The 72089-nt window shown below is 40.4% G+C and overlaps 2 long non-coding RNA genes across 2 annotated transcripts; both read left to right on the top strand.

Moving 5' to 3' along the window:
- The first annotated feature begins 13320 nt into the window (after nt 1-13320).
- LOC120042721 lies at nt 13321-31947 on the top strand. Its single transcript, XR_005476229.1, has 3 exons — nt 13321-13344; nt 15903-15905; nt 31727-31947. It is a non-coding gene; the product is annotated as an uncharacterized LOC120042721 (long non-coding RNA).
- Nucleotides 31948-40234: 8287 nt separating this feature from the next.
- On the top strand, nt 40235-43568 carry LOC120042722. The gene is made up of 3 exons (XR_005476230.1): nt 40235-40331; nt 42831-42919; nt 43520-43568. It is a non-coding gene; the product is annotated as an uncharacterized LOC120042722 (long non-coding RNA).
- Nucleotides 43569-72089: the final 28521 nt, after the last annotated feature.

The following is a 72089-nucleotide window of genomic DNA, read 5'->3' as shown; positions in this document are numbered from 1 at the left end:
TTACTACAAAAACAAAACCTAATAATTATGATAATACCCTCAAATCATTCGTCTTTAATTTCCCGATGTTTCATGTAACTCATTCACACAACTGTGATAAACGTGTACTGTTCCTTTAAAAACTCCCAGCCAACCATTACCAGTTTGTGGCCCTCTCATTGTTCACCATAATGAAAACAGATCACGTTTAGAATATGTTTACTTCTTGTACGAAATCCCTGGTGTTACCTAAACAAAAACCAATAACTTTTAGCCACCTTTGAAAAAGTGAAGCAAAGCTATAATGCACACATTTTCTCTCTAAATGACATAACCAATTTTCTCTAGCATAATTTAATACAGCCACACCCGGTGGGGAAAGTACAAATTGTATCCCGTTCCTCCTATAATACCCAATGCTAAATTCAAAGTTGTGGTTAAATATATGGATTTGTCAATCATTGTCAAATGCTAAATATGCAGGTTTAGTAATTTTATCAAATAGATTAGTATAGTTCAAATAAAGATATGCGTTTACTAGCGCTCAACCTGTGTTCAGAACGCAGCAACTTTCAACGAACTCTAAATCATTGTTGACTAAACGCAACAGGCAATAGTACGGGTTCGATAAACCAAACACAAATTATCACAAAGGTTTGATCTCTTAATCAGAACCATACTGCCAGAAGTATAGAAAATAATTTACCTGAACAATGGCCGAATCCATTCGAGTAACGTAATTGTATATCCCACCTAATGACGTTGTTTTACGTCGTTACACAACAAATCAATCCTGTGTCTAGTAACGTACTCAGAAAATTAGTAGGCAATACAATACCAAAAATAACTGTCTTATTCATGCCTCTAGGCAAAACATCTAGTTACTCCGACTGAGTTTAGCAGCGAAACTATCGTATAAGTAAAGTCAACTTCTCAACTTTCTCCACTCCAAAGTGTAAACTTACCATATACTTCGCTAAATTTATATCGTATGTCAGCCAATCCATAACAATAATAACATTAGTCTGTAAATTTAACCTAAATAAGTTATTAAATGTATTCTCTCTACTCCGAATTGGTTTTAAGTTTTTCTCTATGTCACCAGCATTCAAACAGGCTCCCCGTCGACTGGGAGACCGTTGAGTGTGGCAATGCTGCCCTCTTCTGTCCATTCTCTGTACAGCTCTCCTCTATCGCCCATGTCCCTATCCTCAACTCTGCCTCAACTCTCTCTCTGTGTTTAGTTCCCTCTTTCTTAAATAAGTGCATCTTGTTCTTCTCCGTCTCGCTCTCTGTTGCCTCTTTTACCGCTTGGGACGGTAGTCGTGGCCATTTTGCCTAGTTATGTTTTATATTTTATCCACTATCTTAGCGTACTTAGCCCGTCACTGGTCTAAACCAGCGATGTATTCTTGGTGCCGACACAGACTTATCTCTTGAGTCTCACCCTCGTACACAAAGAGTTTTATTACCGTTCATTCAACGAATTAATTAAATACTTTCCCGAAATAGCACAGCACTTTTTTTGGAACAATATATTAGTAAATTCAAGCGCTCCTAAAACAATTATCAAAATAGTTTTAGGACTTATTTTTCAAGAAACTTTTATTAGTATGTATTCAACAAATTAATTAAGTACTTTCCTAAAGTATTTAAAATCTGGGCTTTTGGAACAATATGTTAGTAAATTCAAGCGCTCCTAAAACAATTATCAAAATAGTTTTAGGACTTATTTTTCAAGAAACTTTTATTAGTATGTATTCAATGAATTAATTATGTACTTTCCTAAAGTATTTAAAATCTGGGCTTTTGGAACAATATGTTAGTAAATTCAAGCGCTCCTAAAACAATTATCAAATTAATTCTAGTCCTTATGGAAATACCAACATCACAAGAGGGAAAAACCTTCAAGTCAGCACTCAGCGCGGCGGCTGCAAAACAGGCCAAAATTTGACCCGGCGGTCAACACAACACAGTTATTCAATAATCAGTCTCGTGGAATGGTCAATCTGTCACATATAATTTGGAGAGTTTCAGGTTTAATACCTTCTACTGCTAATCTCGAAATGTCAAGCTCAGACTTATTGCTGATGCTGCTAGTGGGATGCCATCCCTGCCAGGCCCAGATTTGCTAATACGACTTGATCAAATAATATCACATTTCCTCATTAGAACTTGGATTCCTCACGGTTACACCTAATTGATCGTTACTCAACCGTTGCCCGACTGTTTGAATCTTTTATCAAGTTTCGGATTCCTCACTGTACATCTGGTTGATCAACAACACAACCACTGCCAGACTGTGTGAATCCTTATAATTATAAATTCCTCACTGTACACTTAGTGGATCAACAAATCGACTAATGCCAGACTGTTTGAACTTTTTCTTTAACTTGGATTCCTCACGGTTTCCCGACTGTATGAATCTTTTATCAAGTTTCGGATTCCTCACTGTACATCTGGTTGATCAACAACACAACCACTGCCAGACTGTGTGAATCCTTATAATTCTAAGTTCCTCACTGTACACTTAGTGGATCAACAAATCGACTAATGCCAGACTGTTTGAACTTTTTCTTTAACTTGGATTCCTCACGGTTTCCCGACTGTATGAATCTTTTATCAAGTTTCGGATTCCTCACTGTACATCTAGTTGATCAAATGCATCAACTATTGCCAGACTGTGTGAATCCTTATCAAGCTTATTCCTCACTGTACATCTAGTCGATCAACATTTCGACTAGTGTCAGACTGTGTGAATAAGTCTCGACCTATTGTTACTCAGATATCTTTACACAATGCCTTCGGTTATGCACAATTTTCACATAAAATTTAACAGTAATTCATACTCACGCCCAGTACTACTGATCTTAATTTAGATATGGACTATAATACAATATGCAGATTTTGATTTAACAGGCTCTGCTTACCTTTTAATGTCGAGCTCTTTGATCAGTTTCCTGAGGCGAGTTGAATCCCCGATCACCTGAGGACAGGTCACCCGTCCTTCTGGAATCTGTCTCCAACTTGTCGTTTCTCTCATCAACTCTCTATGGACCGAATTCAAAGGTTGAAACCATCCTCTGCTACCATTTTGTTGATGATTCGTTATCTGAGAAACGAGACCAAGTTGAGACGCGGGACACGGTGGATCTTGGTATAGTAAAAGCAGTTTATTCAGAGGTAAAGATATCTGGCAAAGCGTGCACGGACCCGTTCATTTAGTTCAGAGGGAACTAGCAGAAGAGAGCCCCTAAACATGGTGTGCATTACATTTAATACATTAAAATGACGTAGGTAGATTCTGACAGTCTGTTCTTCTGACTGGTCGGTGTGGGTTGAGGGCGGTCCTGTTTGGGCCTGGTGTCGAAGTTCCTTTGGCTCTTGGCATTGTTCTTTGTCCTCGAACCCCAACCTAAAGGGGGGTGTGAGTGTGTGTATATCTGTAGGGGCCTGTCCTGTGTGTGTCTGAGCGTCATGAGATAGCTATGAGATTGCTAAAACTAGCAGTTAGTGTCTGTGGTCAGAGCGTTTCCTGTTCTTTCAGGGTCATGTAACGTTCTAAGTCAGCCACCTGTTTCTGGGTGTGCGTGTGTGGTTAGTATCTGATGAGAACACAATGTGTGTTTGTGTAGAAATGTAGGGGGGTGTTGAATAACAGACCATGCTTAAGAAAGAGGTAGTTATAACAAGTTTTAACTGTGTAATGTTATTAAACAAAAATGTCTTTTCTTACACCAACTGCATGGAATGGCGTCGATTAATGCGGATGAATCGGAGCACGTGTCATACTCATAACATGGAGGACCAAGTGTCTGCGGGTTTTCGCTCCACCCTTGTACTTGATTAATTAATTAAGGTCACTAATTAGAAAGGAACTCCCCTCGTCTGATTGTCTAGGTTTTAATTGAAATGAAGAAACGAAAACCTGTGAGGCTCGGCTGTCAATGGGATGAGTTTTACACCCCTGAAACAATGGACATGGAGAGAGTTTGAGAAGCAACAGCTGTGCTCGAATGCGATCAATGTGGGGGACAGTTCTGATGATATGGAGCGGGAGGATGAGGGCCTAGTATGTGAATGGTCTGTAGTGGAAAGACATGAAGAACAGCGATAATGGTACTGGAAGCAGAGGTGTATGTAGTATAGAAACTCTAAAGAGGCCCAAGGTAGGGAGCTAGAGTAATAATGTGTCACAGTGGAAAGTTGGGATGGTGTTTGAGGAGACCACAGGGCCTCATTTACACCCTATCTGATAAACCAAGGCCATAAAAAGAGAGGTGAAGTTAAACTGGGCTGCTTCTGTGTAAATGAGAACTTTTTCTGATCTAGCCTACCTGGTTAAATAAAAGTGAAATAAAAAATGGTAGATTGTTAATATCTTGTGCTAGTCAGGTTCAGCAAGGGAAGATTCTTCAATTGGAAAATCATAATGGGATGAAGCTCAGAAGGCATGACCCTGGAGCTTATGCTAAATTGAAGGGAGTAATCTGAGGTCCCGATATCTATGTCCATGGATGATATTGTTAAAGAACATGTGAAGGAGACAGTGGTTGAAGCCTAAAGGTTGATCAGTAGGAAAGAGGGTTAAAGAAGTGAAAGCTTATCAGTGCTGTTGAGGTTTGAGAAGGTTTTATCTGGAAAGGTACAGAATAGGATTCCTTAGCTTCAATGTCAGAGAATTTGACCCAGCCTCATCAATCAACCAATCAAATGTATTTATAAAGCCCTTCTTACATCGGCTGATGTCACAAAGTGCTTTACAGAAATCCAGCCTAAAACCCCAAACAGCAAGGTGTAGAAGCACAGTGGCTAGGAAAACCTCTCTAGAAAGGCCAGAACCTAGGAAGAAACCTTGAGAGGAACCAGGCTATGAGGGGTGGCCAGACCTCTTCTGGCTGGAGATTAGAACAGAAAATGGCCAAGATGTTCAAATGTTCATAGATGACAAGCAGTGTCAAATAATAATAATCACAGTGGTTGTCGAGGGTGCAACAGGTCAGCACCTCAGGAGTAAATGTCAGTTGGCTTTTCTTAGCCGATCATTCAGAGTATCTCTACCGCTCCTGCTGTCTCTAGAGAGTTGAAAACAGCACGTCTGGTGAACAGGTCAGGGTTCCATAGCCGCAGCCAGAACAGTTGAAACTGGAGCAGCAAAGGAGAATCATCACAGTGTTTTTAAATGCCAAAGAATGGGACATGTAGCTGTTGAGTGAAAATATGTGCCAAGTGGCTGGTCCTGTAGTAAGAGGACCTACTGTCACACTGATGGAGCTTCCATGGCTGGTCCCGTAGTAAGAGGACCTACTGTCAGACTGATGGAGCTTCCATGGCTGGTCCCGTAGTAAGAGGACCTACTGTCACACTGATGGAGCTTCCATGGCTGGTCCCGTAGTAAGAGGACCTACTGTCAGACTGATTGAGCTTCCATGGTTGGTCCTGTAGTAAGAGGACCTACTGTCAGACTGATGGAGCTTCCATGGCTGGTCCCGTAGTAAGAGGACCTACTGTCAGACTGATGTAGCTCCCATGGTTGGTCCTGTAGTAAGAGGACTTACTGTCAGACTGATGGAGCTTCCATAGCTGGTACCGTAGTAAGAGGACCTACTGTCAGACTAATGGAGCTTCCATGGCTGGTCCCGTAGTAAGAGGACCTACTGTCAGACTGATGTAGCTCCCATGGTTGGTCCTGTAGTAAGAGGACTTACTGTCAGACTGATGGAGCTTCCATAGCTGGTCTCGTAGTAAGAGGACCTACTGTCAGATTGATGGAGCTTCCATAGCTGGTCCCGTAGTAAGAGGACCTACTGTCAGAACTGGTCTTTCTACTAGTCCTGACATGGTTTCGAGGGCTGTTCAGAAATCTTGCGCCCATAAATGCACTGTGACAAAGGATACTTTAATATTGAATAATATGTACTTCATAGCTTTCATTGGTAAGGTTATCAACACTTGGATTGTGTGAAGCAGAAATACCAGGTTGAAAGTTATCTTGTAAACTGCAGCAGAGTTGTTGGGGGTAACAGATGTTACTGTCGGTATGGTTTTTGATAAGCTGGATAACCTGGGGGTGGATGGTCTCAGCATGATATAGACCCCAATGTTTGCAAACACAGAAAGGGATCTATTGATAAAGTTTATTGGGGGTGTGGGAGGGTTTTTGTGGAAGGGGAGGGTGTGGTAGAAGTTAATAGGGATTTCTTGGTTTATTTTCTTAGTACAAAATTAGACAGACATGGACCTTAAACGTTTGTTTGTGGACCACCATGATACAATAGGTCTGCATCAACGGACTTCAGTGCAGGTAGTGCCTCATCAGAGAGAGAACATTTCAGTTGCTCTACAGTTTTGAAGCTGAATGTAATGATTATCAGTCCTTTACATGTGTACTAATATTCAGACACATTCAGTTGTTTCTATATTTATCTATATTTCAGGGTGTGCACAATGGGCTTAAAGTAAATAAATATTAGCGCTTGAAAAAGAACTTGAAAATCCTTGAATTTGACTTGCCACTTTGAATTTGACTTGCCATTGCCCTGATAATTCTTACTATGGTGTGAACGGGAAATAAAATTGTTTTTTGTGAGTGAAATAATACAGTGAACACAAGGTTATTCATAAAAAATTTTACATAGTACTGCCTACAACATACTGCAATCTTGTACTAAATGTTTTTTTATGGATTTATGTGAATTTAGGAAATCTACTATAGATTAAGTGCTCTTATGTTGTGCAATTTAAAATGTGTACTTTGTGTCTAATGTGAATGAATGTTTTTTCAAGGATTAGCTACCTGATCTACTGAAATGAGATAATTGAACAAGAAAAGAGAGAAAATATTTTTACAGAATAAAGTGCCAGAACTGTCAAGAAAATAACTTTTGTGTCTGTTTGTCTTTATTACTACAGGCCGACTCAGATTAAGTCTGAGGCCGGAACATCAACAGTGAGGACAAACCCAGCCTGCCACTCTCCTTCCACACTGAGTAGAAACCTACAGTCACTTGGTCCTGATTGTGACAGTGGAGCCCAGTTTGCACTGCAGGATCCAGAGATGGCATCAGTGAACCTGGAGGACTGCAGTCAAACACTGGAGCTGAATGTCAACATTAAAGATGAAGAAGAGGAGGAGAAGATTAGGACAACTGTTAGTCATGGTAAGAGCTGGTTCAATCTATAAGTTATCTTCATATATTAGACCTCCATAAGTTATGACCCAGTCTATTGCTAGGTTGAATTCTGTAAATCTGACATCAATCAATCAAGTTTATTTTATATAGCCCTTCGTACATCAGCTAATATCTTGAAGTGCTGTACAGAAACCCAGCCTAAAACCCCAAACAGCAAGCAATGCAGGTGTAGAAGCACGGTGGCTAGGAAAAACTCCCTAGAAAGGCCAAAACCTAGGAAGAAACCTAGAGAGGAACCAGGCTATGAGGAGTGGCCAGTCCTCTTCTGGCTGTGCCGGGTGGAGATTATAACAGAACATGGTCAAGATGTTCAAAATGTTCATAAATGACAAGCATGGTCAAATAATAATCAAGAATAAATGTCAGTTGGCTTTTCATAGCCGATAATTAAGAGTTGAAAACAGCAGGTCTGGGACAGGTAGGGGTTCCATAACCGCAGGCAGAACAGCTGAAACTGGGACAGCAGCAAGGCCAGGTGGACTGGGGACAGAAAGGAGTCATCATGCCCGGTAGTCCTGACGTATGGTCCTAGGGCTCAGTTCCTCCGAGAGAGAGAAAGAAAGGGAGAAGGAGAGAATTAGAGAGAGCATACTTAAATTCACACAGGACACTGGATAAGACAGGAGAAGTACTCCAGATATAACCAACTGGCCTTAGCCCCCCGACACAAACTACTGCAGCATAAATACTGGAGGCTGAGACAGGAGGGGTCAGGAGACACTGTGGCCCTGTTAGGGTTCGTTTCTTACGTCCTTCTTTGTCAATCATTGGTTCATTGGTGAAATTAGCATTATGACAATATCTTTAATTAAATCATTCAAAAACCATTATTATTAATGCAATTGCAGACAGAAGTTGACAAACAGGAACATAGCACACATGTTTCCGAGTAAGTCCTGTCTCAAACAAAAGGTCTCCAGTGGTTTTATTAAACGCTATGTCGCGCCCTGGTGACGTCACTGCCTAAATCATCATCCTCTACTCCTGGGACCAAAACCATGCCTACAAAGCTGGATAAACAGGGCCCTTATTGTTAGCTAAACACTTAGCAGTAAATGTCCCCTTCCCCCAAAGTTGACCCATTGTGGAATGTTTACCTAGTCTTATCTCCTTCACTCCCCTGCAGAGTTCTGTCTAAGGGCCTCTTTATAATGAGGCAGAGAGAGAGAGAACTAAAATACAAATGTAGAACAATACTAAACTTCTACAATGACTTTATCTATTGTTAATCAGTAGTCTAAAACCCTATAAATGTAAGGAGGGAGGGGTCTTTTAACCCCTCCCCTGCTATTAATATAACATAAGCATAATCAATTATTCTAATACACCAAACATTTGTACAGCCCCAATCATGACCCCTAGGTAAATCCTAACAGCCCCATCCGATGATACCCCCGGACAGGGCCAAACAGGAAGGATATAACCCCACCCACTTTGCCAAAGCACAGCCCCCGCACCACTAGAGGGATATCTTCAACCACCAACTTACAATCCTGAGACAAGGCAGAGTATAGCCTACAAAGATCTCCACCACAGCACAAACATCACACATACCTGAAAACCTCAAGACTTCACAGCGAAGCAAAACATTTAAAAACTTGTAACGCCTGCCTTTTCCCACACATTGTTTCAAGAACGGTGAAAAAATTTTATGCCCTCAATCACCAAGTTAGGCATACCTTATTTCAAAATAGGCCATGGCATCATCACTGTCAATATTGAATTATAATTTGTTTGCTGCACAGAATATCAGATCTCAACAACGATTGGGGAAGTGTTGAACATAACCAGTAGACTACCACATCCTGATGATTTATATCTGATACATATATATTTAATATTTTATATATCAAGTTGTAGAAACTTCTCAAGGATGATCAATGGAAACAGGATGCATCTGAACTCAATTTTGAGTCTCTTGTTTTTCAGTTTTTTTAAATTTGTATAAATTTGCCAAAATTTCTAAACCTGTTTTAGCTTTGTCATTATGGGGTATTGTGTGTAGATTGCGGAGGATATTTTATCTAATTTTAGAATAAGCCTGTAACATAACAATGTGGAAAAAGTCAAGGGGTTTGAATACTTTCCGAGGGCACTGTCAGACCCCTTCCCATTTTTCTCATTTTGGTACGTTACAGCCTTATTCTAAAATTGATTACACGTTTTTCCTCATCAATCTACACACAATACCCCATAATGACAAAGCCAAAACAGGTTTTTAGAAATTCTTGCAAATCTATAAAAAAAATGATAAGAATTGCTTATTTACTTAAGTTTTCAGACCTTTTGCTATGAGATGATCCTTGAGATGTTTCTACAACTTGGAGTCCACCTGTGGTAAATTCAATTGATTGGACATGATTTGGACAGGAACACACCTGTCTATGTAAGGTCCCACAGTTGACAGTGCATGTCAGAGTAAAAACCAAGTCATGAGGTGGAAGGATTTGTCCGTAGAGCTCCGTGACAGGATTGTGTCGGCACAGATCTGGGGACCGGTACCAAAACATTTATGCAGCATTAAAGGTCCCCAAGAACACAGAGGCCTCCATCATTCTTCAATAGAAGAAGTTTGGAACCACCAAGACTCTTCCTAGAGCTGGCCACCCGGCCAAACTGAGCAATCGGGGGAGAAGGGCCTTGGTCAGGGAGGTAACCAAGAACCCGATGGTCACTCTGACAGAGCTCCAGAGTTCCACTATGGAACTCTTCCTCTATGTAGAGTGCCCAGTGTTTTTAAGTTCTATGAAATGAGTCTGTATAGTTACTAACCCTTGTGATAGTGAGTGGAGGATGATATAGCTCATCATTTTCACGACTTTTGCCTCTTTTTAGTTTTTGACTCCTACCCAGTTTTAGAATCGTTTTTTCCCCATTCCCATACAGCCTACTGAAATGAATACATACACTACCGTTGAAATATTTAGGGTCACTTAGAAATGTCCTTGTTTTTGAAAGAAAATTACTTTTTCCCCTCCATTAAAATAACATCAAATTGATAATTAATACAGTAGACATTGTTAATGTTGTAAATGACTATTGTAGCTGGAAACGTGTGATTTTTTTATTGGAATATCTACATAGGTGTACAGAGGCCCATTATCAGCAACCATCACTCCTGTGATCCAATGGCACGTTGTGTTAGCTAATCCAAGTTGATCATTTTAAAAGGCTAATTGATCATTAGAAAACCCTTTTTCAATTATGTTAGCACAGCTGAAAACTGTTGGTCTGATTAAAGAAGCAATAAAACTGGCCTTCTTTAGACTAGTTGAGGATCTGGGTCATTTGTCGGTTCGATTACAGGCTCAAAATGGCCAGAAACAAAAACCTTTCTTCTCGTCAGAAGAAAACTCGTCAGTCTATTCTTGTTCTGAGAAATGAAGGCTATTCCATGCGAGAAATTGCCACGAAACTGAAGATCTCGTACAACGCTGTATACTACTCTCTTCACAGAACAGCGCAACCTGGCTTTAACCAGAATAGAAAGTGGAGTGGGAGGCCCCGGTGCACAACTGGGCAAGAGGACAAGTACATTAGTGTCTAGTTTGAGAAACAGACGTCTCACAAGTCCTCAACTGGCAGCTTCATTAAATAGTACATGCAATACAACAGTCTCAACGTCAACAGTGAAGAGGTGACTCCGGGATGCTGGCCTTCTAGACACTATTCTGATTAGAGACTGTTTGCGCTGTTCTGTGATGAGAGTAGTACACAGCGTTGTACGAGATATTCAGCTGTTTCCAGCTACAATTGTCATTTACAACATTAACAATGTCTACATTGTATTTCTGATCAATTTGACAAAAAATGTGCTTTTCTTTCAAGAACAAGGACATTTGTAAGTGACCCCAATCTTTTGAATTCATTCATTTATTTCACCACTAATGGTAGTGTATTTATTTATTTATTTTAAATGTACTTTTATTTAACTTCCTTAGCGTACTGGTTATTGTCCGGAATTTCGGATGACTGACGTGCCCAAAGTAAACTGCCTGTAAACTGCCCAGAAGCTAGGAGATGCATATACTTGATAGCATTGGATAGAAAACACTCTGAAGTTTCTAAACCTGTTAAAATAATGTATGTGAGTATAACAGAACTGATATGGCAGGTGAAAACCTGAGGAAAATCCATCCGGAATGTTTATTTTGAGGTCACAGGTTTTTTCAGTGCTTGCCTATGGGATATACAAATAGATAGGACCCAGATTGCAGTTCCTATGGCTTCCACTAGATATCACCAGTCTTTAGAATGGGTTTCAGGTATTTGTAGTTTTTCCAAGGTGTCCCCCATTAGAAAAGTAGTCATGTTGCGTGCATCAACGACAGTGCGCTCTTCGTTATTTATCTTCGCTATTAAACACACTATTCTCCGTCTAAATATTATTGTTTATTTAGATATTAGAATACACGAGGATTAATTGGAAACATCGTTTGACTTTCACTTTTTGGATTGGTTTGTGTGCATGTTGAATGAGTGAATTACTGAATCAAACGCGCCATCTAAACTAACATTTTTGGGATATAATGAAAGACTTTATCGAACAAAGTACCATTCATTGTGTAGCTGGGACCCTTGGGATTGCAATCAGATGAAGATCTTCAGAGGTAAGTGATTTATTTAATTGCTGTCTGTGATTTTGTGACGCCTGTGCTGGTTGAAAAAGTATTTTGATGTGGGGCGCTGTCCTCAGATAATTGCATGGTATGCTTTCTCTGTAAAGCCTTTTTCAAATCTGACAACGCAGTTGGATTAACAAGAAGCTTTTAAATTATGTAAGACACTTGTATTTTCATGAATGTTTAATATTACGATTTTTGTATTTTGCGCTCTGCAATTTCACCGGATGTTGTCGTAGGTGTCCCGCTAGCGTTTGGACATGCGCCCAAACAGGTTAACTAGGCAAGTCAGTTAGGAACAAATTCTTATTTTCAATGACGGCCTAGAAACAGTGGGTTAACTGCCTTAGTCAGGGGAGAACAACAGATTTTTACCTTGTCAGCCCTGGGATTCAATCTTGCAACTCTTCGGTTGCTCTAACCACTAGGCTACCTGTCAACCGGTATGGCCAGAAGAGGACTGGTCACCGCTCTGAGCCTGGCTTCTTCCTAGGTTCCTGCTGTCTAGGGAGTTTTTTTTGTGGCCACTGCTTCTACATCTGCATTGCTTGCTCTTTGGGGATTTTAGGCTGGGTTTCTGTTCAGCACTTTGTGACAACTACTGATGTAGAAAGGGCTTCATAAACTACATTTGATTGACATGTATATCACACCAACTGACTGGTTCTTCTGATTTTCACACAGGATACCATGTTGAGACATTCTCTACATCCAGAGAGCAACAGCAGGAAGATCAGAGAGCTAAGAGGTCTCATCACTGCCCACATTGTGAAGAGATTTTCCCATTTCTATCAAAGCTAAAAATACACCTAAAAATACACACAGGAGAGAAGCCTTACTCCTGCTCTGACTGTGGAAAATGCTTCAAAACATCAATGGTGCTAAAACTTCATCAGAGAACACACACAGGAGAGAAGCGTTATTCCTGCTCTGACTGTGTAAAACGTTTTAAAACATCAAATGAGCTAAAATCTCATCAGAGAACACACACAGGAGAGAAGCCTTACGTCTGCTCTGACTGTGGAACTAGTTTCTCTCAACTTTCCCACTTAAAATCACATGAACGTATACATACAGGTGAAAAGCCTTACGTCTGCTCTGACTGTGGGGCGAGTTTCTCTCGTCTAGGCACCTTAAAAACACACCAACGTATACACACAGGAGAGAAGCCTTACTCCTGCTCTGACTGTGGAAAATGCTTCACAACGTCAACTGATCTAAAAGTGCATCAGAGAACACATACAGGAGAGAAGCCTTACTCCTGCTCTGACTGTGGAAAATGTTTTAAAACATCAAAAGAGCTAAAAGTTCATCAGAGAACACACACAGGAGAGAAGCCTTTCGTCTGCTCTGACTGTGGGAAATGCTTCACAACATCAACTGATCTAAAATTTCATGAGAGAACACTCACAGGAGAGAAGCCTTACTCCTGCTCTGACTGTGGAACTAGTTTCTCTCAACTTTCCAACTTAAAATCACATGAACGTATACATACAGGAGATAAGCCATACTCCTGCTCTGACTGTGGAAAATGCTTCAAAACATCAACTGTGCTAACAGTTCATCAGAGAACAGACACAGGAGAGAAGCCTTATTCCTGCTCTGACTGTGGAAAATGTTTTAAAACATCAAATAAGCTTAAAGTTCATCAGAGAACACACACAGGAGAGAAGCCTTACGTCTGCTCTGACTGTGGAACTAGTTTCTCTCAACTTTCCAACTTAAAATCACATGAACGTATACATACAGGGGAGAAGCCATACTCCTGCTCTGACTGTGGAAAATGCTTCAAAACATCAACTAAGCTAGAAGTTCATCGGAGAACACACACAGGAGAGAAGCCTTTTTACTGCTCTGACTGTGTAAAATGCTTCACAACATCAACTAAGCTAGAAGTTCATCAGAGAACACACACAGGAGAGAAGCCTTATTCCTGCTCTGTGGAAGGGTGGGCGTGTAACTCAAACTTCTAGCCAAAGGCTGCTGTGTTTAGAATCTCATCAAGGAGGACTTTAGCATTTTAGCAACTTTGCAACTACTTACTACTTTTTAGCTATTACTTAGCATGTTAGCTTAGCATGTTAGCTTAGCATGTAACTACTTAGTATGTTAGCTAACCTTTCCCCTAAAACCATTTAACCCCTCACCCAGCTAACGTTAGCAACAACAAATTGGAATTCGTAACATATCATACATATTACAAGTCCGTAACATATTGTATGAATAGCAATGCGTAAAATAACATAAAAATTGTAATTCGTAACATACGATACGTCCTACAAGTCGTATTATACTTAACAACAATCTAAACGCAACAATTTCAAAGATTTACAGTTCGTATAAGGATATCAGTCATTTTAAATAAGTGAGTCCCTAATCTATGGATTTCACATGACTGGGCAGGGGCTCAGCCATGGGTGGGACTTGGGAGGGCATAGACTCACTTGGGAGCCAGGCCCATCCAATCAGCATGAGTTTTTCCCCAACAAATGTCTTGATTACAGACAGAAATACTACTCAGCACCCTCCCTGACAATCCTGCATGTGAAGAGGTCCTGGGCTGCCGTGGTTACATGTGATCTGCAGTTGTGAGGCCGGTTGGATGTACTGCCAAATTCTCTAGAGGTGACTTATGGTAGAGATATAAATATTGAATTCTTTCCTGCAGTCATCATGACAATTGCACATTCCCTGAACTTGAGACATCTGTGACATTGTGTTGTGTGGCCTTTTATTGTCCCCCAGCACAAGGTGCACCTGTGTAATGATAATGCTGTTTTATCAGCATCTTGATATGCCACACCTATCAGGTGGATGGATTATCTTGACAAAGGCTGAAATGCTCACTAACAGGGATATAAACAAAGTTGTGCACAACATTTGAGAGACATTATCTTTTTGTGCATATGGAACATTTCTGGATTTTATTTCAGCTCATGAAACCAACACTTTACATGTTTAGTTTATATTTTCGTTAAGTTTATATTGGTAGTCCAATGTAATGTAACCTAACATACTAAATGGAGTGGAAACGGATGTTCATATAATACGTTTTGCTCTGAGACCAGGTTGTCCCTCTGCAGTGTTCTGTGGGAAGGAGCTAGTATACACTTCTTTTAAAAAAACAAGAACTTTTGAACCTTCATTTAACTAGGTAAGTCTGTTAAGAACAAATTCTTATTTACAATGATGTCCTAGGAACAGTGGGTTAACTGCCTTGTTCAGATGCAGAATAACAGATTTTTACCTTGTCAGCTCGGGGATTCGATCTAGCAACCTTTTGGTTACTGGCCCAACGCTCTCACCACTAGGCTACCTTCCGCCCCTAACATGTATCAGATAGAGATGGTGTGATGATCACTTTTCACCACTAGTTTGGGGCGATTGTTTTACAACTTTATTTAATGATACACAGTTTATGAAATGAATACATGTGTTTATTAATTATCTTTAAAACTAGATGAGTTATTTTAGTTACTGATCATGAATGTGTTTGGATAACTGCATTGAAGCAAACTTTATTGATCTGCCAATGAAAAATAAAGTTACATGAACCTCTTCTTCTCTTTAGTATTCAGTTCTTCATATTAGATCTGACAGTATGAATGGTTCTTGTGGTTGTATTCAGTTCTTCATATTAGATCTGACAGTATGAATGGTTCTTATGGTTGTAGTCAGTTCTTCATATTAGATCTGACAGTATGAATGGTTCTTATGGTTGTAGTCAGTTCTTCATATTAGATCTGACAGTATGAATGGTTCTTATGGTTGTATTCAGTTCTTCATATTAGATCTGACAGTATGAATGGTTCTTATGGACTGAGTGTTTTTGTATGACTACAGTCAGGTGTTCTCTCTGACCCTGTGATGTCACCAGTACATTAAGTACATTCATCTTAAGATAGCCAGGTGAGACAACCACACAGTAAATACATTTCTCCTCAATTAGTCAGTGTCACATTAATATTATTATTATTATTTGTTGTATTATTATTATTATTAGTAGTGTTATTAGTATTTTGGGGGGGGGTACTCTTTAAAGACGTAGGGTTTCAGACTTTTTCGGGCAGATGGGCAGGGATTCTGCTGTCCTAGCATCAGAGGGAAGCTGGTGCCACCATTGGGGTGCCAGGACAGAGAAGTGTTTTGACTGGGCTGAGAGGGAGCTTGACCTCCTGTAGCAGTGGGACGGCCATGAGACCAGAGGTGGCAGAACTGAGTGCTCGGGTTGGGATACAGGGTTGGAGCATAGCCTGAAGGTAGAGATGGGGCTGTTCTTCTTGCTGCACCGTAAGTAAACACCATTGTCTTGTAGTGGATGTGAGCTTCGACTGGAAGCCAGTGGAATGTACAGAGGAGCAGAATGACATGGGGAAACTTGGGAAGGTTAAACAACCAGACTCGACTGCAGTGTTCGAGATAAGTTCAGTGGCGACCCATCAATCAGGGCAGGTGAGCCACCTGTTTTGAGCCCCACAGTTTTAGCGCTAAAAAAGTGTGAAAAAAATGATCTGTTTGCAAACAATGTAAAAAAAAAAAAAAAAAAACATTTATAATTGAGTTACTAATAAAGCCACATACAAAAACAAGCTCTTTTTTGTTTTCTTGAGTAAGGCAGCTCCAAAATGCAGGTCTTTCAGCCTAGCTCATTGCCTTCTTTGGAGGTGGAGCAAGCCAGCAGAAAATATGGAGCGTTGTGCCGTGATTGGCTCAGTGTCCTGTCATTCATGGGGACAATACGTCACTGCCAAGTCTAAGGGTAGAACTTGAAAATTCAAGCCCCTTGGGTGCTGCCATAGAGTTACATTAGAAGTGCCCATCCAAGAAGGCTCAAGGTCATTGTCCATAGATAAAATAACGTCAAATCATGTTATATCTACAGTCGCTTTGATTGGACTGATCATGTCAACATCATACTTTCAAAATCTGAGCTAGCAGTCATCATCATGAATCAAGTCGACAATCTACTAGCAAATCCTTTTTAATCTTTGTCATATGAAGAGAAATAATGATAAATTATAGATAAAGTATCAGTGCTCATCGGCCGTTGGACATAAACATTACACAACAAATTGCAAATTCAACAATGAGTGGTTTGGAAGGAATCAGTGGCTAACTGCAAGCATTGCAAAGCAATCATTAGCCTGCAATTCATTGGAGTGGCTCTGTGTTCTCAAGTCTAAGATGAAAGGGCTCTTTTCCTAGTTTAAAATTGTAAACGTTCAACATTGGCCATGCTGTCAATGAAGCTTGATTTGTGCCGTGCTCAAAACATCTTAACTCGGTACTGCAACATCTGACTTGAGTGAGTTCAAGACAACTGGGAACTCGGGGGGAAAACAAGCTACGACTGGGAAAATAGGTTTTGAACTTTCATCCAACTCGGAATTGGGAACTGGGGCCTCTTTCTACAGCTACAACCTGAAGATCACTGACGTCATATTTTTTTTTGCTGAGTTCCTAATTGTCTTGAAAGCACCATAAATTCAGAGAATGCCAGAGTTTGATGATAGAGTTTGATGACAAAATATGCCCACAAAGGACTGCCGTGCCACCTTCCTGTTCAAGTGAGCACAGCACAACAAGTTGAGTCCAAAAATGTCTTGTATGCTGCTGCATAAATGATGTAATATGCCAGGGAGATGTGTATACTGTAGCTAAGAAAGTAATACTAAGTGTTTGTTGTGTAGTAAGATGTCAGTAGCCCATGTGCCTCACCCTAATAATTTGTTCTATTTTCACCTCTTAATTTTGCCCACTGTTCTGACTTGGTTCACATGTAGCCTATAACCTGTTTTATAGGAATATAATCATTGAATATTGTAAGGGTTTTCATTGTCTGCTTATATGCCCCTTTATTTATCCTACGGTTCTGACTTGGTGTACAGGGAGAACACTGTAAGAACGGCCCATGTTCTGAAATCTGTTTCTTTGCATTTCAAAAGGGCTGTACAATAGGTATATTGACTGTCCGTCCTAGCTCACTCATTAATGTCTTAATCGAAATTACAGATGACCTCTTATCCGCTTTTCGTCCCCTTATGCCATAGTTTGTACATCTCAATTTTCAGTAGAAATCACATTTGTTTAAGTAAGCCAGCCATATTTTTTTTAAAGCAGTAAATGAGGCTGAATGAACTTTTCGATGCCAGACAAGGCTCTGTTGATAGCCAGGTGTAGCAGTTGTTGGGTCAGCTTTATGTGGGACCTAACAGGTTGTGGGCACCGTTATTGTGCAATTAATGTATTGTTTAGTATTGTGTTGTGTAGTTGTCACGACTTCCGCCGAAGTTGACTCCCCTGCCTGTTCGGGCGGTGCTTGGCGGTCGTCGTCACCGTCCTACTAGCCGCCACCGATCCCTTTTCGTTTGTCTGTTTGTTTTGTCTTATTAGTTGCACCTGTTGTTTTTGTTACGTGTGTGTATGTTGGGTGTTTGGCAAGTGTTTTCACTGCGCCCTGGATGTTCGGGCTTATTCAGTTTTTTGTTAAGAGTAAAAATAAGGAATATTTTTCCCAAGCGGCTCTCTCTCTCTGCGTCTGGTTCTTTCGCTCACCTAGTCCCGCGTGACAGTAGTGGCTTTGCTGGCATGCATCCCACTTTTTAATTTAATCATTATTAAACTAGTCAAGTCAGTTAAGAACAAATTCTTATTTACAATGACAGCCAACCCTGGCCAAACCCGGACGATGCTGGGCCAATTGTGCGCTTCCCTATGGGACTCACAATCACAGCCGGATGTGATTCTGCCTGGATTCGAACCAGAGACTGTAGTGATGTCTCTTGCACTGAGATGCAGTTTCTTAGACAGCTGCGCCACTCAGGAGCCCTTAAAAGGTTTGCGCCCAACGTGGGGCAGGAGTTTGACGGCAGAAGCAGGGAGTCCGGCCAACAGAGATTTGAGAAATGTTTTGCTACTCTTCCCCAGATCTGTGCCTCGCCACAAACCTGTCTCGGAGCTCGACGGACAATTTCTTTGACCTCATTGCTTGTTTTTTTTTATTTTTATTTTTTTTATTTTTTTTAATACATTTGCTAAAAATTGTGCTTTGTCATTATGGGGTATTGTGTGTATATTGATGAGGGGTAAAAAATGCATTTAATCTATTTTTTAATAAGGCTGTAACTTAACAAAATGTGGAAAAAGTCAAGGGCTCTTATATAATGCCCTGCATATGCTTTAAACTACAGATGTAAGGTTCTGAAATGGTAAACACAATGACATAATGGAAAATGCATGTCCAATGGTTATCTCTGTATTAGTATTATCCACATTAAAACACCTAGGAAGAGCAGTGGTTATCTCTGTATTAGTATTATCTTTGTATTACCAACATTAAAACACCTAGGTAGAGCAGTGGTTATCTCGGTATTAATATTATCTTTGTATTACCCACATTAAAACACCTAGGTAGAGCAGTGGTTATCTCTGTATTAGTATTATCTCTGTATTACCCACATTAAAACACCTAGATAGAGCAGAGAAGACAGAGCATGTGGCTTTGTAACACAGGTGTTTCATCTCCACACTGGGATGATTTTAACAGTGCAACGCCACACAGGCCTCATGCCTCTCAGGTAGGAGAGTACCAGAAATAAATGAATAAAAAACACAAAACTAATAAAGGAACACACAGTTACCAACAATATATCCCTGGCGTCAATAGTTTCAACTGGCTCAGCTCGCTGTTACAGTACAGCACCACCAAGTTCCATTTATTAAGTAACCATCTGTCTTATGTAACCATAAAAACGTAACATTTCACACTATTTTGAGAGTCCCGGATTTATATTTACTATGTTACATCTAGTTTATGAGATGAGGCTGCACCTTAACCTACATTATAAACACGCAGATCAAGAGGTGTGTTTTCCCTTCAGCATCTGCATGTGGCATAAGCTCAACCACCTCACAGCATGAATCTAAAATAGTTAATAACTTTGGCTGTGAGTGATGGGAAAAAATCTGACTCTTAAGGCAATTACTTGAATAATTCAATGGATTTTTTATTTACAAACTTGATAACCAAATTGTCTTTAAAAAAAAAAAATTGACTTCGCTATGGGGCCGTCAATGGGAATTGGGCCGTGCTTCAGCTGAACTGCAGTACCGAAAATGCCCTCTGAGCACAGTGGAAAGCATGCTTATAGACTGGCAGCCTGCCCCCTTGATCCGAGAAGGGTGTAATTGCAGACCGCAATTAGAGGCGTTCTCTGATATCGGGTGTTTCATGATATCTACTTTACACCATTTGATGCTCCCCATTGGTTTGTGGCCGTTTCTTTTGCGTTGGGAACAACACTTGTTGACAATTGTAGCTAGGCCTAACCCTTTTCCTAACCTTAATCTCAGTCTCCCCACCGCCACGTTAGTTATCAAAACCTGCATGGTAAACAAATCCCTAACCCTCACCCTTTTCCTAACCTTAACCTCAGTCTCCTAACCTGCCATGCTAATTCACCTAACTACCACTTTAATTATCTTAACCTGTTATGTATGCAATGTGCCTAGTTAAATATATATATATATATATTTTTTTTTAACAAATATTCTCCATCAGTTTCATAACACCAGAACTGACCAATGGCATGTATCCATTTTTATTATATCAAGGAACATCCACATCAAGAAACTGTACAGTAGTTCTCCTACTGGGAGGCGCGGGAAATAGTTGAAAGAGTGATTGGTGCTGAGGAAGCTATGGCAGCGGATGCCCCTGCAACCTGTTGAGATTCCTGACGCCGTTCACCAGTTGAAGGATACCGATTGTAAAGATTAATTGTATTTGCGGCTGAAAGGTTTTTGGGAGTTCAGGAATTGACATTGGAAGCATTGCAGGCATTGGTGGAAAAATACCCAATTGTCATACTTGAGTAAAAGTAAAGGTACTTGAGTCCTTTCCTATTAAGGAAAGCCACCCAGTAAAATACTACTTGAGTTCTTTACACCACTGATTGCAGGGAATACTGACTGAAGATGTTCCTCCCTACAAGGCCCATGAGACTGTGTAGGGATGTGACTTGAATAGGACTGTGACTGAAGGAGTGGGATGTTTTTATTTATCTATTTTTGTATTTTGTTTTTATGTCGTTGCTTCCGCAATAGACATGTATTTCTTTCTACAGTTTACTAACCGTACAGTAGGTGGCGGTAGACACGTTATATTTGTGTAAATGTCAGTATACCAGAGAAGAAGATGACGATGTTGCACTGTCGTAGAGGGGAACAGGAAGTTCCGGGTAGAAAACGACAGAACTGTGCTATGTCGATAGTGGTTGTGTCCGTTTCAACTGTATTATTGTAGGTATGTAATAGCACGTTTAAACTTTCTAATGTCGAACGAATATATAATATGCTAGGTAGCAAATCCGTGAAGGTATTATCACGTTTGGTAAAGGTTTAAATTGTATGTGTTATTTTGGGGTCAAACCGAGTGAGTGAAGAACGTGATTTAAAACGATTTTACAAGTCACGTAGCTAGACTTTGGATTTGTATGAGTGTATGTACATCATTTCGTCAAAGTCATTTCATAAAGATTCCACTTATTTTAGTTAGTTTTTACATGTTCTTGGTTTTGTGTAAAATGTTGTTTATGAGCTGGTAAATAGCCTCGTCCGAATCATCCTGATCTCGCGAGTTTACATACACTGTTTCGTTAATGTAAGCTCGCGAGATCAGGAATATTCAGACGAGGCTCGTCAAGTGGCGGCTTCAACGGTTTCGGTCGTCTTTCTAGGAGTTTGCTCGTGGTGAAATGGCGACACGAGGCTGTGTGGTGGAGTGTCAAAATAGAGGGAAGCTAACTAAAGTTTTGCTTCACCATTTGGGTCCCGTGTGGCTCAGTTGGTAGAGCATGGCACTTGCAACGCCAGGGTTGTGGGTTCATTTCCCACGGGGGGACCAGGATGAATATGTATGAACTTTACAATTTGTAAGTCGCTCTGGATAAGAGCGTCTGCTAAATGACTTAAATGTAAATGTAATTTGGAGAGTGAGGCCAACTGCATGGAATGGCGTCGATTAATGCGGATGAATAGCACGTGTCATACTCATAACATGGAGGACCAAGTGTCTGCGGGTTTTCGCTTCACCCTTTTACTTGATTAATTAATTAAGGTCACTAATTAGAAAGGAACTCCCCTCGTCTGATTGTCTAGGTTTTAATTGAAATGAAGAAACGAAAACCTGTGAGGCTCGGCTGTCAATGGGATGAGTTTTACACCCCTGAAACAATGGAAATGGAGAGAGTTTGAGAAGCAACAGCTGTGCTCGAATGCGATCAATGTGGGGGACAGTTCTGATATGGAGCGGGAGGACGAGGGCCTAGTATGTGAATGGTCTGTAGTGTAAAGACATAGGAAGAACAGAGATAATGATACTGGAAGCAGTGGCGCATGTAGTATAGGAACTCTAAAGAGGCCCAGGTAGGGAGCTAGAGTAATAATGTGTCACAGTGGAAAGTTGGGATGGTGTTTGAGGAGACCACAGGGCCTCATTTACACCCTATCTGATAAACCAAGGCCATAAAAAGAGAGATGAAGTTAAATTGGGCTGCATCCGTGTAAATGAGAACTTGTTCTGAACTAGCCTACCTGGTTAAATAAAGGTGAAATAAAATATGGTAGATTGTTAATATCTTGTGCTAGTCAGGTTCAGCAAGGGAAGATTCTTCAATTGGAAAATCATAATGGGAGGAAGCTCAGAAGGCATGACCCTGGAGCTTATGCTAAATTGAAGGGAGTAATCTGAGGTCCCAATATCTATGTCCATGGATGATATTGTTAAAGAACATGTGAAGGAGACAGTGGTTGAAGCCTAAAGGTTGATAAGTAGGAAAGAGGGTTAAAGAAGTGAAAGCTTATCGGTGCTGTTGAGGTTTGAGAAGGTTTTGTCTGGAAAAGTACAGAATAGGATTCCTTAGCTTCCATGTCAGAGACTTTGACCCAGCCTCATCAATCAACCAATCAAATGTATTTATAAAGCCCTTCTTACATCAGCTGATGTCACAAAGTGCTGTACAGAAACACAGCCTAAAACCCCAAACAGCAAGCAATGCAGGTGTAGTAGCACAGTGTCTAGGGAAAAACTCCCTAGAAAGGCCAGAACCTAGGAAGAAACCTTGAGAGGAACCAGGCTATGAGTGGTGGCCAGTTCTCTTCTGGCTGTGCTGGGTGGAGATTATAACAGAACATGGCCAAGATATTCAAATGTTCATAGATGACCAGCAGGGTCAAATAATAATCACAGTGGTTGTCGAGGGTGCAACAGGTCAGCCCATCAGGAGTAGATGTCAGTTGGCTTTTCATAGCCGATCATTGAGAGTATCTCTACCGCTACTGCTGTCTCTAGAGAGTTGAAAACAGCAGGTCTGGGACAGGTAGCACGTCCGGTGAACAGGTCAGGGTTCCATAACAGAACAGTTGAAACTGGAGCAGCAACAGTGAATCATCACAGTGTTTTTAAATGCCAAAGAATGGGACATGTAGCTGTTGAGTGAAAAGATGTGCCAAGTGTGGTGGGGAACATGATTACGGTGAATGTTGGAGCAATGTGACGGTTAAGTGTTGCAATTGTGCGGAGGACACACAGAGCAGCATTTGGTGGATGCCAGGTGCAGAGAGATTCTCAGAGATATAGAATCCGTCATGATGTATCATATGCAGATGCTGTAAGACAGACTGGTGGAACTACAGTGCAGACTGATGGAGCTTCCATGGTTGGTCCCGTAGTAAGAGACAAGGTTATTCAGGAAAATAGTACATAGTGCTGCCTGAAACATACTGCAACCTTGTACTAAATGGTTTTTGAGTCATTTATGCATTTATGTGAATTTAGGAAATCTACTATAGGTTAAGTGCTCTTATGTTGTGCAATTTAAAATGTGTACTTTGTGTCTAATGTGAATGAATGTTTTATCAAGGATTAGCTACCTGATCTACTGAAATGAGATAATTGAACAAGAAAAGAGAGAAAATATTTTTACAGCATAAAGTGCCAGAACTGTCAAGAAAATAACTTTTGTGTCCGTTTGTCTTTATTACTACAGGCCGACTCAGATTAAGTCTGAGGCCGGTAACATCAACAGTGAGGACAAACCCAGCCTGCCTCTCTCCTTCCACACTGAGTCCAAACCTACAGTCACTGGGTACTGATTGTGACAGTGGAGCCCAGTTTGCACTGCAGGATCCAGAGATGGCATCATTGAAGCTGGAAGACTGCAGTCAAACACTGGAGCTGAATGTCATCATTAAAGATGAAGAAGAGGAGGAGAAGATTAGGACAACTGTTAGTCATGGTAAGAGCTGGTTCTATCTATAAGTTATCTTCATAAATTAGACCTCCATAAGTTATGACCAGTCTATTGCTAGGTTGAATTCTGTAATTCTGACATCACACATCCCTGAGCAACTCAAGACTTCACAGCGAAGCAAAACATTTAAAAAAAACTTGTAACGCCTGCCTTTGCCCACACATTGTCTCAAGAACGTTGAAAATGTTTAATACCCTCAATCACCAAGTTAGGCATACCTCATTTCAAAATAGGCCATAGCATCATCACTGTCAATATTGAATTATAATTTGTTTGCTGCACAGAATATCAGATCTCAACAATGATTGGAGAAGTGATGAACATAACCAATAGACTACCACATCCTGATGATTTATATCTCATACATATATATTTAATATTTTATATATTAAGTTGTAGAAACATCTCAAGGTTGATCAATGGAAACAGGAAGCACCTGAGCTCAATTCAAAAGTTTTGGGTCACTTAACACCAGTCTCAACGTTAACAGTGAAGAGGCGACTCCGGGATGCTGGCCTTCTAGGCAGAGTTGCAAAGGCCAGTTTTATTGCTTCTTTAACCTGTCTAGGACTGCGGCACCCCCCCCCACCCCCACTGAAAAGGCAGAGCCGCGAAATTCAAAAAAAATATTTTTTTTAAATATTTAACTTTCACACATTAAAGTCCAATACAGCTAATGAAAGACACAGATCTTGTGAATCCAGCCAACATGTCCGATTTTTAAAATGTTTTACAGGGAAGACACAATATGTAAAGATGTAAATCTATTAGCTAAACACATTAGCATAATCCACCATCTTTTCTTAGTCCACCAACACCAGTAGCTATCACCAATTCGGCTAAACTAAGATATTGATAGCCACTAACCAAGAAAAAAGCTCATCAGATGACAGTCTGATAACATATTTATGGTATAGGATAGGTTTTGTTAGAAAATGTGCATATTTCAGGTAGATGTCATAGTTTACAATTGCACCCACCGTCACAAATGGACTAGAATAAATACAATGAGCAACGTGTTTACCTAACTACTAATCATCTAACATTTCGTAAAAATACACAGCATACACTAATCGAAAGACACAGATCCTGTGAATACAGACAATATTTCAGATTTTCTAAGTGTCTTACAGCGAAAACACAATAAATCGTTATATTAGCATAGCACATGTGCAAACATTACACCAGCATTGATTCTAGCCAAAGAGAGCGATAACGTAAACATCGCCAAAATATATTAATTTTTTCACTAACCTTCTCAGAATTCTTCAGATGACACTCCTGTAACATCACATTACAACATACATATACAGTTTGTTCGAAAATGTGCATATTTAGCCACCAAAATCATGGTTAGACAATGAGAAAAGTAGCCCAGCTGGTCAGAAAATGTCCTGCGCCACATTAGACAGTGATCTAGTCGTATACATAAATACTCATAAACGTGACTAAAAAATAGAGGGTGGACTGCGATTGATAGACAATTTAATTCTTAATACAATCGCGGATTTACATTTTTTAAATTATCCTTACTTTTCAATACAGTTTGCGCCAAGCGAAGCTACGTCTAGCAAGATGGCGTCATAAGCGATTAACAATTTTCGACAGAAACACTTTATCATAATAAATTGTTCCTACTTTGAGCTGTTCTTCCATCAGTATCTTGGGCAAAGAATCCTTTCTTGGGTCTAATCGTCTTTTGGTCGAAAGCTGTCCTCTTGCCATGTAGAAATGTCCATTGCGTTCGGCATGAACTGGAAGCGTGCCCAGAGATTCAGTGTCTCAGAAATAAATGTCCCAAAATCGCACTAAACGGGTATAAATTGCTATAAAACGGTTTAAATTAACTACCTTATGATATTTTTAACTCCTATAACGAGTAGAAACATGACCTGAGAAATATTACTGGCTCCACTAATGCTTGGAAAAAGAACGGGTCGGTGCCCACCGTGCGTCCGACGCAGCAGGAAAGGAGTGCCTACCTACACGTGTTTTTCATTTATAGTGGCTGTGATTGCGCAATCCACACCATTCAAATCGTCATCACGTAAAGGCATCCAGGGGAAGACGTAAGCAGTGTCCGTATACTCATAGCAATAACAGTGGCCTTTAAACTGACTCCAGAACAGGGGCCAAAATGTGTGAAATCTGACTCCATGTCAGGGAAATTGCTGTAGAATGAGTTCTGTTCCACTCAGAGACAAAATTTCAACGGCTATATAAACTATAGACTGTTTTCTATCCAATAATAATAATAATATGCATATTGTACGATCAAGAATTTTGTAGGAAGCCGTTTCAAAAATTACACGATTTCCATAAATAGTGACAACAGCACCCCCTAGCCTCAACAGGTTAATGAGCACCACAGTTTTCAGCTGTACTAACATAAATTCAAAAGGGTTTTCTAATGATCAATTAGCCTTTTAAAATGATAAACTTGGATTAGCTAACACAACATGCCATTGGATCACAGGAGTGATGGTTGCTGATAATAGGCCTCTGTATGCCTATGTAGATATTCCATAAAATATCTGCCGTTTCCAGCTACAATAGTCATTTACAACATTAACAATGTCTTCACTGTATTTCTGATCCATTTGATGTTATTTTAATGGACAAACAATGTGATTTTCTTTCAAAACAAGGACATTTCTAAGTTACCCCAAACGTTTGAACAGTAGTGGATATTTAATATGTTTTATACATCAAGTTGTAGAAATATCTCAAGGATGATCAATGGAAACAGGATGCATCTGAACTCAATTTTGAGTCTCTTGTTTTTTTTGTTTTTTTTAAATAAATTTGCAAAAATGTCTAAACTTGTTTTCGCTTTGTCATTATGGGGTATTGTGTGTAGATTGCTGAAGATATTTTTTTATTTAATTTTAGAATAAGGCTGTAACAAAACAAAATGTGGAAATAGTCAAGGGGTCTGAATTCTTTCCGAGGGCACTGTCAGACCCCTTCCCATTTTTCCCGTTTTGGTACGTTACAGCCTTATTCTAAAATTGATTACATGTTTTTCCTCGTCAATCTACACACAATACCCCATAATGACAAAGACAAAACAGGTTTTTAGAAATTCTTGCAAATGTAAAAAAAAAAAAAAATTATAAGAATTGCTTATTTACGTAAGTTTCCAGACCCTTTTGCTATGAGATGATTCTTGAGATGTTTCTACAACTTGGAGTCCACCTGTGGTAAAATCAATTGATTGGATATGATTTGGACAGGCACACACCTGTCTATTTAAGGTCCCACAGTTGACAGTTCATGTCAGAGTAGAAACCAAGTCATGAGGTGGAAGGATTTGTCCGTAGAGCTCCGTGACAGGATTGTGTCGGCAAAGACAGATCTGGGGACCGGTACCAAAAACATTTCTGCAGCATTAAAGGTCCCCAAGAACACAGAGGCCTCCATCATTCTACAATGGAAGAAGTTTTGAACCACCAAGACTCTTCCTAGAGCTGGCCACCCGGCCAAACTGAGCAATTGGGGGAGAAGGGCCTTGGTCAGGGAGGTAACCAAGAACCCGATGGTCACTCTGACAGAGCTCCAGAGTTCCTCTATGGAGATGAGAGAATCTTCCAGAAGGAAAACCATCTCTGCAGGTCTCCACTAATCATGACTTTATGGTAGAGTGCCCAGACGGAAGCCACTGCCTAGTAAAAGGCACATGACAGTCTGCTTGGAATTTGTCAAAAGGCACCTAAAGGACTCTGACCATGAGAAACAAGATTCTCTGGTCTGATGAAACCAAGATTGAACTCTTTGGCCTGAATGCCAAGCGCCATGCCTGGAGCAAACCTGGCACCATCCCTACGGTTAAGGGTGGTGGTGGCAGCAGCTTGCTGTGGGGATGTTTTTGAGCGGCAGGGACTGGGTGACTTGTCAGGATCAAGGGACAGATGAACGTAGCAAAGTATAGAGAGATCCTTGATGAAAACCTACTGAAGGTTCACCTTCCAACAGGACAATGACCCTAAGCACACAGCCAATACAAAATAGGAGTGGCTTCGGTACAAGTCTCTGAATGTCATTGAGTGGCGCAGCCAGAGCCCGGGCTTGAACCCGATCAAACATCTCTGGAGAGACCTGGAAATAGCTTTGCAGAGACACTCCCCATCCAGTCTGGCAGAGCTTGAGAGGATCTGCAGAGAAGAATGGGAGAAACTCCCCAAAAACAAGTGTTTCAAGCTTGTAGCTTCATACCCAAAAAGACTCAAAGGTGCTTCAACTAACTATTGTGTAAAGGGTCTGAATACTTATGTAAATGTCATATTTCAGTCATTATGGGGTATTGTGATGCCATTATGGGGTATTGTTTGTAGATTGATGAGAATATATATTTTTTTTTATTTAACCAGCGCAAACTGGCTTTAACCAGAATAGTAAGAGGAGTGGGAGGCCCCGGTGCACAACTGGGCAAGAGGACACGTACATTAGTGTCTAGTTTGAGAAACAGACGTCTCACAAGTCCTCAACTGGCAGCTTAATTAAATAGTACACGCAAAACAACAGTCTCAACGTCAACTGTGAAGAGGTGACTCCGGGATGCTGGCCTTCTAGACACTATTCTGGTTAGAGCCAGTTTGCGCTGTTCTGTGAAGGGAGTAGTACACAGCGTCGTACGAGATCTTTAGCCATTTCCAGCTACGATAGTCATTTACAACATTAACAATGTCTACACTGTATTTCTGATCAATTTGACATTATTTGAATGGACAAAAAATTTGCTTTTCTTTCAAAAACAAGGACATTTGTAAGTGACCCCAATCTTTAGAATTTATTCATTTATTTCACCACTAGTGGTAGTGTATTTATTTTAATTTATTTTTTTTAACCTTTTTTTAACTTCCTTAGCATACTGGTTATTGTCCGGAATTTCGGATGACTGACGTGCCCAAAGTAAACTGCCCAAAAGCTAGGAGATGCATATTTTATTTTATTTATTTTACCGTTATTTTACCAGGAAAGTTGACTGAGAACACGTTCTCATTTGCAGCAACGACCTGGGGAATAGTTACAGGGGAGAGGAGGGGGATGAATGAGCCAATTGTAACCTGGGGATTATTAGGTGACCATGATGGTTTGAGGGCCAGATTGGGAATTTAGCCAGGACACCGGGGTTAACACCCCTACTCTTACGATAAGTGCCATGGGATCTTTAATGACCTCAGAGAGTCAGGACACCCGTTTAACGTCCCATCCGAAAGACGGCACCCTACACAGGGCAGTGTCCCCAATCACTGCCCTGGGGCATTGGGATATTTTTTTTAGACCAGAGGAAAGAGTGCCTCCTACTGGCCCTCCAACACCACTTCCAGCAGCATCTGGTCTCCCATCCAGGGACTGACCAGGACCAACCCTGCTTAGCTTCAGAAGCAAGCCAGCAGTGGTATGCAGGGTGGTATGCTGCTGGCATACCACCCTGCATATACTTGACATATACTTGATACATATACTTGATAGCATTGGATAGAAAACACTCTGAAGTTTCTAAAACTGTTAAAATAATGTCTGAGTATAACAGAACTGATATGGCAGGTGAAAACCTGAGGAAAATCCATCCGGAATGTTTATTTTGAGGTCACAGGTTTTTTCATTGCTTGCCTATGGAATATACAAATAGATAGGACCCAGATTGCAGTTCCTATGGCTTCCACTAGATATCACCAGGCTTTAGAATGGGTTTCAGGTATTTGTAGTTTTTCCAAGGTGTCCCCCATTAGAAAAGTAGTCATGTTGCGTGCATCAATGACAGTGCGCTCTTCGTTATTTATCTTCGCTATTAAACACACTATTCTCCGTCTAAATATTATTGTTTATTTAGATATTAGAATACCCGAGGATTAATTGGAAACATCGTTTGATTTTCACTTTTTGGATTGGTTTGTGTGCATGTTGAATGAGTGAATTACTGAATCAAGCGCGCCATCTAAACTGACATTTTTGGGATATAATGAAGGACTTTATCGAACAAAACGACCATTCATTGTGTAGCTGGGACCCTTGGGATTGCAATCAGAGGAAGATATTCAAAGGTAAGTGATTTATTTAATTGCTGTCTATGATTTTGTGACACCTGTGCTGGTTGAAAAAGTATTTTGACGTGGGGCGCTGTCCTTAGATGGTATGGTATGCTTTCTCCGTAAAGCCTTTTTCAAATCTGACAATGCAGTTGGATTAACAAGAAGCTTTTAAATTATGTAAGACACTTGTATTGTCATGAATGTTTAATATTACGATTTTTGTATTTGAATTTTGCGCTCTGCAATTTCACCGGATGTTGTCGTAGGTGTCCCGCTAGCGTTTGGACATGCGCCCAAACAGGTTAACTAGGCAAGTCAGTTAAGAACAAATTCTTATTTTCAATGACGGCCTAGGAACAGTGGGTTAACTGCCTTATTCAGGGGCAAAACGACAGATTTTTACCTTGTCAGCTCGGGGATTTGATCTTGCAACCTTTCGGTTGCTCTAGCCACTAGGCTACCTGTCACCCGATATGACCAGAAGAGGAATGGTCACCGCTCTGAGCCTGGTTCCTCTCTACGTTTCTTCCTAGGTTCCTGCTTTCTAGAGAGTTTGTGGCCACTGCTTCTACATCTGCATTGCTTGCTCTTTGTGGATTTTAGGCTGGGTTTCTGTTCAGCACTTTGTGACAACTACTGATGTAGAAAGTGTTTCATAAACTACATTTGATTGACATGTATATCACACCAACTGACTGGTTCTTCTGATTTTCACACAGGATACCATGTTGAGACATTCTCTACATCCAGAGAGCAACAGCAGGAAGATCACAGAGCTAAGAGGTCTCACCACTGCCCATATTGTGGGAAGATTTTCCCATTTCTATCAAAGCTAAAAATACACCTAAGAAAACACACAGGAGAGAAACCTTATTCCTGCTCTGACTGTGTGGCGAGTTTCTCTCAACTTTCCGACTTAAAAACACATGAACGTATACACACAGGAGAGAAGCCTTGCGTCTGCTCTGACTGTGGAAAACGTTTTAGAACATCAAATGATCTAAAATCTCATCAGAGAACACACACAGGAGAGAAGCCTTACGTCTGCCCTGACTGTGGAACTAGTTTCTCTCATCTGTGCACCTTAAAAACACACCAACGTATACACACAGGAGAGAAGCCTTACTCCTGCTCTGACTGTGGAAAATGCTTCACAACGTCAACGGATCTAAAAGTTCATCAGAGAACACATACAGGAGAGAAGCCTTACTCCTGCTCTGACTGTGGAAAATGTTTTAAAACATCAAAAGAGCTAAAAGTTCATCAGAGAACACACACAAGAGAGAAGCCTTTCGTCTGCTCTGACTGTGGGAAATGCTTCACAACATCAACTGATCTAAAATTTCATGAGAGAACACACACAGGAGAGAAGCCTTACTCCTGCTCTGACTGGAAAATGTTTTAAAACATCAAATAAGCTTAAAGTTCATCAGAGAACACACACAGGAGAGAAGCCTTACGTCTGCTCTGACTGTGGAACTAGTTTCTCTCAACTTTCCAACTTAAAATCACATGAACGTATACATACAGGAGATAAGCCATACTCCTGCTCTGACTGTGGAAAACGTTTTAAAAGATACGCTGAGCTAACAGTTCATCAGAGAACAGACACAGGAGAGAAGCCTTATTCCTGCTCTGTGGAGGGGTGGGCGTGTAACTCAAACTTCTAGCCAAAGGCTGCTGTGTTTAGAATCTCATCAAGGAGGACTTTAGCATTTTAGCAACTTTGCAACTACTTACTACTTTTTAGCTATTACTTAGCATGTTAGCTTAGCATGTTAGCTTAGCATGTAACTACTTAGTATGTTAGCTAACCTTTCCCCTAAAACCATTTAACCCCTCACCCAGCTAACGTTAGCAACAACAAATTGGAATTTGTTACATATCATACATATTACAAGTCCGTAACATATTGTATGAATAGCAATGCGTAAAATAACATAAAAATTGTAATTCGTAACATACGATACGTCCTACAAGTCGTATTATACTTAACAACAATCTAAACGCAACAATTTCAAAGATTTACAGTTCGTATAAGGATATCAGTCACTTTAAATAAATGAGTCCCTAATCTATGGATTTCACATGACTGGGCAGGGGCTCAGCCATGGGTGGGACTTGGGAGGGCATAGACTCACTTGGGAGCCAGGCCCATCCAATCAGCATGAGTTTTTCCCCAACAAATGTCTTGATTACAGACAGAAATACTACTCAGCACCCTCCCTGACAATCCTGCAGGTGAAGAGGTCCTGGGCTGCCGTGGTTACATGTGATCTGCAGTTGTGAGGCCGGTTGGATGTACTGCCAAATTCTCTAGAGGTGACTTATGGTAGAGATATAAATATTGAATTCTTTCCTGCAGTCATCATGACAATTGCACATTCCCTGAACTTGAGACATCTGTGACATTGTGTTGTGTGGCCTTTTATTGTCCCCCAGCACAAGGTGCACCTGTGTAATGATAATGCTGTTTTATCAGCATCTTAATATGCCACACCTGTCAGGTGCATGGATTATCTTGACAAAGGCTGAAATGCTCACTAACAGGGATATAAACAAAGTTGTGCACAACATTTGAGAGACATTAGCTTTTTGTGCACATGGAACATTGTTGGAATGTTTCATTTCATCTCATGAAAACAACACTTTACATGTTTAGTTTATATTTTCATTACGTTTATATTGGTAGGCCAATGTAATGTAACCTAACATACTAAATGGAGTGGCACGGATGTTCTTATAATACGTTTTGCTCTGAGACCAGGTTGTCCCTCTGCAGTATTCTGTGGGAATGAGCTAGTAGACACTTCTTAAAAAAACACAAGAACTTTTGAACTAGGCAAGTCTGTTAGGAACAAATTCTTATTTACAATGATGGCCTATGAACAGTGGGTTAACTGCCTTGTTCAGATGCAGAATAACAGATTTTTACCTTGTCCCCTCGGGGATTCGATCTAGCAACCTTTTGGTTACTGGCCCAACGCTCTAACCACTAGGCTACCTTCTGCCCCTAACATTTATCAGATAGAGATGGTGTGATGATCACTTTTCACCACTAGTTTGGGGCGATTGTTTTACAACTTTATTTAATGATACAGTTTATGAAATGAATACATGTGTTTATTAATTATCTTTAAAACTAGATGAGTTATTTTAGTTACTGATCATGAATGTGTTTGGATAACTGCATTGAAGCAAACTTTATTGATCTGCCAATGAAAAATAAAGTTACATGAACCTCTTCTTCTCTTTAGTATTCAGTTCTTCATATTAGATCTGACAGTATGAATGGTTCTAATGGTTGTATTCAGTTCTTCATATTAGATCTGACAGTATGAATGGTTCTTATGGTTGTAGTCAGTTCTTCATATTAGATCTGACAGTATGAATGATTCTTATGGTTGTAGTCAGTTCTTCATATTAGATCTGACAGTATGAATGGTTCTTATGGTTGTATTCAGTTCTTCATATTAGATCTGACAGTATGAATGGTTCTTATGGGCTGAGTGCCTGGAGTGTTTTTGTATGACTACAGTCAGGAGTTCTCTCTGACCCTGTGTTGTCACCAGCACATTAAGTACGTTCATCTTAAGACAGCCAGGTGAGACAACCACATATCACAGTAAATACATTTCTCCTCAATTTGTGAGTGTCACATTATTATTATTATTTATATTTTGGGGGGGATACTCTTTAAAGACGTAGGGTTTCAGACCTTTTCGGTCAGATGGGCAGGGACTCTGCTATCCTAGCATCAGATGAAAGCTGGTGCCTCCATTGGGGTGCCAGGACAGAGAAGTGCTTTGACTGGGCTGAGAGGGAGCTTGACCTCCTGTTGCAGTGGGACGGCCATGAGACCAGAGGTGGCAGAACTGAGTGCTCGGGTTGGGATACAGGGTTTGAGCATAGCCTGAAGGTAGAGATGGGGCAGTTCCTCTTGCTGCATCGTAAGTAAACACCATTGTCTTGTAGTGGATGTGAGCTTCGGCTGGAAGCCAGTGGAATGTACGGAGGAGCAGGGTGACATGGGGGAATTTGGGAAGGTTAAACACCCAGATGGACTGCAGTGTTCTAGATAAGTTCAGTGGCGACCCATCATTCAGGGCAGGTGGGCCACCTGTTTTGAGCCCCACAGTTTTAGCGAGAAAAAAGTGAGAAAAAATTATCTGTTTGCAAACAATGTAAAAAACATGTAATTGAGTTGTTAATAAAGCCGTATACAAACATGGTCTCTTTTTTGTTTTCTTGAGTAAGGCAGCTCCTAAATGCAGGTCTTTCAGCCTAGCTCAGTGCTTTCTGTGGAGGTGGGGCAAGCCAGCAGAAAATAAGGAGCGTTGTGCCGTGATTGGCTCAGTGTTCTGTCATTCATGGGGACAATACGTCACTGCCAAGTCTAAGGGTAGAACTTGAAAATTCAAGCCCCTTGTGTGCTGCCATAGAGTTACATTGGAAGTGCCCATCCAAGAAGGCTCAAGGTCATTGTCCACAGATAAAATAACATCAAATCATGTGATATCTACAGTCGCTTTGATTGGACTGATCATGTCAACATCTTACTTTCAAAATCTGAGCTAGCAGTCATCATCATGAATCAAGTTGACAATCTACTGGCAAATCCTTTTTAATCTTTGTCATATGAAGAGAAATAATGAGAAATTATAGATAAAACGTATCGGTGCTCATCGGCCATTGGACAAACATTACACAACAAGTTGGAAATGGCAAATTCAACAATGAGTGGTTTGGAATGAATCAGTGGCTAACTGCAAGCATTGCAAAGCAATCATTAGCCTGCTATTCATTGGAGTGGCTCTGTGGTCTCAAGTCTAAGATTAAGGGGCTCTTTTCCTAGTTTAAAATTGTAAACATTCAACATTGGCCGTGCTGGCAATGAAGTTTGATTTGTGCCGCGCTCAGAACAACTTAACGCGGTACTGCAACATCTGACTTGAGTGAGTTCAATACAACTGGGAACTCGGGGGGAAAACAATCCACGACTGGGAAAATACGTTTTAAACTTTCATCCAACTCGGATTTGTAAATTGGGAACTCGGGCCTCTTTCTACAGCTACGACCTGAAGATCACTGACGTCATCATGATTCCATCTTTTTCCCTTCGAGTTCCCAGTTTTGAAAGCACTATAAATCCAGAGAATGCCAGACTTTGATGACAAAGTTTGATGACAAAATATGCCCATGATGGACTGCCGTGCCACCTTCCTGTTCAAGTGAGCACAGCATAACAAGGTGAGTCCAAAAATGTCTTGTCTGCTGCTGCATAAATGATGTAACATGCCAGGGAGATGTGTATACTGTAGCTAAGAAAGTAATACTAAGTGTATGTTGTGTAGTAAAATGTTAGTAGACCATGTGCCTCACCCTAATAATTTGGTCTATTTTCACCTCTTAATTTTGCCTACTGTTCTGACTTGGTGGTTCACATGTAGCCTATAACCTGTTTTTGAGAAATGTAATTATTTAATATTGCAAGAATTTTCATTGTCTGCGTGTATGCCTTTTATTTATCCTACGGTTCTGACTTGGCGTACAGGGAGAACACTGTAAGAACGGCCAATGTTCTGAATTTTGTCGCTGTGCATTTCAAAAGTGCTGAGCAAATAGTTATATTGACTACGTCCGTCCTATTTCGCTCATGAATGTCTTAATCGAAATTACGTTTTGCCTCCTATCCGCTTGTCGTCCCCTTATGCCATAGTTTGCACATCTCAATTGTCAGTAGAAACCACATTTGTTTAATCAAGTCAGCCATGTTTTTTTAGAAGACAGTAAATAAGGCTGAATGAACTGTTTCGTTGCCAGACAAGGCTCCGCTGATAGCCAGGTGTAGCAGTGGTAAGTTGTTTGGACTATGCTTTTCGGTCAGCTTTATGTAACAGTTTGTGGGCACCCTTTCTCACCGTTATAGTGCAATTAATGTATTGTTTAGTAATGTGAGTAGTGGCTTTGCTGGCATGCATCCCACTTTTTAATTTAATCATTATTTAATTAGGCAAGTCAGTTAAGAAAACAATTATTATTTACAATGACTGCCAAACCCGGACGATGCTTGGCCAATTGTGCGCTTCCCTATGGCACTCCCAATCACGGTCGGATGTGATTTAGCCTGGATCCGAACCAGGGACTGTAGTGATGCCTCTTGCACTGAGATGCAGTGCCTTAGACCCCTGCGCCACTCGGAGCCCTTAAAAGGTTTGCGCCCAACGTGGGGCAGGAGTTTGATGGCACAAGCGGGGAGCCCAGCCAACAGAGGTTTGAGAAATGTATTGGTTCTCTTCCTCAGATCTGTTCCTTGCAACAAACCTGTCTCGAAGCTCGACGGACAATTTCTTTGACCTCATTGCTTGGATTTTGCTCTGACATGCACTGTCAACTGTGGGACCTTAAATATACAGGTGTGTTCCTTTTCCAAACATGTCCAATCATTTGAATTTACCACAGGTGGACTCCAATCAAGTAGAAACATCTCAAGGATGATCAATGGAAACAGGATGCACTTGAGCTCAATTTGGATTCTCAGAGCAAAGGGTCTGAATACTTACCAAATATGGTATAAATTTGCAAAAATTTCTAAAAACCTGTTTTCGGTTTATCATTATGGGCTATTGTGTTTATATTGACGAGGGAAAAAATGCATTTAATCAATTTTCGAATAAGTCTATAACGTAACAAAATGTGGAAAAAGTCAAGGGCTCTTATATAATGCCCTGTATATGCTTCAAACAGATGTAAGGTTCTGAAGTGGTAAACACAATGACATAATGGAAAATGCATGTGCAATGGTTATCTCTGTATTAGTATTACCCACATTAAAACACCTAGGAAGAGCAGTGGTTATCTCTGTATTAGTATTATCCACATTAAAACACCTAGATAGAGCAGTGGTTATCTCTGTATTAGTATTATCTCTGTATTACCCACATTAAAACACCTAGATAGAGCAGTGGTTATCCCTGTATTAGTATTACCCACATTAAAACACCTAGATAGAGCAGTGGTTATCCCTGTATTAGTATTACCCACATTAAAACACCTAGATAGAGCGGTGGTTATCCCTGTATTAGTATTACCAACATTAAAACACCTACAGTGGGGAGAACAAGTATTTGAAACACTGCCGATTTTGCAGGTTTTCCTACTGTAACGGCAGTCTATCTCTTCCTCCTCTTCGGACGAGGAGAGGCGAGAAGGATCGGAGGACCAATATGCAGAGTGGTAAGTTTCCATGATTTTAATAACCACGAAAACAAGATACAATACAAAATCACAAAAGAACTAACAGTAACAGTCCCGTGTGGCACAAACACTGACACAGGAAACAAACACCCACAAACCAAACGTGAAACCCAGGCTGCCTAAGTATGATTCTCAATCAGGGACAACGATTGACAGCTGCCTCTGATTGAGAATTATACCAGGCCGAACACAAAACCCCAACATAGAAAAAAACACATATACAACCCACCCCAACTCACGCCCTGACCATACTAAATAAATACAAAACAAGGGAAATAAGCTCAGGAACGTGACACCTACTTACAAAGCATGTAGAGGTCTGTCATTTTTATCATAGGTACACTTCAACTGTGAGAGACGGAATCTAAAACAAAAATCCAGAAAATCACATTGTATGTTTTTTAAGTAATTCATTTGCATTTCCACCTCCATGCTTAATAAAATTCAATTTCTTAAGTAACCATCTGTCTTAGGTAAGTTTTTCTGGTTACATATCACACTATTTTGAGAGTCCCTGATTTATATTTACTATGTTACATCTAGTCTATGAGACGAGGCTGCACCTTAACCTACATTATAAACACGCAGATCAAGAGGTGTGTTTTCCCTTCAGCATCTGCATGTGGCATAAGCTCACCCACCTCACAGCATGAATCTAAAATAGTTAACTTTGGCTCTGAGTGATGGGAAAAAATCAGACTCTAAGGCAATTACTTGAATAATTCAAAGGATGTTTTTTTTACAAACTTGATAACTAAATTGTCTTTTTTTTATTGACTTCGATATGGGGCCTTCAATGGGAATTGGGCCGTGCTTCAGCTGAACTGCAGTACGGAAAATGCCCTCTGAGCACAGTGGAAAGCATGCTTATAGACTGGAAGCCTGCCCCCTTGATCCGAGAAGGGTGTAATTGCAGACCGCAATTAGGGGCGTTCTCTGATATCGGGTGTTTCATGATATCTAGTTTATACCAATTGATGCTCCCCATTGGCCCGTGGCCGTTTCGTTTGCGTTGGAACAGCACTTGTTGACAGATGTAGCATTGTAGCTAAGCCTAACCCTTTTCCTAACCTTAATCTCAGTCTCCTAACCGCCATGTTAGTTATCCAAACCTGCATGGTAAACAAATCCCTAACCCTCACCCTTTTCCTAAGCTTAACCTCAGACTCCAACCTGCCAAGCTAATTCACCTAACTGCCACTTTAATTATCCTAACCTGTTATGTATGCTATGTGCCTACTTCAATACAAAATAAACTCCATCAGTTTCATAACATCGGATCTGACCAATGGCATTTATCAATTTTTCTTATATCAGGGAACATCCACATCAAGAAACTGTACAGTAGTTCTCCTACTTGGAGGCCCGGGAAATAGTTGAAAGAGCGATTGGTGCTGAGGAAGCTATGGCAGTGGATGGCCAGCAACCTGTTGAGATTCATAATGTCGTTTACCGGTTGAAGGATACCGATTGTAGATGAATTGTACGTGCGGCTGAAAGGTTTTTGGGAGTTCAGGAATTAACATTGGAAGCATTGCAGGCAGTGGTGGAAAAAATACCCAATTGTATTATTTGAGTAAAAGTAAAGATACTTGAGTCCTTTCCTATCAAGGTAAAAGTAAAAGCCACCCAGTAAAATACTACTTGAGTAAAAGTCTAAAAATATTTAGTCAAACATATACATAATTATCAAAAGTAAATGTAATTGCTAAAATATACTTAAGTATCAAAAGTAAAAGTACATATCATTTCAAATTCATTATATTAAGTAAACCAGACAGCACGATTTTATTGTAGTTTAAATGTAAGGGGCACACTCCAACACTCAGGGTGCGTTTCTAAATTCGCTCTTGCTATATACTCCGATTTCGGAGCACTGGTCTGAGGCTGCCAGAGGGAAGAATAATTGATGACAAACGAACGCTCAACACCCCTTGACTACTGCCGGTGTCAGTAAACTTCGGCAAAAAAAGCGTAATGAAATTGTTGCCTGTAGCACAGTTAAAGTCACCAATGCTTTGGATAACATGAACACAGCCTAACCAGCTCTGCTAAGGCAAGTAAAATGGTCAGAGTTCTCTCATTTGTAGTGGAAGTAGCTAGCAAGCTAGCCAATGTTAACCAGTTAGCTTGGATGCTTGACTGCCGTTGTGAGGTCAGAACGCTTGAATCAACCCTACTCCTCCGCCAGAGCGTCCAGTGTGGCTCTGAACGCTCCGAGAGCGATACGAACTGACAATCTGACAACGCTCTGAATTTACGTACGCCCAAGCACACTCTGGCACTCCAGATTGAATTTAAGATAACACGCATAATTTACGAACAAAGTATTTGTGTTTAGTGAGTCCGCCAGATCAGATGCAGTAGGGATGCGCGAATTGAACAATTTTCCTGTCCTGCTAATCATTCAAAATCTAACGAGTGCTTTTGGGTGTCAGGGAAAATGTATGGAGTAGAAAGTACATTATTTTCTTTAGGAATGTAGTGGAGTAGAAGTTGTCAAAAATATCAAAAGGAAAGTACAGATACCCCCAAAAACTACTTACGTAGTACTTAAAATATTTGTACTTAAGTACTTTACATCACTGATTGCAGGGAATACTGACCGAAGATGTTCCTCCCTACGAGGCCCATGAGACTGTGTAGGGATGTGATTTGAAGAGAACTGTAACTGAAGGAGTGGGATGTTTTTATTTTTGTATTTTGTTTTGATGTCGTTGCTTCCGCAATGGACATGTATTTCTTTCTACAGTTTACTAACCGTACAGTAGGTGGCGGTAGACACGTTATATTTGTGTAAATGTCAGTATACCAGAGAAGAAGATGACGCTGTTGAACTGTCGTAGAGGGGAACAAGAAGTTCCGGGTAGAAAACGACAGAACTGTGTTGTTATGTCGATAGTGGTTGTGTCCGTTTCAACTGTATTATTGTAGGTATGTAATAGCACGTTTAAAGTTTCTAATGTCAAAAGAATATATGATATGTAACAAATTCGTCAAGGTATTATCACGTTTGGTAAAGGTTTTAATTGTGTGTGTTATTTTGGGGTCAAGTGTGAGTGAAGAACGTGATTAAAAACGATTTTACAAGTCACTTAGGTAGACTTTGGGTTCGCCTGAGTGTATGTACATAATTTCGTCAACGTAATTTCATAAAGATTCCACTTATTTGAGTTCGTTTTAACACGTTCTTGGTTTTGTGTAACATGTTGTTTATGAGCTGGTAAATAGCCTCGTCCGAACCATCCTGATCTCGCGAGTTTACATACACTGTTTCGTTAGTGTAAGCTCGCGAAATCAGGATGGTTCGGAAGTCAAATGGCGGCTTTAACGGTTTCGGTCGTCTCTCTAGGAGTTTGCTCGTGGTGAAATGGCGACACGAGTATATGTAGTAGTGAAAAAACATAGGAAGAACAGAGATAATGATACTGGAAGCAGTGGTGCATGTAGTATAGAAACTCTAAAGAGGCCCAAGGTAGGGAGCTAGAGTAATAATGTGTCACAGTGGAAAGTTGGGATGGTGTTTGAGGAGACCACAGGGCCTCATTTACACCCTATCTGATTAACCAAGGCCATAAAAAGAGAGGTGAAGTTAAACTGGGCCGCATCCGTGTAAATGAGAACTTGTTCTGAACTAGCCGACCTGGTTAAATAAAGGTGAAATAAAAAATGGTAGATTGTTAATATCTTGTGCTGGTCAGGTTCAGCAAGGGAAGATTCTTCAATTGGAAAATCATAATAGGACGAAGCTGAGAAGCCATGACCCTGGAGCTAATGCTAAATTGAAATGAGTAATCTGAGGTCCCAATATCTATGTCCATGGATGATATTGTTAAAGAACATGTGAAGGAGACAGTGGTTGAAGCCTAAAGGTTGATCAGTAGGAAAGAGGGTTAAAGAAGTGAAAGCTTATCAGTGCTGTTGAGGTTTGAGAAGGTTTTGTCTGGAAAAGTACAGAATAGGATTCCTTAGCTTCCATGTCAGAGAATTTGACCCAGCCTCATCAATCAACCAATCAAATGTATTTATAAAGCCCTTCTTACATCAGCTGATGTCACAAAGTGCTTTACAGAAACCCAGCCTAAAACCCCAAACAGCAAGCAATGCAGGTGTAGTAGCACAGTGGCTAGGGAAACCTCTCTAAAAAGGCCAGAACCTAGGAAGAAACCTTGAGAGGAACCAGGCTATGAGGGGTGGCCAGACCTCTTCTGGCTGGAGATTATAACAGAAAATGGCCAAGATGTTCAAATGTTCATAGATGACAAGCAGTGTCAAATAATAATAATCACAGTGGTTGTCGAGGGTGCAACAGGTCAGCACCTCAGGAGTAAATGTCAGTTGGCTTTTCATAGCCGATCATTCAGAGTATCTCTACCGCTCCTGCTGTCTCTAGAGAGTTGAAAACAGCACGTCTGGTGAACAGGTCATGCTTCCATAGCCGCAGGCAGAACAGTTGAAACTGGAGCAGCAACGGAGAATCATCACAGTGTTTTTAAATGCCAAAGAATGGGACATGTAGCTGTTGAGTGAAAATATGTGCCAAGTGGCTGGTCCTGTAGTAAGAGGACCTACTGTCAGACTGATGGAGCTTCCATGGCTGGTCCCGTAGTAAGAGGACCTACTGTCAGACTGATGGAGCTTCCATGGCTGGTCCCGTAGTAAGAGGACCTACTGTCAGACTGATGGAGCTTCCATGGCTGGTCCCGTAGTAAGAGGACCTACTGTCAGACTGATGGAGCTTCCATGGCTGGTCTTGTAGTAAGAGGACCTACTGTCAGACTGATGGAGCTTCCATGGCTGGTTCCGTAGTAAGAGGACCTACTGTCAGACTGATGGAGCTTCCATGGCTGGTCTTGTAGTAAGAGGACCTACTGTCAGACGGATGGAGCTTCCATGGCTGGTTCTGTAGTAAGAGGACCTACTGTCAGACTGATGGAGCTTCCATGGCTGGTCTTGTAGTAAGAGGACCTACTGTCAGACTGATGGAGCTTCCATGGCTGTTCCCGTAGTAAGAGGACCTACTGTCAGAACTGGTCTTTCTACTAGTCCTGACATGGTTTCGAGGGCTGTTCAGAAATCTTGCTCCCATAAATACGCTGTGACAAAGGATACTTTAATATTGAATAAAATATACTTCATAGCTTTCATTGGTAAGGTTATCAACAACTTGGATTGTGTAAAGCAGAAATACCAGGTTGAAAGTTATCTTGTAAACTGCAGCAGAGTTGTTGGGGGTAACAGATGTTACTGTCGGTATGGTTTTTGATAAGCTGGATAACCTGGGGGTGGATTGTCTCAGCATGATATAGACCCCAATGTTTGCAAACACAGAAATGGATCTATTGATAAAGTTTATTGGGGGTGTGGGAGGGTTTTTGGGGAAGGGGAGGGTGTGGTAGAAGTTAATAAGGATTTATTGGTTTATTTTCTTAGGTCAGAATTAGACAGACATGGACCTTAAACGTTTGTTTGCGGACCGCCATGATACCATAGGAGGTCTGCATCAACGGACTTCAGTGCAGGTAGTGCCTCATCAGAGAGAGAACATTTCAGTTGCTCTACAGTTTTGAAGCTGAATGTAATGATTATCAGTCCTTTACATGTGTACTAATATTCAGACACATTCAGTTGTTTCTATATTTATCTATAATTCAGGGTTTTCACACGGGGCTTAAAGTAAATAAATATTAGTGCTTGAAAAAGTACTTAAATCCTTGAATTTGACTTGCCACTGTACGAACCCTGATAATTCTTACTATGGTGTGAACGGGAAATACAATTGGTTTTTGTGAGTGAAATAATACAGTGAAGAAAAGGTTATTCAGGAAAATAGTACATAGTGCTGCCTACAACATACTGTAACCTTGTACTAAATGGCATTTTAGTCATTTATGCATTTATGTGAATTTAGGAAATCTACTATAGATTAAGTGCTCTTATGTTGTGCAATTTAAAATGTGTACGTTGTGTCTAATGTGAATGAATGTTTTATCAAGGATTAGCTACCTGATCTACTGAAATTAGATAATTGAACAAGAAAAGAGAGAAAATATTTTTACAGAATAAAGTGCCAGAACTGTCAAGAAAATAACTTTTGTGTCTGTTTGTCTTTATTACTACAGGCCGACTCAGATTAAGTCTGAGGCCGGTAACATCAACAGTGAGGACAAACCCAGCCTGCCTCTCTCCTTCCACACTGAGTAGAAACCTACAGTCACTGGGTCCTGATTGTGACAGTGGAGCCCAGTTTGCACTGCAGGATCCAGAGATGGCATCAGTGAAGCTGGAGGACTGCAGTCAAACACTGGAGCTGAATGTCAACATTAAAGAGGAAGAAGAGGAGGAGAAGATTAGGACAACTGTTAGTCATGGTAAGAGCAGGTTCTCTCTATAAGTTATCTTCATAAATTAGACCTCCATAAGTTATGACCCAGTCTATTGCTAGGTTGAATTCTGTAATTCTAACATCATACATCCCTGAAAACCTCAAGACTTCACAGCGAAGCAAAACATTTTAAAACTTGTAACGCCTGCCTTTTCCCACACATTGTCTCAAAAACGTTGAAAATGTTTAATACCCTCAATCACCAAGTTAGGCATACCTCATTTCAAAATAGGCCATGACATCATCAATGTCAATATTGAATTATAATTTGTTTGCTGCACAGAATATCAGATCTCAACAACGATTGGAGAAGTGTTGAACATAACCAGTAGACTACCACATCCTGATGATTTACACTGCTCAAAAAAATAAAGGGAACACTTAAACAACACAATGTAACTCCAAGTCAATCACACTTCTGTGAAATTAAACTGTCCACTTAGGAAGCAACACTGATTGACAATAAATTGCACATGCTGTTGTGCAAATGGAATAGACAAAAGGTGGAAATTATAGGCAATTAGCAAGACACCCCCAAAAAAGGAGTGATTCTGCAGGTGGTGACCACAGACCACTTCTCAGTTCTTATGCTTCCTGGCTGATGTTTTGGTCACTTTGAATGCTGGCGGTGCTCTCACTCTAGTGGTAGCATGAGACGGAGTCTACAACCCACACAAGTGGCTCAGGTAGTGCAGTTCATCCAGGATGGCACATCAATGCGAGCTGTGGCAAAAAGGTTTGCTGTGTCTGTCAGCGTAGTGTCCAGAGCATGGAGGCGCTACCAGGAGACAGGCCAGTACATCAGGAGACGTGGAGGAGGCCGTAGGAGGGCAACAACCCAGCAGCAGGACCGCTACCTCCGCCTTTGTGCAAGGAGGTGCACTGCCAGAGCCCTGCAAAATGACCTCCAGCAGGCCACAAATGTGCATGTGTCAGCATATGGTCTCACAAGGGGTCTGAGGATCTCATCTCGGTACCTATTGGCAGTCAGGCTACCTCTGGCGAGCACATGGAGGGCTGTGCGGCCCCACAAAGAAATGCCACCCCACACCATGACTGACCCATCGCCAAACCGGTCATGCTGGAGGATGTTGCAGGCAGCAGAACGTTCTCCACGGCGTCCTCAGACTCTGTCACGTCTGTCACATGTGCTCATGTGCTCAGTGTGAACCTGCTTTCATCTGTGAAGAGCACAGGGCGCCAGTGGCAAATTTGCCAATCTTGGTGTTCTCTGGCAAATGCCAAACGTCCTGCACGGGGTTGGGCTGTAAGCACAACCCCCACCTGTGGACGTCGGGCCCTCATACCACCCTCATGGAGTCTGTTTCTGACCGTTTGAGCAGACACATGCACATTTGTGGCCTGCTGGAGGTCATTTTGCAGGGCGCTGGCAGTGCACCTCCTTGCACAAAGGCGGAGGTAGCGGTCCTGCTGCTGGGTTGTTGCCCTCCTACGGCCTCCTCCACGTCTCCTGATGTACTGGCCTGTCTCCTGGTAGCGCCTCCATGCTCTGGACACTACGCTGACAGACACAGCAAACCTTTTTGCCACAGCTCGCATTGATGTGCCATCCTGGATGAACTGCACTACCTGAGCCACTTGTGTGGGTTGTAGACTCCGTCTCATGCTACCACTAGAGTGAGAGCACCGCCAGCATTCAAAAGTGACCAAAACATCAGCCAGGAAGCATAGGACCTGAGAAGTGGTCTGTGGTCACCACCTGCAGAATCACTCCTTTTTTGGGGGTGTCTTGCTAATTGCCTATAATTTCCACCTTTTGTCTATTCCATTTGCACAACAGCATGTGAAATTTATTGTCAATCAGTGTTGCTTCCTAAGTGGACAGTTTGATTTCACAGAAGTGTGATTGACTTGGAGTTACATTGTGTTGTTTAAGTGTTCCCTTTATTTTTTTGAGCAGTGTATATCTCATACATATATATTTAATATTTTATATATCAAGTTGTAGAAACATCTCAAGGATGATCAATGGAAACAGGATGCACCTGAGCTCAATTCAAAAGTTTGGGGTCACTTAACACCAGTCTCAACGTCAACAGTGAAGAGGCGACTCCGGGATGCTGGCCTTCTAGGCAGAGTTGCAAAGGCCAGTTTTATTGCTTCTTTAATGAGCACCACAGTTTTCAGCTGTACTAACATGAATTCAAAAGGGTTTTCTAATGATCAATTAGCCTTTTAAAATGATCAACTTGGATTAGCTAACACAACATGCCATTGGATCACAGGAGTGATGGTGTCTGATAATGGGCCTCTGTACGCCTATGTAGATATTCCATAAAATATCTGCCGTTTCCAGCTACAATAGTCATTTACAACAATAACAATGTCTTCACTGTATTTCTGATCCATTTGATGTTTTTTTAATGGACAAACAATGTGCTTCTTTCAAAACAAGGACATTTCTAAGTGACCCCAAACGTTTGAACAGTAGTGTATATTTAATATGTTTTATATATCAAGTTGTAGAAACATCTCAAGGATGATCAATGGAAACAGGATGCATCTGAACTCAATTTTGACAGGATTGTGTAGGCACAGATCTGGGGACCGGTACCAAAACATTTCTGCAGCATTAAAGGTCCCCAAGAACACAGAGGCCTCCATCATCCTTCAATGGAAGAAGTTTGGAACCACCAAGACTCTTCCTAGATCTGGCCACCCGGCCAAACTGAGCAATCGGGGGAGAAGGGCCTTGGTCAGGGAGGTGGCCAAGAACCCGATGGTCACTCTGACAGTACTCCAGAGTTCCTCTATGGAACTCTTCCTCTATGTAGAGTGCCCAGATGGAAGCCACTTTTCAGTAAAAGGCACATGACAGTCCGCTTGGAGTTTGCCAAAAGGCACCTAAAGGACTCTGACCATGAGAAACAAGATTCTCTGGTCTGATGAAACCAAAATTTAACTCTTTGGCCTGAATGCCAAGCGTCATGTCTGGAACTAACCTGGCACCATCCCTACGGTGAAGCATGGTGGTGGCAGCAGCATGCTGTGGGGATGTTTTTCAGCGGCAGGGACTGGGTGACTTGTCAGGATCAAGGGACAGATGAACGTAGCAAAGTATAGAAAGATCCTTGATGAAAACCAACTTGAGAGCGCTCGGGACCTCAGACTAGGGTGAAGGTTCACCTTCCAACAGGACAATGACCCTAAGCACACAGCCAAGACAACGTGGGAGTGGCTTCGGTACAAGTCTCAATGTCATTGAGTGGGCCATCCAGAGCCCGGACTTGAACCCGATCAAACATCTCTGGAGAGACCTGGAAATAGCTTTGCAGAGACGCTCCTCATCCAACCTGGCAGAGCTTGAGAGGATCTGCAGAGAATGGGAGAAACTCCCCAAATACAGGTGTGCCAAGCTTGTAGCTTCATACCCAACAAGACTCAAGGCTGTAATCACTGCCAGAGGTGCTTCAACTAACTATTGTGTAAAGGGTCTGAATACTTACGTAAATGTAATATTTCAGTTATTTCTAAAAACCTGTTTTTGCCCTGTCATTATGGGGTATTGTGATGTCATTATGGGGTATTGCGATGCCATTATGGGGTATTGCGATGCCATTATGGGGTATTGTGATGCCATTATGGGGTATTGTTTGTAGATTGATGAGAAGAAAAAAAACGATTTAATCAATTTTAGAATAAGGCTGTAATGTAACAAGACGTGGAAAAAATCAAGGGGTCTGAATACTTTTTGAATAAATTGTAGATCTTATTTCATGCTACTGAGACTTGGATGGCACCAGTATTGCCAGCATTTGTTTTATTCACTGGGTTATCTGGAGTGTTCAGAGAGTAGACTAAAGAAGTGAAGTAGACAAACTGCCAGTGTTTTTGAAGTTATATGAAATGAGTCTGTGTAGTTACTAACTCTTGTGATAGTGAGTGGAGGATGATATAGCTCATCATTTTCACGACTTTTGCCTCTTTTTAGTTTTTGACTCCTACCCAGTTTTAGAATCGTTTTTTCCCCATTCCCATACAGCCTACTGAAATGAATACATAACCTACCGTTGAAAAATCTAGGGTCACTTAGAAATGTCCTTGTTCTTGATAGAAAATTACTTTTTTTCCCTCCATTAAAATAACATCAAATTGATTATTAATACAGTAGACATTGTTAATGTTGTAAATGACTATTGTAGCTGGAAACGGGGGATTTTTTTTATTGGAATATCTACATAGGCGTACAGAGGCCCATTATCAGCAACCATCACTCCTTTGATCCAATGGCATGTTGTGTTAGCTAATCCAAGTTGATCATTTTAAAAGGCTAATTGATCATTAGAAAACCCTTTTGCAATTATGTTAGCACAGCTGAAAACTGTGGTTCTGATTAAAGAAGCAATAAAACTGGCCATCTTTAGACTAGTTGAGTTTCTGGGTCATTTGTCAGTTCGATTACAAGCTCAAAATGGCCAGAAACAAAGACCTTTCTTCTGAAACTCGTCAGTCTATTCTTGTTCTGAGAAATGAAGGGTATTCCAGGCGAGAAATTGCCACGAAACTGAAGATCTCGTACAACGCTGTGTACTACTCCCTTCAAAGAACATCGCAAACTGGCTTTAACCAGAATAGAAAATGGAGTGGGAGGCCCCGGTGCACAACTGGGCAAGAGGACAAGTACATTAGTGTCTAGTTTGAGAAGCAGACGTCTCACAAGTCCTCAACTGGCAGCTTCATTAAATAGTACACGCAATACAACAGTCTCAACGTCAATTGTGAAGAGGCAACTCCGGGATGCTGGCCTTCTAGACACTATTCTGGTTAGAGAATGTTTGCGCTGTTCTCTGAAGGGAGTAGTACACAGCGTTGTACGAGATCTTCAGCCGTTTCCAGCTACAATGGTCATTTACAACATTAACAATGTCTACACTGTATTTCTGATCAATTTGACATTATTTGAATGGACAAAAAATGTGCTTTTCTTTCAAGAACAAGGACATTTGTAAGTGACCCCAATCTTTTGAATTCATTAATTTATTTCACCACTAATGGTAGTGTATTTATTTGTATATATTTTTTTTTTAACTTCCTTAGCATACTGGTTATTGGCCTGAATTTCGGATGACTGACGTGCCCAAAGTAAACTGCCTGTAAACTGCCCAGAAGCTAGGATATGCATATACTAGATAGCATTGGATAGAAAACACTTTGACGTTTCTAAAACTGTTAAAATAATGTCTGTGGGTATAAAAGAACTGATATGGCAGGCGAAAACCTTAAGGAAAATCCATCCGGATTTTTTTGTTGTTGAGGTCACAGGTTTTTTTCAATGCTTGCCAAAGGGATATACAAATAGATAGGACCCAGATTGCAGTTCCTATGGCTTCCACTAGATGTCAACAGTCCTTAGAAAGGGTTTCAGGCTTGTTTTTTGAAAAATTAACAAGTATTTGTAGTTTTTCCAAGGTGTCCCCCATTAGAAAAGTAGTCATGTTGCGCGCATCAACGAGAGTGCACTCTTCGTTATTTATTTTCGCTATTGAACAGACTATTCTCCGTCTTAAATATGATTGTTTATTTAGATATTAGAATACCTGAGGATTAATTAGAAACATCGTTTGACTTGTTTGGACGAACTTTTCCGGTCACTTTTTGGATTGGTTTGTGTGCATGTTGAACGAGTGAATTACTGAATCCAGCGCGCCAACTAAACTGACATTTTTGGGATATAATGAAAGACTTTATCGAACAAAACGACCATTCATTGTGTAGCTGGGACCCTTGGGATTGCAATCAGAGGAAGATCTTCAAAGGTAAGTAATTTATTTAATTGCTGTCTGTGATTTTGTGACGCCTGTGCTGGTTGAAAAATTATTTTGCCATGGGGCGCTGTCCTCAGATAATCGCATGGTATGCTTTCTCCGTAAAGCCTTTTTGAAATCTGACAATGCAGTTGGATTAACAAGAAGCTTTTAAATGATGTAAGACACTTGTATTTTCATGAATGTTTAATATTTCGATTTTTGTATTTTGAATTTCGCGCTCTGCAATTTCACCGGGTGTTGTCGTAGGTGTCCCACTAGCGTTTGGACATGCGCCCAAACAGGTTAACTAGGCAAGTCAGTTAAGAACAAATTCTTATTTTCAATGACTGCCTAGGAACAGTGGGTTAACTGCCTTATTCAGGGGCAGAACGACAGATTTTTACCTTGTCAGCTCGGGGATTTGATCTTGCAACCTTTCGGTTGCTCTAGCTACCCGATATGACCAGAAGAGGAATGGTAACCGCTCTGAGCCTGGTTCCTCTCTACGTTTCTTCCTATGTTCCTTCTTTCTAGAGAGTTTGTGGCCACTGCTTCTACATCTGCATTGCTTGCTCTTTGTGGATTTTAGGCTGGGTTTCTGTTCAGCACTTTGTGACAACTACTGATGTAGAAAGGGCTTCATAAACTACATTTCATTGACATGTATATCACACCAACTGACTGGTTCTTCTGATTTTCACACAGGATACCATGTTGAGACATTCTCTACATCCAGAGAGCAACAGCAGGAAGATCACAGAGCTACGAGGTCTCACCACTGCCCACATTGTGAGGAGATTTTCCCATTTCTATCAAAGCTAAAAATACACCTAAGAAAACACACAGGAGAGAAACCTTATTCCTGCTCTGACTGTGTGGCGAGTTTCTCTCAACTTTCCGACTTAAAATCACATGAACGTATACATACAGGGGAGAAGCCTTACGTCTGCTCTGACTGTGGAAAACGTTTTAAAACATCAAATAAGCTAAAATCTCATCAGAGAACACACACAGGAGAGAAGCCTTACGTCTGCCCTGACTGTGGAACTAGTTTCTCTCACCTTTCCAACTTAAAAACACATGAACGTATACATACAGGAGAGAAGCCTTACGTCTGCCCTGACTGTGGAACTAGTTTCTCTCACCCTTCCACCTTAAAATCACATGAACTTATACACACAGGAGAGAAGCCTTACTCCTGCTCTGACTGTGGAAAACGTTTTAAAACATACACTCAGCTAAAAGTTCATCAGAGAACACACACAGGAGAGAAGCCTTACGTCTGCCCTGACTGTGGAACTAGTTTCTCCACACTTTCCAACTTAAAAACACATGAACGTATACACACAGGAGAGAAGCCTTACGTCTGCCCTGACTGTGGAACTAGTTTCTCTCACCTTTACGACTTAAAAACACATGAACGTATACACACAGGAGAGAAGCCTTTCTTCTGCTCTGACTGTGGGGCGAGTTTCTCTCAACGTACCAACTTAAAAAGACACCAACGTAAACACACAGGAGAGAAGCCTTACGTCTGCTCTGACTGTGGAAAATGTTTTAAAACATTATATGAGCTAAAATCTCATCAGAGAACACACACAGGAGAGAAGCCTTACGTCTGCCCTGACTGTGGAACTAGTTTCTCTCACCCTTCCACCTTAAAATCACATGAACGTATACATACAGGGGAGAAGGCATACTCCTGCTCTGAATGTGGAAAATGTTTTAAAACAGCAACTGAGCTAAAACTTCACCAGAGAACACACACAGGAGAGAAGCCTTTCTTCTGCCCTGACTGTGGAACTAGTTTCTCTCATATTTCCTACTTAAAATCACATGCACGTATACATACAGGGGAGAAGGCATACTCCTGCTCTGAATGTGGAAAATGTTTTAAAACAGCAACTGAGCTAAAACTTCACCAGAGAACACACACAGGAGAGAAGCCTTACTTCTGCTCTGACTGTGGAATTAGTTTCTCTCAACTTTCCAACTTAAAAACACACCAACGTATACACACAGGAGAGAAGCCTTACTTCTGCTCTGACTGTGTAAAATGCTTCAAAACATCAACTCAGCTAAAAGGTCATAAGAGAACACACACAGGGGAGAAAAAAAGTTAATTAGAGAACACAGGCCTGAGAGAAGCCTGCTTACGTCTGCTCTGACTTTTGGGTGAGTTTCTCTCACCATAGAAACTTAACACACCAATGTATAGACTATAGACGTCGAGCCAAAGGCTGCGTGTTTGAATCTCATCAAGGAGGACTTTAGCATTAAGCTAATTAGCAACTTTGCAACTTCTTACTAATTTTGAGCTATGTTAGCATGTTAGCTTAGCATGCAACTACTTAGCATGTTAGCTAACCTTTCCCCTAAACCCATTTAACTCTACCTTAAACCCCTCACCCCTAACCTAGCTAACGTTAGCAACAACAAATTGGAATTCGTAACATATCATACATATTACAAGTTCGTAATATATTGTATGAATAGCAATCCTTAAAATAACATATGAATTGTAATTCTTAACATCTGATATGTCCTACAAGTCGTATTATACTGAACAACAATCTAAACGCAACAATTTCAAAGATTTACAGTTCGTATAAGGATGTCAGTCAATTGAAATAAATGAGGCCCTAATCTATGGATTTCACATGACTGGGCAGGGGCTCAGCCATGGGTGGGATTTGGGAGGGCATAGGCCCACTTGGGAGCCAGGCCCAGCCACTCAGCATGACTTTTTCCCCACAAAAGGTCTTTATTACAGACAGAAATACTACTCAGCCCCCTCCCAGACAATCCTGCAGGTGAAGAGGTCCTGGGCTGCCGTGGTTACATGTGATCTGCAGTTGTGAGACCTGTTGGATGTACTGCCAAATTCTCTAAAATGACTTTAGAGGTGTCTTATGGTAGAGATATAAATATTGAGTTCTCTGGCAACAGCTCTGGTGGACATTCCTGCATTCATCATGACAATTGCACATTCCCTAAACTTGAGACAAATGTGACATTGTGTTGTGTGGACTTTTATTGTCCCCCAGCACAAGGTGCACCTGTGTAATGATAATGCTGTTTTATCAGCATCTTGATATGCCACACCTGTCAGGTGGATGGATTATCTTGACAAAGGCTGAAATGCTCATTAACAGGGATATAAACAAAGTTGTGCACAAGATTTGAGAGACATTAGCTTTTTGTGCATATGGAACATTGCTGGATTTTTTTATTTCAGCTCATGAAACCAACACTTTAAACATGTTTAGTTTATATTTTAGTTTATTTACTGTGATAGTCCAAACATACTAAATGGAGTGGCACTGGTGTTTTTTGTATAATATAAAACGTTTTGCTCTGAGACCAGGTTGTCCCTCTGCAGTATTCTGTGGGAAGGAGCTAGTATACCCTTTTTAATTGTTTTTATTGAACCTTTGTTTAACTAGGCAAGTCAGTTAAGAACCAATTCTTATTTACAATGGTGGCCTAGGAACAGTGGGTTCAGATTTTTACCATGTCAGCTCGGGGATTCGATCTACCAACCTTTTGGTTACTGGCCCAATGCTCTAACCACTAGGCTACCTTCCACCCCTAACATGTATCCGATATAGATGGTGTGATGATCACTTTTCACCATTAGTTTGGGGGGGATTGTTTTACAACTTTATTTAATGATACTCAGTTTATGAAATGAATACATGTGTTTATTAATTGTCTTTAAAACTAGATGAGTTATTTTAGTTACTGATCATGAATGTGTTTGGATAACTGCATTGAAGCAAACTTTATTGATCTGCCAATGAAAAATAAAGTTACATGAATATGTACTGGTCAACCTCTTCTTCTCTTTAGTATTCAGTTCTTCATATTAGATTTGACAGTATGAATGGTTCTTATGGTTGTATTCAGTTCTTCATATTAGATCTGACAGTATGAATGGTTCTTATGGGCTGAGTGCCTGGAGTGTTTTTGTATGACTACAGTCAGGGTGTTTCATGATATCTAGTTTACACCAATTGATGCTCCCCATTGGTCCGTGGCTGTTTCTTTTGCGTTGGGGACAACTGTAGCATTGTAGTTAAGCCATAACCCTTTTCCTAACCTTAATCTCAGTCTCCTAACCGTCGTTAATTATCATAACCTGCCACGTTAGTTATCCACACCTGCATGGTAAACAAATCCCTAACCCTCACCCTTTTCCTAACATTAACCTCAGTCTCCTAACCTGCCACGGTAATTATCCTAACCTTCCACTTTAATTATCCTAACCTGCCACTTTAATTATCCTAACCTGTTATGTATGCTATGTTCCTAGTTAAATAAATACTTATTTTTTTTAACAAATTGTGTCCATCATTTTCATAACACCGGAACTGACCAATGGCGTGTATCAATTTTTATTTTAACAGGGAACATCCACATCAAGAAACTGTACAGTCGTGGCCAAAAGTTTTGAGAATGACACAAATATTAATTTCCACAAAGTTTGCTGCTTCAGTGTCTTTAGATATTTTTGTCAGAATACTGAAGTATAATTACAAGCATTTCATATGTGTCAAAGGCTTTTATTGACAATTACATGAAGTTGATGCAAAGAGTCAATATTTGCAGTTTTGGCCCTCATATCAGCTGGTACTTTTGTGTCAGGGCTGAAATGCAGTGGAAATGTTTTTGGGGGATTCAGTTCATTTGCATGGCAAAGAGAGTCTGCAATTAATTGCAATTCATCTGATCACTCTTCATAGCATTCTGGAGTATATGCAAATTGCCATCATACAAACTGAGGGAGCAGACTGAAAATTAATATTTGTGTCATTCTCAAAACTTTTCGCCACGACTGTACAGTAGTTCTCCTACTGGGCGGCGCGGGGAATAGTTGAAAGAGTGATTGGTGCTGAGGAAGCTATGGCAGTGGATGGCCAGCAACCTGTTGAGATTCATAACGTCTTTTACCAGTTGAAGGATACCGATTGTAAAGATTAATTGTATGTGCGGCTGAAAGGTTTTTGGGAGTTCAGGAATTAACATTGGAAGCATTGCAGGCAGTGATGGAAAAAGTACCCAATTGTCATATTTGAGTAAAAGTAAAGATACTTGAGTCCTTTCCTATCAAGGTAAAAGTGAAAGCCACCCAGTAAAATACTACTTGAGTAAAAGTCTAAAAGTATTTGGTTTAGGCGGTCAGATGCCGAACAGTTGCCATACCAAGTGGTGATGCAGCGTCAAAACGTCATCAGAGCGCGCAACAGGACATTGTACTGTCTACACTCGGTTTGTTGTTTACATCAAAACATTTTCATTAAATCGTTTTTAATCCGAACAAACGTTTTGTTGCTAAGGATTCCACGACGCGGTTAGCCTTTGCGGCTGGGACTGCAAGTTTGTGTTCCTTTGTTTTGCGTGGATTCACTGAGTGCTAGCTGGCTGTACTACAGACACCTGTCGTCGTCGTGGGAAACCCTCATTGTTATCTTTTTGTAAAACAACTGGTTGCAGGAGATCCTGAGGGAAATCGACGAGTATCAACAGCTTTACGCTTTGGAGGAACAATATACTCCTTCGTGGAAAGATCCGACCACCTCACAAAATAACTTTAACCCGACAAAAAAAAGAACAACAGATTAATCTACAGACACGGACGATTTACTTAGCAGGGCTGAGGGGGAGTTTGGAGATCAGCCAGTGTGTAATTCTCACGCTCCAAAGAGAAAACAAGACACTCACAGCCAAGGTAAAAATCCACGATTCCAACATGGATTGTCTACTCAGGGAAAACAGGGTGATGAAGGAGTCGCTACTAGACATGCGTGAAAATCTATTTTTTTCTGGGATTCCTGAGGACGCATCCAATAATCCAGAGGGCTCGATCAGAGAATTCATGCAATCCACCTTGAAACTTCCTATAGAGTCTGTAAACAAGGTGGCTTTCCACTGAGTACACGGACTTGGAGCTCGGAGCGACAAGACCAAGGGTCCCCGACCGATCATCGCAAAATTTGAACACTACCAAGAAAAGGAGCTGATCAAAAGCAGTGGAAGGGAGTTTAAAGGGACCAAATTCGGTCTTAATGACCAATTTCTAAGGGAGATAAACGAACGTCGTAAGAGACTGTATCCGGTACAAAGACAACAAAGGAAGGATGGTAGGCGTGCCTTTATCATTATGGACCAACTCTTTATAGATGGACAGCTATTCCGAGACAGCTCCATAACACCGTGGCTGTACTAAATTCTACAGGGACTTCAGGTTATGAGAAAAAAATAGAAGGTATGGGAACTGTAAAATGATCTGAACATTATGAAGTGGATATGAACACACACATACTCAATTACATGCTTGCTTCCACATACGGACTTATACATACACACACACACCTGATCTCGCTCTCCTCTCTCTCTCTTTTCTCATCTCTTCTCTCCCTTTCTCTCTCTTGTTGAGAACTGTTTCATAATTTAATGTGATTATTGTTTGTCTATCTTTTTTATGTATTTGTCTACAAGTTTATATATGTTTACAACAAGCAAGGGGAAGATATCAGAATAGGGGCATTGGGGAATAATAACATATTGTATGGAATACATTTGTACTGTAGTGAAGTCGTCTCTAGAGTAATGCAAGGTCTCTTTCATGATCATGTGAAACGTCAACTGCTATGGAAATGCTGGGTTATATTTTTCAATTATGTTAAAGGTAATTATGATGCAACAATGATGGTGATATGATATGGATTACAATTATCATCATGAATATCAAGGCTATACGCACTACATGTTACACACATAGACACTCAACCATGCACATTGGCAGAGTTATTATTTATTTGGACATCACAGATTATAGTCTTACTCTTATACAGACATTGTACACACTCTCACTATATCCCATCCAATATCATACACATCAACCCACTCCGATTTGCCACACACATAATATCTTGTCTCTATTTTCTAACATCTGTGGCATTGGCTCACAGGCAAACAGGCAAGGGAATAAACAAATATTGCTAGAACCTATTTCTTGAATTCTAAATATCAGACATTTGAAAGCTCTAGTTTTGACCGTCATAATACCTCTGATGGCAGTAACTTTACAAGCACTAATTATGGTCAATTTTGACTGGGAATAGTATCTAGTTACAGTAAGGGGTGAAATAAGTATAGCCAGTTATAATTGTAATGGTTTAGCAGATTATAAAAAAAGATCCGTCTTTACATAGCTAAAAGAAAAGGAATATAACATATACTGTTTACAGGAAACTCACTCTACATCCTTAGATGAAGTTGTGTGGGAAAAGGAATATAACATATACTGTTTACAGGAAACTCACTCTACATCCTTAGATGAAGTTGTGTGGGAAAAGGAATATAACATATACTGTTTACAGGAAACTCACTCTACATCCTTAGATGAAGTTGTGTGGGAAAAGGAATATAACATATACTGTTAACAGGAAACTCAGTCTACATCCTTAGATGAAGTTGTGTGGAAAAAGGAATTTAACATATACTGTTTACAGGAAACTCACTCTACATCCTTAGATGAAGTTGTGTGGAAAAAGGAATATAACATATACTGTTTACAGGAAACTCACTCTACATCCTGTAGGAGTAATTGATACATATGTAGGTAGATATCACACTATTAAACAATAGACAGGTGTACACTAGAAAATAGGAGAAGAAGGCAGACGTGAGTGCATTTGCCATTCTGGTAAATACAGGAAACCAAAGATTAGCAGATGGCCAAAGTCATACGTGCTTTAAAGTGCATGTATGGAAAAAGCAGGACACCATTATGAAGATAAAATTGACAGGAACGGCCATAAGTGCTTAGGGTAAAGGCCATAAGTGCTTAGGGCAAGATAGACATATATTAATTTTAGGGGACAACGGGGTCCTGCCCCCATTATAATCTAATCAAGAGCGGATACAGGCGTTATTGGGCGTAGACAAGCAGGAAGCCTGAAATGAAGGATAATGGTGGCAGATGACCATAGGAGAAGTAATTTAATTAATGTATGTAATGATCTCATGTGTGTGGATGTGTATAAAGAGCGAACCAGTGCTCTGGGAAGAGGTGTGTTCCGCGGGACATTCCAGATTGCTATACAATTGTATTAAAAGCATGTTTGATTTCACAAGTTCTTGTCAGCGTTATATTTGAACCGATTGTCCACGACATAATTTGGCGAGCTTAGCCAGGAGGGACAGGGACTGCGGAATGGCGTTCAGGGCTGGAGATAGTTTCTTTGGACAATCTTGCAAACACTATGGCCACAACTATGAAAAAGGTAAGCTTGTTCTTACATAGTTGAAATGTTTGTATGGATTGCTTCAGAGATCCTGTCTCAGCGAGAGGGGCGCCATGTAAGTCTCTCTTTCAAATTTCCTAAAAAGAAACCAGTAAATACTAAAGAACTTTTGAATTCAATGAATTTGCATGTATGTGTGATTTGGGGAATTGTATTAAATATAAATGTATGCGCATGTATAGAGACTGAGTGAATAGGCGCTGTGAACTTTGCTTGTGTTGGGTGTTTAGCGGAGCGGGCATGCGCTCGTTCTGATCGGACCGTTCGAATGTGTAGCTTAAATGATGCGGTTGTTTGCGCCATCTGGCTGAGATGGCTGGCTATAATGTGGGACAGCCCATACAGTCAAAACAGATAATGTAGGTAGAAAATCCTGTGATACCTCTTCAATAAAATTAGTAGAAGGAACGCTTGGACAGGTTACTTATGGATGCGGCTCTAAAAAGAGAGAGCTGCATAAATAAGTAGTTAGGAAGCCACGATACCGCTCTTTAAAAAAGGAACATTTTTGAAGAGGTCTGCTTGGGTGGGATATTCACGGCAGAAGGTGAATATTTAGTAAATAAATATTTCATGGCTACCGCCCCAGAACGGGGGACTGAACGGATGAATATTTAGAAGGCAGAAAGAACGTTAGCCCGATTGTGCGGCGTTCAACTGCAAGCGAAATCCTACGAATAAGAAACGCTCCGTCTAGCTAAACGGGGGTTTGTAATTCAGTAGGTCACGCCACGATGTTGCTCTAATATAAAATAGAGATCAGTACGGGGTGGGTGAATAGGATATGAAGACAGGCTGGCCCGATTAGGTAGTAGTCTCGTCATATCGTAAAAATCCCATAAGTATAATTCCGGTTTATGTTGAGGAAGTGGATTAAATTAGTAGGAATAACTCTGGGTCGTTTTTAGGTAAAAACGAAGGGTATGTGTGAATAAATGAATGAGCAGATTAGGAAAACAGTGTGTGTGTGTGTGTGTGTGTGTTTGTGACCAACTGCTGGTAGGAAGAGGAATGCGCAAGCCTCTCTGGCAGTTAACTGAGTGTAATTTGAGAAGGAGAGTGCATTTAACTCTCACAGGGAAGAGGAACAAAATCGAAAAAGATTGGGCAAAATAAGTTATAAATAACGATACAAATTGACGTGATAATGTGTTAAAAGACCATTGTAAAAATACAATAGGTGTTAAAGAGGTATTAAACTGAGGCCCGAATAGTATATAAACGTAAAGAAAGTTTAAGATAAATTGAAATTATACTATAAAGTTAAAAACGAATCTAGGTTAGTTAAGATAAATAGTGAAATCCAGGACACATTAAGAATTCACGAACGGTGTAACAAAGAAAGAGGAAAAAACAGGCCGTCAGTCACTCTGTGTCTACAGAAGCTACGGTCTAAAAATAGCCTGAAGAGCAGAGAGGGGTGCAAAATGGAGTGGCCAGGATAAAACAGGAGAACAGGGGAGGCTTGACTCACTAATAAATTGACCATAGGATCAAACAATAAGAATATAGAGTAGAGGTAAGAAAGTATAGACAAAATAAATAAATAAAGGTAAAAGTAAGATGTTAGATAGAGATCTTAACGGAGCGGGCAGTGGTCCCGTGTGGCTCAGTTGGTAGAGCATGGTGCTTGCAACGCCAGGGTTGAGGGTTCAATTCCCACGGGGGGACCAGGATGAATATGTATGAACTTTCCAATTTGTAAGTCGCTCTGGATAAGAGTGTCTGCTAAATGACTTAAATGTAATGTAAATGTAATCTTAAAAATTGATTAGAACTGTAATAACAGAATAAACCAAACGGATAAAATGAATAAATAATGATATCTGTAAAGGGAAAAACACAGTGATATTTGAAGTACTGTACTAGAATAAGACATTAAGTCATCTGTAGTATTCAGAAATAATGTCTGTACTATATAGAGTAGGCTTTGATAAGAGAAATTAAGTGATGTGACAAATGAATTATAAATTGGAAAGGGGATTAGCTCTACCTCGGAAAAATAGTAAATAAAAGGTGTATAATACATGGGAGTATTTAGGAAAAATAAATAAATAAATAGTGGCATGAAAACAAAAGGACTGTTTCTCCATAGAGAGATGAGGGATTTTTTTTTAAAGCCATGGAGTCACTGAAAGAAGCGCACATTAGTTCTACCGAATTCGGATTGAATATGAAAAAACTGGATAATGGGGGGCGTCATTACCTGGTAACATTCTATCATCAGAAAATACATTACGATAAAAGACAAATGTGGTTCCACTCGTCCTCGCAGACGTGCGGGTGATTAGCAGAACTATTGACAATATCTAAGAACCAATAAGAAAATAGCTCCCTGTTTTGGATATGGGGTATATGGGGAAAATTAGTGTAAGGTGACACTAGAACTTAGTGAAATAGCAGGAAATGTCGCTCTACAAGAGTTTGTATCTTTGTCAAAATAACAAACAACTAATTGGTTTGAGGTTAGTGGGTATGGAATTTTCACTTGGCGGTGTATAGTCTCTGATTGATTAATGAGTGGTTCATAGAGATTACAGTTTCTATGTGATGAAAAAAGTATTAGATCATGTTTTTACCTAACGTCTAGTAGAGTACCGATGGAATTTTAATTGTTAGACATTCTATACCACAATTCTCTGGAACTGTTAAAGACGCTTTAGAATAAAATCTATGGATAAGTAAAACTATTGGTTTGCTGACTAAAAGGTAACATTGTGAATATTAACGTTATGTACACTTTCTTTTCCAGAAAGAATAAGAAAAAAAGGGTTTTAATCTTCTCTGTTCAAAATGTCATTGGAGACTGCATTACTGTGGAAAGCAGTTAGTTAAAGTCAGCCGCTTTAAAAATACAAATATCTGGATAAGGCTAAAAAATGGAGTTCTGGATAAGTGAGTCCAGTCCCTTTGTGTTATTGGCCTATGGTTCACTAGTAAGTACACCATGTGCTGGGAATGAATATGCATTAGTAGATTTATTGGAAGGGTTTTTTCCAATTCAGTTTCAAATTGGGTATGCAGAAGGATGGAAATGTTTTTTGAAAAATATATTTAAGTTGTTTCTACAGAAAGGGGAGTGGAAACATTTTAATGGTGTCAAAATGCCCTGAATCCTAAGAATTTCCTGTGAAAGACTGATCACCTTCACTAGAAATTGTTGGAACAGGTGGGATTTAATTATAAAATAATTAATAAACACCAGACTCAATTCAAAGTGTATAATTACTTTGAAAAAATATCAGTTCCCTGGGGTTATGGTCTTTGGGTAAATACACAAATGTGCTTTGTTCATTCTGCATATGAAAAGTGATGAAAGTTACTCCAAAGGGTTTATTGGAGTGTGGGTCTCTGTGAGGGTTATGTTGATAAATACATCATCTGTAATTCGTCTGAGAGATCACTGGTAGAATAAGGGAGTTATCATAGAAGGTGACGTCAGAATGCTTTAAGGCGTGGGAGAGAATATCACCACAAGTGGGTGTGGAGCTCAAACCCACCCTAGCCGACTGAATAGTGAGGGACAACTGTGTCTGGTGACCTGTGAACTGTATCTAAAAATAGACATGCTGAAATTATATTTGCTGGGAGAATAATGACTTAAAGGAATTGGGGTACTGACCTTTTATTACCAGGCCACTCATGAGAGAAAAACTGAGACAAAAGGGCTATTGGAAAATAGATAATACTGGTATTTAAAGTGTTTAGTATAAATGTTAATTATTAAAGGGATGTTGTGTATTGAATAGATAAGGTCAAATTTGAGTTAAAGTAAACACTAAGGACTGTTATCCTGAATATTGGGTTGGAAAATGTATTTAAAAAATAACTGTTTAGTTATTTAGATATAGAACTGTTTAAATTTAATAGGCCTAGGGAAGCTCTGGAAACTAATCCTGAGACAAGGAGGTTGACAAAATTTACAGAATATTAGATAAGGTTTTTTGTTTCTTTTGTTTTATAATGTCATTGGAATTGTAATGATAAAAATGTTATAATATAATTGAATAAAAAGGTAGTCTGTTGTGCGATGATACCCAATGATGAAGAAGAAAGAGACCAACAATAACATTGGCATAGAATGAAACGGATGGACATTTTCCCCAGGTTTAATTACATTACAAATAGTGGTAATTTATTGCAAATGAGTAATTATTATAATTTTTTTTTTCTCTTTTTCTCATTTGGTCAATTTATTTTTGTTTTGAGGAACATAAGGTTGTGTATATGTTCCTGAGGAGGGACTGATACTGATATAAATGATATATAAATTGATTTAAGAATGTTTTAAGTATGTATCAAACAAATGGCTGTTATCGGTTAGAAAAAAACTGTGACTACATTGGAGATATGAGGGGACACATAAATGAAGGTAATGGTAGTGAAGGGGTGTTATTTCTAGAAACTATGTATAATAATAGAGATAATTCACAGAAAAGGAAAGACAGCTGGCTGTGTAAAATATAGGGACAATTCTAAAGTGAATAGAACAATTCACATATGGTAAAATGGTAAAATGGTAAAAATAAAATAATGATAAAATGGTAAAAATGGTAAAAATGTAAAAATAATAAGTGGTGGCATTTTGAACATTAGAGCAAAAGTTTAAGAAACTTATGACTTAGTTTTGATAGGATTGGATATTAATCCAACTGGAAGACACTTGACTGATTACATGTTATTTTACAGCAGTTGCTGTAGGGACCATCATTTGACTATCATTATGAATATTTCTGAGGCAGGAGGCCAGGTATTGAGGCAGAATGTTTACATAGGGTTGTTATTAAAAATTAAGATTTAGTGATCTTGCTATAAGAAGAAAGTCTGTTGTCAGGAAATAACCCATGTGTTAGTGTGTATGTCTTCAGGGGAAAAAAACAGCCAGAAATGGAAGGGCTTGGGCTGCATTCTGGAGACTGAGTGTACATCAAGATACACCAGGCTGGTGGTATACTTCTTACAGCAATGCAGTGGTAAAGTTCTTCATGTCTCTCTTTGGTGGGTACATAAGTCTCACGAGAAGTGAGGTCCAGCTGAATAAGGGGTGAGCTTGAAAACACCATGACAGAGGACGTGAAATCAGAGAGAGAGAGAGAGAGAGAGACTAGATTCCACTATAGACATACTGGGTTGAGTTTGGGTGTTACTTGTTTCATTTTTTAATGCATCATGTGAAAAAGAATAGATGATAGGATATTATACTCTAAACAAACATGTTAAAGGAAAGCATATACAGTGTTGAATTACGTCAAGAAGAGATAATGTTGATTAAGGTTATGCACATGATTATCAGTTGAAATGGAGTAGATGGGAAACTAAGTAAAAAATGACATGATTTGGGAACACCTCTCAGAACCTGGGGCCAAAAGGGGAAGACTGGGTGGAAGCATGAGGAAGCTTTTTAGGGCTTTTATTTTTGTGGAGTCCAGCAGAAAAGTATCCTGGAGGCATAGAGTCAGGTGAAGACAGAGTGGGAATTGTCATGGTTTCAGATTTCAGTTTTCATGAATATATTTATGCATAACACATAACATTGTCAATGCTGTTATGTTTTGTCTGTTGTTTTCCAAGTCTTATGTTTAGGAAACCAGAAGGAGAGGGGTTCGCCAGCTTCAGCTGGAATGTCAGTTTGTTGTGTGATGAGTGATGGAAGTAAGAGGATGTATGGTGCAATCATAGAACAGAGGCCATAAGTCTCTAAGTATGAATGCCTCACAGAAAGTAGGCAGAAACCTGAACCAGGACGAGAGGTTCCGTGTCTGATGATCCAAGGGGACCAGAAGGACCTCTCCCATTGATACCAGGAGATCTAGTCCACGTTCGAGTGTTCCGGAGGAAGTGGGATCAACCGAGGAGAGAAGGACCCTATGAGGTGGCCAAAGCAACAAGAACGGCCGTCCAAGTGAAAGGAAGCCAGACGTGGTACCATCTGAACCACTGCACCTGAGTCCCAACAGAGAGAAGGACACAACCATATAGAGATGAGGACACAGAGAATGCTGATTCACCAGGGAGGAGCCAAGAAAACAGCAAATCAAGTGAAAGCCAAAATGTGACAGGTGCACCGACTAATGCACCCAGAAGAGGAGGAGAGGCCTCACAAGGAACAGAATGAGAACATTTCTTCCCTAAAATTGAAACCCTTCCAAATGGAAGCTAAGTCCTGCCTGAGGAGGAAGCCTCGGGTGAAGAAAGAGAAGGAAAAGTCCCGCAAGCTGAAGAAAATGGGGATTTCCCCACAATTGACTTTTCAACTCTTGAATGGCCTCCTTAACAGACAATTGAAGTTAGAACAACAAAAGAATCCATACTAAATGGAGTGGCATGGATATTTTTTATATAATATAATACGTTTTGCTCTGAGACCAGGTTGTCCCTCTGCAGTATTCTGTGGGAAGGAGCTAGTATACACTTTTTTTATTTATTGAACCTTTGTTTAACTAGGCAAGTCAGTTAAGAAACAAATTCTTATTCACAATGATGGCCAAGGAACAGTGCCTTGTTCAGAGGAAGAACAACAGATCTTTACCTTGTCAGCTCGGGGATTTGATCTAGCAACCTTTTGGTTACTGGCCCAATGCTCTAACCACGAGGCTACCTTCCGCCCCTAACATGTATCAGATATAGATGGTGTGATGATCACTTTTCATCACTAGTCTGGGGGGGATTGTTTTACAACTTTATTTAATGATACACAGTTTATGAAATGAATACATGTGTTTATTAATTGTCTTTAAAACTAGATTAGTTATTTTAATTACTGATCTTGAATGTGTTTGGATAACTGCATTGAAGCAAACTTTATTGATCTGCCAATGAAAAATAAAGTTACATCAATATGTACTGGTCAACCTCTTCTTCTCTTTAGTATTCAGTTCTTCATATTAGATCTGACAGTATGAATGGTTCTTATGGGCTGAGTGCCTGGAGTGTTTTTGTATGACTACAGTCAGGAGTTCTCTCTGACCCTGTGATGTCACCAGTACATTAAGTACATTCATCTTAAGATAGCCATGTGAGTCAACCACATATCACAGTAAATACATTTCTCCTCAATTAGTCAGTGTCACATTATTTTTTTTGTGTTTTGGGGGGATACTCTTTAAAGACGTAGGGTTCAGACCTTTTCGGGCAGATGGGCAGGGACTCTGCTGTCCTAGCATCAGAGGGAAGCTGGGGCCACCATTGGGGTGCCAGGACAGAGAAGTGCTTAGACTGGGCTGAGAGGGAGCTTGACCTCCTTTAGCAGTGGGACGGCCATGAGACCAGAGGTGGCAGAACTGAGTGCTCGGGTTGGGATACAGGGTTTGAGCATAGCCTGAAGGTAGAGATGGGGCTGTTCTTCTTGCTGCAACCGTAAGTAAACACCATTGTCTTGTAGTGGATGTGAGCTTCGGCTGGAAGCCAGTGGAATGTACGGAGGAGCAGGGTGACATGGGGGAACTTGGGAAGGTTAAACACCCAGACGGACTGCAGTGTTCTAGATAAGTTCAGTGGCGACCCATCATTCAGGGCAGGTGAGCCACCTTTTTGAGCCCCACAATTTTAGCGATAAAAAAGTGTGAAAAAAATGATCTGTTTGCAAACAATGTAAAAAAACAACATATATATAATTGAGTTGTTAATTAAGCCGCATACAAACATGGTCTCTTTTTTGTTTTGTTGAGTAAGGCAGCTCCAAAATGCAGGTCTTTCAGCCTAGCTCATTGCCTTCTGTGGAGGTGGGGCAAGCCAGCAGAAAATACGGAGCGTTGTGCCGTGATTGGCTCAGTGTTCTGTCATTCATGGGGACAATACGTCACTGCCAAGCCTAAGGGTAGAAATTGAAAATTCAAGCCCCTTGGGTGCTGCCATAGAGTTACATTAGAAGTGCCCATCCAAGAAGGCTCAAGGTCATTGTCCACAGATAAAATTACGTCAAATCATGTGATATCTACAGTCGCTTTGATTGGACTGATCATGTCAACATCATACTTGCAAAGTCGGAGCTAGCAGTCATCATCATGAATCAAGTCGACAATCTACTGGCAAATCCTTTTTAGTCTTTGTCATATGAAGATAAATAATGAGAAATTATAGATAAAACGTATCGGTTCTCATCGGCCATTGGACATAAACATTACAAAACAAGTTGGAAATTGCAAATTCAACAATGAGTGGTTTCTCAAGGAATCAGTGGCTAACTGCAAGCTTTGCAAAGCAATCATTAGCCTGGTATTCAGTTGAGTGGCTGTGTGGTCCCAAGTCTAAGATTAAGGGGCTCTTTTCCTAGCTTAAAATTGTAAACATTTAACATTGGCCATTCTGTCAATGAAGCTTGATTTGTGCCGCTCTCAAAACAACTTAACTCGGTACTGCAACATCTGACTAGAGTGAGTTCAAGACAACTGGAACTCTGGGAAAAACAAGCTACGACTGAGAAAATAGGTTTTAGACTTTCATCCAACTCGGAATTGTGAATTGGGAACTCGGGCCTCTTTCTACAGCTACGACCTGAAGATCACTGACGTCATATTTTTTTTTGCTGTGTTCCTAATTGTCTTGAAAGCACCATAAATCCAGAGATGCCAGAGTTTGATGATAGAGTTTGATGACAAAATATGCCCACAAAGGACTGCAGTGCCTCCTTCTTGTTCAAGTGAGCACAACACAAGAAGTTGAGTCCAAAAATGTCTTGTCTGCTGCTGCATAAATCAAGTAACATGCCAGGGAGATGTGTATACTGTAGCTAAGAAAGTAATACTAAGTGTTTGTTGTGTTTTAAGATGTCAGTAGCCCATGTGCCTCACAATAATAATTTGGTCTATTTTCACCTATTAATTTTGCCCACTGTTCTGACTTGGTGGTTCACATGTAGCCTATAACCTGTTTTATAGGAATATAATCATTGAATATTGTAAGGGTTTTCAATGTCTGCTTATATGCCCCTTTATTTATCCTACGGTTCTGACTTGGTGTACAATGCACTGTAAGAACGACCCATGTTCTGAATTCTGTTTCTTTGCATTTCAAAAGGGCTGTACAATAGTTATATTGACTGTCCGTCCTAGCTCGCTCATTAATGTCTTAATCGAAATTACAGATGGCCTCTTATCCGCTTTTCGTCCCCTTATGCCATAGTTTGTACATCTCAATTGTCAGTAGAAATCACATTTGTTTAAGTAAGCCAGCCATGTTTTTTTTTAAAGCAGTAAATGAGGCTGAATGAACTTTTCGATGCCAGACAAGGCTCTGTTGATAGCCAGGTGTAGCAGTGGTAAGTTGTTGGGTCAGCTTTATGTGGGACCTAGCAGTTTGTGGGCACCGTTATTGTGCAATTAATGTATTGTTTAGTATTGTGTTGTGTAGTGGCTTTGCTGGCATGCATCCCACTTTTTAATTTAATCATTATTAAACTAGTCAAGTCAGTTAAGAACAAATTCTTATTTACAATGACAGCCAACCCTGGCCAAACCCGGACGATGCTGGGCCAATTGTGCGCTTCCCTATGGGACTCACAATCACAGCCGGATGTGATTCTGCCTGGATTCGAACCAGAGACTGTAGTGATGTCTCTTGCACTGAGATGCAGTTTCTTAGACAGCTGCGCCACTCAGGAGCCCTTAAAAGGTTTGCGCCCAACGTGGGGCAGGAGTTTGACGGCAGAAGCAGGGAGTCCGGCCAACAGAGATTTGAGAAATGTTTTGGTACTCTTCCTCAGATCTGTGCCTCGCCACAAACCTGTCTCGGAGCTCGACGGACAATTTCTTTGACCTCATTGCTTGGTTTTTGCTCTGACATGCACTGTCAACTGTGGGACCTTATATAGACAGGTGTGTTCCTGTTCCAATCATGTCCAATCATTTGAATTTACCACAGGTGGATTCCAGTCAAGTTGTAGAAACATCTCAAGGATGATCAATGGAAACAGGATGCACTTGAGCTCAATTTTGAGTCTGAGAGCAAAGGGTCTGAATACTTTTTATATTTTTTTATATTTTTTTTAATTTTTATAAATTTGCTAAAAAATGTGCTTTGTCATTATGGGGTATTGTGTGTATATTGATGAGGGGTAAAAAATGCATTTAATCTATTTTTGAATAAGGCTGTAACTTAACAAAATGTGGAAAAAGTCAAGGGCTCTTATATAATGCCCTGCATATGCTTTAAACTACAGATGTAAGGTTCTGAAATGGTAAACACAATGACATAATGTAAAATGCATGTCCAATGGTTATCTCTGTATTAGTATTATCCACATTAAAACACCTAGGAAGAGCAGTGGTTATCTCTGTATTAGTATTATCTTTGTATTACCAACATTAAAACACCTAGGTAGAGCAGTGGTTATCTCGGTATTAATATTATCTTTGTATTACCCACATTAAAACACCTAGGTAGATCAGAGAGGACAGAGCATGTGGCTTTGCAACACACAGGTGTTTCATCTCCACACTGGGATGATTTTAACAGTGCAACGCCACACAGGCCTCATGCCTCTCAGGTAGGAGAGTACCAGAAATAAATGAATAAAAAACACAAAACTAATGAAGGAACACACAGTCACCAACAATATATCCCTGGTGACAATACTTTCAACTGGCTCAGCTCACTGTTACAGTACAGCACCACCAAATTCCATTTATTAAGTAACCATCTGTCTTATGTAACCATAAAAACATAATATATCACACTGTTTTGAGAGTCCAGGATTTATATTTACTATGTTACATCTAGTCTATGAGACGAGGCTGCACCTTGACCTACATTATAAACACGCAGATCAAGAGGTGTGTTTTCCCTTCAGCATCTGCATGTGGCATAAGCTCACCCACCTCACAGCATGAATCTAAAATAGTTAATAACTTTGGCTGTGAGTGATGGGAAAAAATCTGACTCTTAAGGCAATTACTTGAATAATTCAATGGATTTTTTATTTACAAACTTGATAACCAAATTGTCTTTTTTTTTAATTGACTTCGCTATGGGGCCATCAATGGGAGTTGGGCCGTGCTTCAGCTGAACTGCAGTACGGAAAATGCCCTCTGAGCACAGTGGAAAGCATGCTTATAGACTGGAAGCCTGCCCCCTTGATCCGAGAAGGGTGTAATTGCAGACCGCAATTAGGGGCGTTCTCTGATATCGGGTGTTTCATGATATCTAGTTTACACCAATTGATGCTCCCCATTGGTTTGTGGCCGTTTCTTTTGCGTTGGGAACAACACTTGTTGACAATTGTAGCAAGGCCTAACCCTTTTCCTAACCTTAATCTCAGTCTCCCCACCGCCACGTTAGTTATCAAAACCTGCATGGTAAACAAATCCCTAACCCTCACCCTTTTCCTAACCTTAACCTCAGTCTCCTAACCTGCCATGCTAATTCACCTAACTACCACTTTAATTATCTTAACCTGTTATGTATGCAATGTGCCTAGTTAAATATATATATATTTTTTTAAACAAATATTCTCCATCAGTTTCATAACACCAGAACTGACCAATGGCATGTATCCATTTTTATTATATCAAGGAACATCCACATCAATAAACTGTACAGTAGTTCTCCTACTGGGAGGCGCGGGAAATAGTTGAAAGAGTGATTGGTGCTGAGGAAGCTATGGCAGTGGATGCCCCGCAGCCTGTTGAGATTCCTGACGTCGTTCACCAGTTGAAGGATACCGATTGTAAAGATGAATTGTACGTGCGGCTGAAAGGTTTTTGGGAGTTCAGGAATTGACATTGGAAGCATTGCAGACAGTGGTGGAAAAAGTACCCAATTGTCATACTTGAGTAAAAGTAAAGATACTTGAGTTCTTTCCTATTAAGGAAAGCCACCCAGTAAAATACTACTTGAGTTCTTTACACCACTGATTGCAGGGAATACTGACTGAAGATGTTCCTCCCCACGAGGCCCATGAGACTGTGTAGGGATGTGATTTGAATAGGACTGTGACTGAAGATGTTCCTCCCTACGAGGCCCATGAGACTGTGTAGGGATGTGATTTGAATAGGACTGTGACTGAAGATGTTCCTCCCTACGAGGCCCATGAGACTGTGTAGGGATGTGAATTGAATAGGGACTGTGACTGAAGGAGTGGGATGTTTTTATTTATCTATTTTTGTATTTTGTTTTGATGTCATTGCTTCCGCAATGGACATGTATTTCTTTCTACAGTTTACTAACCGTACAGTAGGTGGCGGTAGACACGTTATATTTGTGTAAATGTCAGTATACCAGAGAAGAAGATGATGCTGTTGCATTGTCGTAGAGGGGAACAGGAAGTTCTGGGTAGAAAACGACAGAACTGTGTTATGTCGATAGTGGTTGTGTCCGTTTCAACTGTATCATTGTAGGTATGTAATAGCACGTTTTAAACTTTCTAATGTCGAAAGAATATATAATATGCTAGGTAGCAAGTCCGTGAAGGTATTAACACGTTTGGTAAAGTTTTAAATTGTATGTGTTATTTTGGGGTCAAACCGAGTGAGTGAAGAACGTGATTTGCAACGATTTTACAAGTCACGTAGCTAGACTTTGGATTTGTATGAGTGTATGAACATAATTTCGTCAGTCATTTCATAAAGATTCCACTTATTTTAGTTAGTTTTTACATGTTCTTGGTTTTGTGTAAAATGTTGTTTATGAGCTGGTAAATAGCCTCGTCCGAACCATCTTGATCTCGCGAGTTTACATATACTGTTTCGTTAATGTAAGCTCGCGAGATCAGGATGGTTCGGCCGAGGCTCGTCAAATGGCGGCTTCAACGGTTTCAGTCGTCTTTCTAGGAGTTTGCTCGTGGTGAAATGGCGACACGAGGCAGTGTGGTGGAGTGTCAAAATAGAGGGAAGCTAACTGACGTTTTCCTTCACCATTTGGAGAGTGAGGCCAACTGCATGGAATGGCGTGGATTAATGCGGATGAATCGGAGCACGTGTCATACTCATAACATGGAGGACCAAGTGTCTGCGGGTTTTCGCTCCACCCTTTTACTTGATTAATTAATTAAGGTCACTAATTAGAAAGGAACTCCCCTCGTCTGATTGTCTAGGTTTTTATTGAAATGAAGAAACGAAAACCTGTGAGGCTCGGCTGTCAATGGGATGAGTTTTACACCCCTAAAACAATGGAAATGGAGAGTTTGAGAAGCAACAGCTGTGCTCGAATGCGATCAATGTGGGGAACAATTCTGATATGGAGCGGAGGACGAGGGCCTAGTATGTGAATGGTCTGTAGTGGAAAGACATAGGAAGAACAGAGATAATGATACTGGAAGCAGTGGCAAATGTACTATCGAAACTCTAAAGAGGCCCAAGGTAGGGAGCTAGAGTAATAATGTGTCACAGTGGAAAGTTGGGATGGTGTTTGAGGAGACCACAGGGCCTCATTTACACCCTATCTGATTAACCAAGGCCATAAAAGGAGAGGTGAAGTTAAACTGGGCTACATCCGTGTAAATGAGAACTTGTTCTGAACTAGTCTACCTGGTTAAATAAAGGTGAAATAAAACATTTCAAATGGTAGATTGTTAATATATGTGCTGGTCAGGTTCAGCAAGGGAAGATTCTTCAATTGGAAAATCATAATAGGATGAAGCTCAGAAGCCATGACCCTGGAGCTTATGCTAAATTGAAGGGAGTAATCTGAGGTCCCAATATCTATGTCCATGGATGATATTGTTAAAGAAAATGTGAAGGAGACAGAGTGGTTGAAGCCTAAAGGTTGATCAGTAGGAAAGAGAGGGTTAAAGAAGTACTATTGTAAAGTGGCTGTTCCACTGGATGTCATAAGGTGAATGCACCAATTTGTAAGTCGCTCTGGATAAGAGCGTCTGCTAAATGACTTAAATGTAAATGTAAATGTAAGAAGTGAAAGCTTATCGGTGCTGTTGAGGTTTGAGAAGGTTTTGTCTGGAAAAGTACAGAATAGGATTCCTTAGCTTCCATGTCAGAGAATTTGACCCAGCCTCATCAATCAACTATTAATCAAATGTATTTATAAAGCCCTTCTGACATCAGCTGATGTCACAAAGTGCTGTACAGAAACACAGCCTAAAACCCCAAACAGCAAGCAATGCAGGTGTAGTAGCACAGTGGCTAGGGAAAACTCCCTAGAAAGGCCAGAACCTAGGAAGAAACCTTGAGAGGAACCAGGCTATGAGGGGTGGCCAGTCCTCTTCTGGTTGTGCTGGGTGGATATTATAACAGAACATGGCCAAGATGTTCAAATGTTCATAGATGACCAGCAGGGT

The sequence above is a fragment of the Salvelinus namaycush genome, unplaced genomic scaffold (assembly GCF_016432855.1).
Source record: "Salvelinus namaycush isolate Seneca unplaced genomic scaffold, SaNama_1.0 Scaffold756, whole genome shotgun sequence".
In the NCBI taxonomy this organism is placed as follows: domain Eukaryota; kingdom Metazoa; phylum Chordata; class Actinopteri; order Salmoniformes; family Salmonidae; genus Salvelinus; species Salvelinus namaycush.
This window is presented reverse-complemented; position numbering and strand designations above follow the sequence as displayed.